Below are 70,886 nucleotides of genomic sequence, written 5' to 3'. Positions count from 1 at the left end.
AATCAATCTTTTCATTTGCAAGATCCAGAAGAGAAGGACTAGGCAGTTAAACCCCAGACCAGGAGTATCTTGTACCTTGGCACCAGGAGCCCGGGAGGAATTGGGTACTTGAGGCCATGAGAGTGTTGATGTTGACCACTCAGGTCAGGGCTCTGGGTTCCATGAGACTTTGGCCTCCTTGCTTTCCTGCCGAAGTGACATAGAGCTGACTGGACTCTAGGGGAAGCCCAGGACTGGGGATTCAGGACTCAGGAAGGCCAGCTGTGCCACCCTGGGTGGGAAGGGGGCCCTTCCTGGACTTCTTGTTCTTGCGTTGAGAAACCGTATCACCACCAATTCACGTTATTGCTGACCAGGCCCACATTCATTTCCTTTTGCTGCGGCAACGAATTGCCACAAACTTCGTGGCTTCGAAGAACACAAGTTCATCACCTCACAGCCCTGGAGGTCAGAGGTCTCAAAGGAGTCTTACAGGGGCTAGACGATCCTCCTGGAGACTCTAGGGGAGAATCCGTTCCTTGGCTTTCCCAAGGCTGCCCATGTTCATCAGCTCGTCGTGACCACATCACTCCAACTTCTGCCTCCATTTTCATGTCTCCTCTGACTCTGAGGCTCCTGCCTCCCTCTCATAATGAATGACCTTGTGATGCCAGCAGGCCCACTCGGATATCCCTCCATCCCCAAATCTTTAACTCAATCATATCTGCAAGGCCCCTTTTGCCATGTAAGGTCACATATTCACAGGTCCTGGGATAAGGCCTGGAACATCTTTGGGGGAACATTATTCACCCCTCCACAATGCCCACAGAAGGACAGTTTTAATTATAAAATATTTCAAGCTTACAGGAAAGCACAGACCATGTTGAAGAGACCCATGTACCCACCACCCAGCTTTGTCCAATCTTGACATTGTATCGTATTTGCTTCTTATGTTTTTAAGTAATAAAATGGTAAAACATTGCAGATTCAGTTGAAGCCCCTTGGGTGGCTCTCCCCGACATCTTCCTTGCTTCAAGAGATGACAGCCTGTGGGGATCACCCCCCACAGGGCCCTGTGTGCCCAGTCGCATGAGTTTTACTCTCCAGGTGATGGACGGTCAGCCTGAAGTGGGGGTTAAGGTCAACAAGCCCGAGTGGGAATTGTGACCCTGTCGTTGCTTGGCTGGTGTGACCCCTTGGAGGTCACTCAGCCTCTTTGCTCCTGTTTCCTCATCTATAATACCAACAGAGCATTTCCTAGACTTGTTGAGAGAACTCAACGCGATAAGCTTTGGAAAGATTTCCTGGAACCCTAAGAGCGTCCACTGAGCCACAATAACCCTCCTATCTGCTGTATCGTAATTGAAGGCATTCACCCAGGTGGGAGGGTCTCCCCGGGTGCAGGGAGGAGAGAGGATTTGCAGCTCCAGGGGCGCACGGGCAGATCCTTTCCTAGCTGACTCTACAGAAGGTTCCAGGAAAGCCGGGAAGCATGGTGGGTGGTCGCAGATCCTTTCCTAGCTGACTCTACAGAAGGTTCCAGGAAAGCCGGGAAGCATGGTGGGTGGTCGGGAACTCCCCGGCAGCTCAGCCTCCCAGGGAGCCAGAGGGAAACCCTGAACCACCACGCCTTTCCAGAGGCCAGGACTCCAACTTTCCAGCTCACCATCGGCGTTCCCCGCGGTGTAGCCTGGCCCCCGCCGCCCCGGCTCAGCAGCAGGAAGCAAGCCGGAGAGAGCCGGCAGCGGATCAGGGAGCTTAGGAATGTGGATCCTTCCCTCACTCTGCGTGGCTCAAGGCAGGCTCTTCCTCTGATTCATCTTTGCCTCCTGCCCTGCCCCCTCCCCACACTGCACCTGGCTCTCAGGAAGCCACGTGGCTTTGAGCAGCTCTCAGCCCAACAGGGGCTCGGGTTTCCCTTCCCAAAGACCAGGGACCTGGGGACAGCGGGTTCCCTATGAACACAGTGTCCTATTCACGGATGAGGGCTCCGAGCACTCGCCCTCAGGGAGTTGGTTGAGATACAGGGACACAAAGGCAGTCAGTGGCAGAGCTGGGACCAGAGCCCCATCTGGAGGGCTAGGGCCGTTAAGCTCTGCAGTGGGGAGAGCACACATCAGCCGTACCCCAAGTCTTCAGCTCCGGGAGACAAAAAACTCAACATGGAGGACTCCAAAGGGAGAGCCCCTTTATAGGGAAAAATGAGATCTCTTGGTCTCTAAAGTGGACATGACTGATGTCACAGTTAGGAATGCATCCAGCTGCAGAAAAATAAAAAACCTGACCAACAATGTTTTAAAGAAAGAGTTGTTTATTTTTCTCATAAAGAAGGTGACAGGGCTCTGGGTTCTTAGCTTTCCCCTCATGGTTTCAAGATGTTTGCAGGAGCCCCACACATCACATCACATCCTCACACCATGTTCAGAAGCAGGAAGCAGGTGGTGATATCAGGCAGCTTCTTCCCCCAGCTTCCCCCTTATCAGCAAGCAAAGACTGTTTTCAAGAACCCAACAGCTGACCTCACGTTATTGGCCAAAGAGGGGTTATAAAGTGCTCCCCAGAAAACCCAGACTGTGTATCTGGCTGTCCCAGGCTTTACAGTGAGAGGAGGACAGGAAGAAAGGTTTGGGCAATGACTCTGGGTTAGGCAGCAAAAAGTACCTGCCACAGCTGACTAGCTCGAGGACTCCTGGTTTTGAGTAACTAGACTTAGGTGAAAAATTCTTACGGTTTTCTGGTGGGAGGACCAGAGATTGACCTGCAAAACTAAGGAAAAATCTTCCAGTTTGGACTAGAGAAGAGAGAATTTAAACCCTGTCCCTGAGTGAGACAGAAAACTTCCTGATGAGACATCACTTTCAGGTGGTGTTTCAGTTGCCAATTTCTGTGTAACAAACCACCCCAAAATTTAGAGGTTTAAAAGGATAACTTTTTATTATCTCTCATGATCTGGGAGTTGACTGGGCTCAGCAGGGCAGTTCTTACTCAGCGTCTCTTGACATCACAGTGTGGGCTGGAGCCATCCGAAGTTGTCTTTACTTAAATGTCTGATTCCTGGGCTGGGATAGCTAAAAGAGCTAGAAGAATCATCTATATCCACAATAAGTAGTTAAGGGATACACAAAACAAAAAGGTGTAAAATATGATATCAAAAACATTAGGGACTTCGCTGGTGGCGCAGTGGTTAAGAATCCGCCTGCCAATGCAGGGGACATGGGTTCGATCCCTGGTCCGGGAAGATCCCACATGCTGCGGAGCAACTAAGCCCGTGCGCCACAACTGCTGAGCCTGTGCTCTAGAGCCCGTGAGCCACAGCTACTGACCCTGCGTGCCACAAGTACTGAAGCCCACGTGCCTAGAGCCCATGCTTCGCGACAAGAGAAGCCACCACAGTGAGAAGGCTGCTCACCGCAATGAGTAGCCCCCACTCACTGCAGCTAAAGAAAGCCCGCGTGCAGCAACAAAGACCCAATGCAGCCAAATATAAATACATTAGTTAATTAATTAATTTAAAAACAACAATAACAACCAAAAAAACCCATTAAGGGGTTTTAATGGGTTTAATGGGAAGTAGTGATAATGCAGGGTTGTTACAACGTGTTCAAACTTAAGAAACTATCAACTTAAAATAATCATGTACATATAGGTTTTTATATATAAACCTCATGGTAACCACAAACCAAAAAAATCTATAATTATAATAGATATACAAAAAAGAGAAAGGAATCCAAACATAACACTAAAGATAGTTATCAAATCACAAGGGAAGAGAGCAAAAGAAGAAGGGAACAAAAAAGAACTTCAAAAACAACCAGAAGACAATTACCAAAATGGCCATAAGGACACACCAATCAATAATTACTGAAAGTGTAAATGGACTAAATCCTCCAATCAGAAGACACAGAGTGGCTGAAGCAACTGAAGTGCCCATCAATAGATGAATGGATAAAGAAGGTATACAATGGAATATTACTCATCCATAAAAATTAATGAAGTCTTGGGGGAATTCCCTGGCGGTCCAGTGGTTAGGACTCTGTGCTCTCACTGCCAAGGGCCCAGGTTCCATCCCTGGTTGGGGAACAAAGATCCCACAAGCAGCGTGGCGCGGTGGGAAAAAAAAACAAAACAATGAAATCTTGCCATTCGTGACAACATGGATGGACCTAGAGGGTGTTATGCTAAGGAAATAAGTCAGACAGAGAAAAACAAAATACCATATGATTTCACTTATGTGTGGAATCCAAAAAAAACCAAATGAACAAACATAACAAAACAGAAAGAGTCATAGATACAGAGGACTAACAGGTGGTTGCCAGAAGGGAGGGAGGTGAGGAAAGGTAAGAAATAGGTGAGGGAGAATAGAGATGTAAACTTCCAGGTGCAAAATAAATGAGTCACAGGTATGAAATGTACGGTGTGGGGAATAAAGTCAATAATTATGTAATATCTTTGTATGGTGACAGATGCTAACTAGACTTATCGTGGTGATCATTTTGAAATGTATAGAAACAGCAAATCACTATGTTGTGCTCCTGGAACTAACATAGTGTTGTAGGTCAATTATACTTCAGTAAAAAAAAAAAAAAACTAACTAAAACAACGACATTAAAAAAGATTTGCAGCAACATGGGTGGACCTAGAGATTGTCATACTGAGTGAAGTAAGTTAGACAGAGAAAGACAAATGTCATATGATATCACTTATATGTGGAATCTAAAAAAAAAGGCTACAAATGAACTTATCTACAAAACAGAAATAGAGTTACAGATGTAGACAATAAACTCATGGTTACCAGGGGGTAAGGAGGGGAGGGATAAATTGGGAGATTGGGATTGACATATACACACTACTTTATATAAAATAGGTAACCAATAAGGACCTACTGTATAGCAGAGGGAACTCTACTCAATACTCTGTAATGGCCTACATGGGAAAAGAATCTAAAAAAGAGTGGATACATGTCTATGTATAACAGATTCACTTTGCTGTACACCTGAAACTAACACAACATTGTAAATCAACTATAATAAAAATTTTTAAAAAATAAAAAAGCTAATACATCAGTATTTTTAAAATGTTGTTTCCACAAATACTATGAGTTATGTATGATTACCAAGGGGAAAAAACAATAGCAACTACCTGGTAATCATTTGTGCTTTTATGAAGTTAAATACCATCTGTGCACATTCTTAATATTTTCTCCTCAAACACCTTAATAAGCTGTACCATTGGCATACCATATGCCTCTCCTAGATGGTAATAACCGGATGAAAAGGAAAAACCCAAACAGAGCTGACACGTATGCTAACAAGGCATACTGAAATTGCATTTGCGCCACTGCGTGTACGATTCACCTTGACTCGGCAGCGTTCCAGTTTGTGACGTTAAAACTCCATTGTAGGGCTTCCCTGGTGGCGCAGTGATTGAGAGCCCGCCTGCCGATGCAAGGATCAGTGTGTGCAGGATCTAGTTCCTCGACCAGGTATTGAACCCGTGCCCCCTGCATTGGGACTGTGGAGTCTTACCCGCTGGACCACCAGGGAAGTCCCGAAACCTGTCTTTGGACACTTGTTTAGAGTGGAGTTTAAATTTATGGTTTGAGGGAAAGAGAAATCTTTGGTCCCCTGGATGGTAGCAAATGGAAGACCCCAAAGGGTCTGGGGAATAGCACTCTGAGCCTGGAGCCCCTTGTGCTCTGTGACCTACGATTTGCAGCCAACTGGCCAGACACAGTCAGGCGGCCAGTTATCCTATTCCCCTCATACAAAATTGCAGGGCAGAATGGCTGGTGCCTGAGGGTGGGAAGAAGAATTCCAGAGACCAACGGGGAGACCGAGCAGAAGAGGCCATTTGTGGCTCTGAATAACATCCTTCTTTGCACTGTTCTGTTTCTCCAGATTGGCTTAGAGGGACACCCCAACTGCTGCCTTCTCTGCTGTTCAAAATTATTATTGAGGGACTTCCCTGGTGGTCCAGTGGTTAAGAATCAGCCTTCCAATACAGGGGACGCAGGTTCCATCCCCGGTCAGGGAACTAATATCCCACATGCCGTGGGCAACTAAGTCCGTGTGCCTCAACTACTGAGCCCACGCACTCTAGAACCCACGCACCACAACTAGACAGAAGCCTGTGCACCGCAATGAAAGATCCCACATGCCGCAATGAAGCTAATGCGTGCCCCAACTAAGACCCGACGCAGCCAAATAATAAATATTCTTAAAAATTATTATTAAAGGGGGCTTCCCTGGTGGCGCAGTGGTTGAGAGTCCGCCTGCCGATGCAGGGGACACGGGTTCGTGCCCCGGTCTGGGAAGATCCCACATGCCGCGGAGCGGCTGGGCCTGTGAGCCATGGCCGCTGAGCCTGCATGTCCGGAGCCTGTGCTCTGCAACAGGAGAGGCCACAGCAGCGAGAGGCCCGTGTACCACAAAAAAAAAAAAAAAAAAAAAGAAAATTATTATTAAAGGGCACATCCTTTCTTAGAACCATTAGGGAACAGATACAACACTGGCCTCTGAGTTGTCCTAGGAATGTCTTTTTTGTCTTTTGTCTATCCTTCTGTCCATTCCTGGGTGGCCTAGGGCAGGGTCCTAGGGCAACTGCTCATTAGAGGAGGGGGTGAGAGAGAGAGAGTCTTTGATTTCAAAGTGCAAAGTCCATGGCCAGAGTCTTTCCAACGCCTCCCAGATCCTTAGGGGACACACCATGGCAGTGCCACTGACAAGTGACCCAGTTCCATCATCTTCGGGAGCTCGTGAGCTTTGGCTCAGGGAAAATGAGCTTGTTCTGGGTTCCAGGGCAAGAAGTTAGCTTTGGGGTTGGGCTGTGGCCAGCTGGTCTGCATGTCCCAACTGGTGCTGGAGGCCAGCTTTCACTTCCTTTGGAAATCCCATGCACTTGGCCTCTGAGGTTTTCGCAATATGCATAGACCCTAAATTCCCCTGGGAGTTTTGGTTGACGGGTTTTCTGAGCAATGGATCAACTTCAGTAAGATGACACACAACGTTAGAGCTTTCTGACCCAGGAGAGCAAAGGTTACAATCCCGAGAAGCCTAGCACCGAGAAACACAAAACACTGAGAACAGGTGTGTGAGTTAGAAACTATGTCCTCTCACCTGGACTTGGCATCAGAGGAGATTTGAGTGGTGTCATAGGCTCGAATCCCAGCTCTGCAGACAGCCCGGAGACCTTGGACAGGCCCTGGACTGTGGCCTCTTGAGCTTAGGGTCCTCTGAGTCCTGTTGTCCATTCTGAGTCACTTCATAGATGCCCAGGTCTGTGTGAGGCCCCGTTAGAGACACGGGAAGATGGGGGCGGTCCTTGCTTCCAAGGGCATGTGGAGATGTGACCCACACACCAGATAAGACGGGAGCGTAGGAGATGAGGATGTGATTCAGGTGAATAAGCGCTGTAAGAGTCAAAGGGTGAGATGTTGGTGCTTGAGGAGGACTTTCAGAGGAGCAGGAAGGGGACCTCGGAGGCGGGGGAGGTGGCAGAGGCCAAGGCACCTGGGGGGAGGGGTGTGGTTCATCCAGGGCAGCAGGAGGCACGGTTGGGGGCCGTAGGAGACGCTACAGATGCCCCACCCAGGTCCCCATCACCCACTCCCCTGAGCTGTGACTGTCGGGCTGCTGCAGCCCCATAGCTACACCCTTCCCCAGACCAGGAGCCACCTGGTCATTACACCCCCAAGGCGTGGCCGGCAGCCAATGACGGGACAGTTACGAAGGCCCGCCCCCTTGCGTCCGGGTGGAACGGCTCTGTGGGGCCATTCACACTCCAGAGCCCCCATGGGGTCAGGCTGAAGTCAGACTTGAGCCACAAACAACTCTGCTTGGCTTCTTCACCCGCCCTATCCTGCTTCCCCCGCTCCCTCACCAGTTTCCATCCTCTGGGTTCTCCCACAACACATCATCTGCACAAAAGCCCCAACCTCAGATGCTGCCTCTAAGGGACCCGCCAACTAGGATCAGCACAGGCAGGGTTAAGGGGTCCTCGGACGCTGGAAGGTCTGGTATGTGGGCAGAGACCAAACAGAAGGAGACCTGGCTCCTTCAAGCTGTTCGCACCTGTGCCACTTACTTTTTTTTTTTTTTTTTTTTTTTTTTGCGGTACGCGGGCCTCTCACTGCTGTGGCCTCTCCCGTTGCGGAGCACAGGCTCCGGACGCGCAGGCTCAGCGGCCATGGCTCATGGGCCCAGCCGCTCCGCGGCATGTGGGATCCTCCCGGACCGGGGCACGAACCCGTGTCCCCTGCATCGGCAGGCGGACTCCCAACCACTGCGCCACCAGGGAAGCCCGCCGCTTACTTTGAAAGTTCAGCAAGTCAAAGTGGCCCACCCCACTTTATCCTGGGTGCCTGCCCCACACAGAGAAGAATTTCTAATGGATTTGCTAATGGTACTGGAAGTTCTTCGGTTTAGCTAAAGAACAGGGACAGGTGTGATTCTGCTGCCCCGGAAACACCTCTGTGGGGGGTGGTCCATCTGCCGACCCCAGCCCAAGGGGGAGTGTCAGCTTCCTTGTCGGTGAAGGCGCTTAAAGGGAGAGAGACTGGTGAGGGGTTTCTTTCTTCACGTGATCAGCCCCTCAGGAGGCATATGAAGAAGAAAGCCAAGAGAAAGGAAAGGCCATCTCCCCCCGACATGCCCCCTTCTGTCTCCAAGCCACCTCCTTCCTTTCCCCATCTATTCCAAGTACCACCCACCAATTCAACTGAACATCCACCAGGTGCCGGGCACAGTTCTCGGCACTGGGATACGGCAGTGATCGCCACAGTGAGGGCCTGCTCTCAGACACTTCACATTCTAGTCAGTGGAGGCTGGAAAGGGGAAGAATATTAAACAGAAATAGTGTTCACGACTATCAGGAATATACAGTAATGGCTTAGAGACAGGCTGGCTCCTAGGGGGATGGGCCACCTTGGGTAGGGGTCAGGGCGGGCCTCTAGGAGCTAAGCCATCAGTGCTGAGAAGGTGTTGGTCCAGCAAAGATCTGGAGGAAGAGCATCCAGGCAGGGGCAACAGCAAATAAGGAAGTCCTGGTGTGCATTGAATACGGCGAACCTGGGAGATCCAGGGGGATCTCTGCGGAATCTCAGGTTGTTCTCCCTTTCGTCTGGTCCTTGCAAGGATGATCGTGGAGGGAGGAAATCGAATGTGTCTTCCTGAAGTTTCTACACCTTTACGCTGATGGCATTCTGACCAAGCAGAGCTCTCTGCTGGGGTATCTTCTCCTCTTCCAGACAGTGAGCTGGGTCTTCAATAGTAACCCAAGGCTTTCAGGTTGGAGCCCAGCCTTGCGTTCTCTTTTTAGTGCCTCGTGGCTTGGGACATCCTGGTCACTCCCTGTACTGGACCGCTGACTCCCACGTGCCAGGGATGATGAAACTTCCTGTCTGGATGCAAAGGCCTCAACTGCCTTCTCTTCGGACACACAAACACATTGCAAACTTACAGACCGAAACTGTCCTATCGGCAAGGTAGGTCCAAAACACCTCTTAGAGCCGAGGGAACAGGGGCCTCCACCTCTTCTCCCAGGAGATGTGGAGCCAGACAACGTACTGATTAACCTTCCACCAGACTCCGGCCAAGTCTTCCCCCCAAGGCATGCTTCCCTAATGAGTCAGCTGGGCCCCAAAGCTGGCTTCCTTCCTCCACTGGCCTCTGGGCTGCCTGGTCACTGGCTTGGCTCATGACAATTTATTTTATTATATGGTCAGGAAGATGCTCAGCGGTCTCAGCAGGTCAGATGATGGGCTTAGGAACTTCGAGACACTTAGGAACTTCCCCAGACCCCACGTCAGGGAGACACCTGTCCCTCTGTTCTCTGCACCTGGCACCCCTCTGGCAGGCAGGGGAGGGGGCTGGTGAGGGGCCAGGACACAGAGGAGGCTGGAAAGCGTGGCATGTGGGACACAGGGAGCAGTGTTCAGGGGAAGGAGATGGAGAGAGTGCGAGTGGCCGGGCGTCAGAGCGGGGCACTCAGATGACGTGGGCGCAACTTCCTGGGGCTCAAGGAGTGGGCAGAAGTCACTTTATTGTAATAAGGAACAGCCTGATTCTGCTGCAACCCAGCAGAGGAAGGGGCTACCCCAGGTGGCCAGCCCCGCCCCTCAACCACGCTGAGCCTCAGGTTCTCAGGCCCGACAGGGCCATCCAGGAGAGCCAGTGGTCCTGGATCTGGACGAGGCCCATACTCGGGGCAGGCTGGGCTAGAACCACACAACCTGGGCAGCTCCGCCCTCCACACACACATCTGAGGGCGGGACATGCTTCCGTAGCATTCCCCGCTTCCCATGAAAGTAAATCTCAACAACAGCTGTGGGGCTGGCAAACAGGACCCACAGCCGCCATTGTTCTTTACTAAACCAAAGTGCTACCAACACTGAGAATCACTGCATACCAGGATTTCTAGGGTCACTTTAACTCTTAAACAATGTCTGATTCTATGAACCTGGGACTTCAAGGTCAACTTGGAGGGCTAAGGGAAGCACAGGAGTCAGAGCTACTAAGCCAGGAATGGCTGTCTGATGGTGGGGAGAGAGGTCGCAAAATCTAGGGCATATGAACAATAATAATATTGTGGGGTACTTGCCTATAAGTCACTTTATACGGTGTCAACACACACATCAACCCTCCCAGAGACCCTGTGCAGTGAGTGGAGCAGGTATGACATCATGCAGGTGTCCGGGTGTGGGAGGAAGCGTACCATGGCTCCCACTTCCTGTGGCCCTACCCTGTGCTCTAGAGCCCGTGAGCCACAACTACTGAGCCCACGTGCCGCAACTGCTGAAGCCCACGCGCCTAGAGCCCGTGCTCTGCAACAAGAGAAGCCACCGCAATGAGAAGCCCTCACACCGCAACGAAGAGTAGCCCCCGCTCGCCGCAACTAGAGAAAGCCCGCACGCAGCAACAAAGACCCAACGCAGCCAAAATAAATAAATAACAAATATTTTTTTTAAAAGAAAGGTGAGAGCTTAACTTATCATTAAAGGCTTGTCCCCTGGTCCTCTCCTCCTCCTAGAACTTGTATTTCTGGCCAGCAGAGTTTTGACAACAGACACTGATTTACTGAAGCAGATGTGTTGACCACTGCTCAGAAAACAAGACCCACTCTTCTTTTCGTGATGTTTTTAGCTCTCAGAACATCTGTTCTTATCTCCCCAAAGAAACAAGAACAGTGTATTGATTCTCTTCCCCCCCAGCACAGAGCATGGTATTTGCTACAAAGTAGAAGTTAAGTAAATATTGATAAGATGAGTGGGTGGATAGGTGATAAATGGTCGTTCTGTCTTTTGTTTAAAGAAATGATCCTTTAAGGGCCACCATTAGCCAAGCACTAGATTCTCTCCGGGGCCCCAGTTCTGTAGTAAGGATAGAATATTTGGTCCCACCCATACCTTCCCCAGGGGCAGAATAGGGACCATCTACTTCCAGAGAGCTCTCCTCTCTGAATGTCATTCTCCAGAAACAGCTCTTTATCTGCAGAGTCTGGGTTAGTGTGAATTTGGCCCCCATAGACTCCCTCTCAGAGCATTTGCCTCCAAAGCTTGACCTCTGAGCCTGGAGGAAAGGGCTTTGTTGTCAGGTGGGAGCCTTCCCCAAGGATGATCTTGGCAAGGAGGGTCATAAGCAGTGGTGAATGAGATAAAGTGATTCCCCTTGACAACAAAGTCCAAAATCCAGAAATAGCCCCCGTTGCCTATGGAAAGCTTGTATATGATAAAGGCAGCATCACAAATTGTGGGGAAAGCATGGGTGACTTAACAGTTAGTGTTAGGAGGGACTTCCCTGGCGGTCCAGTGGTTAAGACTCCACGTTCCCAATGCAGGGGGCATGGGTTCCATCCCTGGTCAGGGAACTAAGATCCCGTATTCTGCACTGCGCGGCCTAAAAAACAAACAAACAAACACACACACACACACACACACACACACACACACACACACACACACAAACAGTTAGTGTTAGGATAACTGGAGAGCCTTGTGGAATCAGAAACAGTTGGTGGCATTCCTCTTGTATTACCAGGACACATTCCAAAAAAACTGGAGATTTCAGTATAAAAATGAAACCATCCAAGCACTAAAGGGAAACATGGGTAAATCCTTCTGTAATTTGGGACCAGAGAAATCTTTCCTGATTCTGACTCAACATCCAGAAGCAATAGGGGGAAGATTAGTAAGTTTCATGGAATTGACGTTTTTCTACGCGGCCAAAAAAAAATTTTTTTAATTTAAATAAGTAAATAAAAATTTAAAAGAAATGACAGACTGGTAAAAAAAAAAAAGATTCACAACTACAACACAAAAGAGTTAACATTCTTAGAATAAATATAAAGTGCTTCTAATACAAATTAAAAGGCCAACTATCTGTGAGAAAGATGCACTAGAAATATAAACAGTTTACAGAAAAAGAAAAGCAAATAAATATTTCAAAACTATACGAAAAGATGTTCAACCACACTTGTAGTTAAAGAAATGCAAATTGCTCCAAGGAACTAATTCTTGCTGGTCAGATTGGCAAAAATCCAAAAGTTTAACAAATACTCTCTTCTCTAGGCTGTGAGAAAACAGACATTCTCACACTTTGCTGGTGGGAATGTAACCGTCCTGATGGAAGGGGATTCGGCAATACCTACATGTGTATTTGCCCTTTGATCCTGCAATCCCACTTCTAGGAATCTGTCTTAAAGATTCACTGCAAACAGTACAAAAAGACACAGGGACAAGGCTATTAATTGCAGCTCTATTTGTAATAGCTTAAGCCTGGAAAAAAAGCCAAATGCCCATCAATAAGTCCCAGCAGAATAAACAATAGTATATCCACACAATGGAATACTTTGGAGCTATAAAACGAAAGAGGAATGTTCCTCAAAAAATTAAAAATAGAATGGCCATATGACCCAGTAATTTCACTTCCGGGTATATACTAAAAAGAATTGAAAGCAGGGTCTCGAAGGGACCCTGTGTTCACAGCAGCATTATTCACAATAGCTAAAACACGGAAGCAACCCAAGTGTCCACTGATGGATGAAGGGATAAGCAAAATGTGGTCTATACATACAGTGGAATATTATTCAACCTTAAAAGCAAAGGAAAATCTGCTACATGGATGAACCTTGAGGACATTATGCTACATGAAATACAGGATCTCAAAGAGATATCTGCGGGATTTCCCTGGTAGTCCAGTGGTTAAGACTCCACGCTCCCAATGCAGGGGGCCCGGGTTCAATCCCTGGTCGAGGAACTAAGATCCCACCTACCGCAACTAAGCCCACGCACCGTAACTAGAGAAGCCCACACGCCACAAGGAAGACCCAGCTCAGTCTAAATAAATAAATACAATTAAGAATATTAAAAAAAGAGAGAGAGATATCTGCACTCCCATGTTCAGTGCAGCATTATTCACAATAGCCCTGAAATAGAAGCACCCTAAATGCCTATGAATAGATGAATGGATAAAGAAAATGTGGCATAGACACACAATAGGATATTATTCAGCTTTAAAAAAAAGCAGAAAACTCTCTCATCTGCACAATGCGGATGAACCTGGAGGAAGCTGTACTAAGTGAAATAAGCCAGTCACAAAAAGACAATTTCTGCATGTTTCCACTTATGTGGGGCACCTAGAGTCATCAAACTCATAGAAACAGGAAGTAGAACGGTGGGTGCCAGGGTCTGGGGGGAAGGGGAAGCAGGGAGCTCTTCAATGTGTGTCAAGTTTCAGTCATCTAAGATGAAAAGTTCATGAGATCTGTTATACAACCATGTGCATTTAGGTAACAGTATTTTCACGTATACTTTAAACAACGATAAATTCATGTCATGTTTTTTTTAATTTTTTTATCTTAATAGATCTTTATTGGAGTATAATTGCTTCACAATAACATGTCAGTTTCTGTTGCACACAAAGTGCGTCAGCCATATGCACACACATGTCCCCATGTCCCCTCCCTCTTGAGCCTCCCTCCCACCCTCCCTATCCCACCCCTCTAGGTCATCACAAAGCACCAAGCCCATCTCCCTGTGCCCTGCTGCTGCTTCCCAGCACCCAACTATTTTACATTTGGTCGTGTAGGTATGTTGATGCTACTCTCACTTCGCCCCAGCTTTCCCCTCCCACCCCATGTCCTCAAGTCCATTCTCTATGTCTACCTCTTTATTCCTGCCCTGCAACTGGGTTCATCAGGACCAATTTTTCTTTTTTAGATTCCATATATATGTGTTAACATATGGTATTTGTTTTTCTTTTTCTGAATTACTTCACTCTGTATGACAGACTCTAGGTCCATCCACCTCAGTACAAATAATTCAATTACGTTTATTTTTATGGCTGAGTAATATTCCATTGTATATATGTGCCACATCTTCTTTATCCATTCATCTGTCGATGGACACTTAGGTTGCTTCCATGTCCTGGCTATTGTAAATAGTGCTGCAATGAACATTGTGGTACATGTCTCTTTTTGAATTATGGTTTTCTCAGGGTATATGCTCAGTAGTGGGATTGCTGGGTCATATGGTAGTGCTATTTTTAGTTTTTTAAGGAACCTCCATACTGTTTTCCACAGAGATTGTATCAATTTACATTCCCACCAACAGTGCAGGAAGGTTCCCTTTTCACCACACCTTTTCCAGCATTTACTGTTTCTAGATTTTTTGATAATGGCCATTCTAACCAGTGTGAGGTGATACCTCACTGTAGTTTTTTGTTGTTGTTGTTGTTGTAGTTTGCGGTACGCGGGCCTCTCACTGCTGTGGCCTCTCCCGTTGTGGAGCACAGGCTCCGGACGTGCAGGCTCAGCGGCCATGGCTCATGGGCCCAGCCGCTCCGCAGCATGTGGGATCTTCCCGGACCGGGGCACGAACCCGTGTCCCCTGCATCGGCAGGCGGACTCTCAACCACTGCGCCACCAGGGAAGCCCGGATTGTTTGTTTTTTTGATATTGAGCTGCATGAGCTGTTTGTATATTTTGGAGATTAATCCTTTGCTGCATTTGCAAATATTTTCTCCCACTCTGAGGGTTGTCTTTTTGTCTTGTTTATGGTTTCCTTTGCTGTGCAAAAGCTTTAAAGTTTAATTAAGTCCCATTTATTTATTTTTGTTTTTATTTCCATTACTCTAGGAGGTGGGTCAAAAATATCTTCCTGTGGTTTATATAAAAGAGTGTTTTCCTACGTTTTCCTCTCAGAGTTTTATAGTGTCTGGTCTTACATTTAAGTCTAATCCATTTGGAGTTTATTTTTGTTTATGGTGTTAGGTAGCACTCTAATTTTATTCTTTTGCATGTGGCTGTCCAGTTTTCCCAGCACCACTTATTGAAGAGGCTGTCTTTTCTCCATTTTATGTTCTTGCCTCCTTTGTCGTAAATTAGGTGTCCATATATGCATAGGTTTATCTCTGGGCATTCTATCCTGTACCATTAATCTATATTTCTGTTTTTGTGCCAGTACCATATGGTCTTGATTACTGTAGCTTTGTGGTATAGTTTGAAGTCGGGGAGCCTGATTGCTCCAACTCCATTTTTCTTTCTCAAGATTGCTTTGGCTATTCGGGGTCTTTTGTGTTTCCATACAAATTGTAAAATTTTTTGTTCTAATTCTGTGAAGAATGCCATTGGTAGTTTGACAGGGATTGCACTGAATCTGTAGATTGCTTTGGGTAGTATAGTCATTTTCACAATATTGATTCTTCCAATCCAAGAACATGGTATATTTCTCCATCTGTTTATGTCACCTTTGATTTCTCTCATCAGTGTTTCATAGTTTTCTGAGTACAAGTCTTTTGCCTCCTTAGGCAGGTTTATTCCTAGGTATTTTATTCTTTTTGTTGCAGTGGTAGATGAGAGTGTTTCCTTAATTTCTCTTTCTGATTTTTCGTTGTTGGTGTATGGGAATGCCAGACATTTATGTGCATTAATTTTGTATCCTGAAACCTTACAAAATTCATTGATTAGTTCTAGTAGTTTTCTTTTTTTTTAATTAATTTATATTTGGCTGCATTGGGTCTTCATTGCTGCATGCGGGCTTTCTCTAGTTGCGGTGAGCGGGGGCTATTCTTCATTGCAGAGTGTGGGCTGCTTATTGCAGTGGCTTCTCTTGTTGCTAGAGCACAGGCTCTAGGTGTGTGGGCTTCAGTAGTTGTGCCACACGGGCTCAGTAGTTGTGGCTCACAGGCTCTAGAGCACAGGCTCAGTAGTTGTGGCACCCAATGAAGCACGGGCTTCATTGTTCCACAGCATGTAGGATCTTCCCAGACCAGGGCTTGAACCCGTGTCCCCTGCACTGGCAGGCAGATTCTTAACCACTGCACCACCAGGGAAGCCCAGTTCTAGTAGTTTTCTGGTGGCATCTTTAGGATTTTCTATGTATAGCATCCTGTCATTGTCAAACAGTGACAGTTTTACTTCTTTTCCAATCTGTATTCCTTTTATTTCTTTTTCTTCTCTGATTGCTGTGGCTAGGACTTCCAAAACTATGTTGAATAAGAGTGGCTAGAGTGGACATCCTTGTCTTGTTCCTGATCTAGTGGAGATGCTTTAAGTTTTTCACCATTGAGTATCATGCTTGCTGTGGGTTTGCCATATATGGCCTTTATTATGTTGAGGTAGGTTCCCTCTATACCTATTTTCTGGAGAGTTTTTGTCATAAATCAGTGTTGAATTTTGTCAAAATCTTTTACTGCATCTATTGAGATGATCATATGGTTTTCCTTAATTTGTTAATGTGGTGTGTTACATTGATTGATTTGCATATATTGAAGAATCCTTGCATCCCTGGGATAAATCCCACTTGATCATGGTGTTTGATCCTTTTAATGTGCTGCTGGATTCTGTTTGCTAGTATTTTGTTCAGGATTTTTGCATCTACGTTCATCAGTGATACTGGTCTATAATTTTCTTTTTTTGTGATATCTTTTTCTGGTTTGGGTATCAGGGTGATGGTGGCTTTGTAGAATGAATTCGGGAGTGTTTCTCCCTCTGCAATTTTTTGGAAGAATTTGAGAAGGATTGGCGTTAGCTCTTCTCTAAATGTTTGACAGGGCTCCCCTGGTGGTGCAGTGTTTGAGAGTCCACCTGCCGATGCAGAGGACACGGGTTCGTGCCCTGGTCTGGGAAGATCCCACATGCCGTGGAGCAGCTGGGCCCGTGAGCCATGGTTGCTAAGCCTGTGCATCTGGAGCCCATGCTCCGCAACGGGAGAGGCCACAACAGTGAGAGGCCCACGTACCGCAAAAAAAAAAAAAAAGTTTGATAGAATTCGTCTGTGAAGCCATCTGGTCCTGGGCTTTTGTTTGTTGGAAGAGGTTTAATTCCAGTTTCAATTTCATTACTTGTGATAGGTTTGTTTATATTTTCTAATTCTTCCTGGTTCAGTCTTGGAAAATTGTACCTTTCCAAGAATCTTTTCATCTCTTTGCGGTTGTTCATTTTATTGGCATATAGTTGTTTGTAGTAGTCTCTTATAATCCTTTGTATTTCTGCAGTGTCGGTTGTGATTTCTCCTTTTTCATTTCTAATTTTATTGATTTGCATCCTCTCCCTTCTTTTCTTGATGAGTCTGGCTAAGGGTTTATCAATTTTGTTTATCTTCTCAAAGAACCAGCCTTTAGTTTTACTGATCTTTGCGATTGTTTTCTTCATTTCTAGTTCATTTATTTCTGCTCTGATCTTTATGATTTCTTTCCTTCTACTGACTTTGGGTTTTCCTTGTTTTTCTCTCTCTAGTTGCTTTACGTGTAGGGTTAGATTGTTTATTTGAGATTTTTCTTTTTCTTGAGGTGAGGTTGAATTGCTATAAACTTCCCTCTTAGAACTGCTTTTGCTGTGACCCATAGGTTTTGGGTCGTCGTGTTTATGTTGTCATTTGTTTCTATGTATTTTTTAATTTCTTCTTTGATTTCTTCAGTGATCTCTTGGTTATTAGTAGCACACTGTTTAGCCTCCATGTATTTGTACTTTTTACAGTTTTTTTCCTGTAATTGATCTCCAATCTCATAGCGTTGTGGTCGGAAAAGATGCTTGATATGATTTCAATTTTCTTAAATTTTCTGAGGCTTGATTTGTGACCAAGATGTGATCTATAGAATGTTCTGTGTGCACTTGAGAGGAAAGTATATTCTGCCACTTTTGGGTGGAATGTTCTATAAATACCAATTAAATCTATCTGGTCTATTGTGTCATTTAAAGCTTGTGTTTCCTTGTTTATTTTCTGTTTGGATGATCTGTCCATTGGTGTAAGTGGGGTGTTCAAGTCCCCTACTCTTATTGTGTTAGTCGATTTCCCCTTTCATGGTTGTTAGCATTTGCCTTATGTATTGATGTGCTCCTATGTTGGGTGCATAAACATTTATAATTGTTATATCTTCTTGGATTGATTCTTTGATCATTATGTACTGTCCCTCCTTATCTCTCGTAACAGTCTTTATTTTAAAGTCTATTTTATTTGATACGAGTATTGCTACTCCAGCTTTCTTTTGATTTCCATTTGCATGGAATATCTTTTTCCCACTTCAGACCTAGGGGCGCATACAGACTGAAAGTGAAGGGATGGAAAAAGATATTCTATGTCATGTGTTTTTTACCACAATTTTTTTAAAGTGATTCCTATGGTGAAGAGGCTGACCCTTAGCCTTGGTTAACCCAACCTTCCCCACACCTGAACTCCGGAGGGGATCCCACCCTGTTCTGCCCCAGGCTACGTATGGTACCCTTGGCAGCAGCTGGGTGCCCAGTGAAAGCAGCCAGGGACAAACCCAAGAAAAAAGGGAGTGACTGCCCTGGGGTTAAGATGCTGGTGCAGCCCTGCCCTTTCACCTCTGCAGCCCCAGGCCTTCCCCAGTCACTGCAGAATTAAGTCGGTGTGGATCTAGTATCTTCCTCCACAAGCAAAGGGCACTTCCATTCTTGGGCTCTTACAGGGCTCTCAGCCCGCTCTCCTGAATCCCACCATCCTCTTATTTCATGTCCCTGCTGATGCCAAGTCATGTGCCCGGACCACTGTGAACACAGCGGTGCTGCTCAGTGAGCTCACCCCTTCAGAACCTGTTGGGAGCTTGGCTTAGAGAAGGCAGTGAACTTGTGTCTGTTAATCGGATCTCAAAGGAAATGGGTTTACATGGCTCTAAAGTAACTCTCAGTTCATCCCCTCTGCTCTTGCAGCTGGAAGGAATGCTCCTCCAGGAAGTACACAGTGAAGAAATGCAAGCATCCTTATCTCCAATGGACAATTGACCACACAGAGGCCCAGAGAGGTTGGCAACTTGCCCAAGGTCACGTAGCTAGTTAGCCGCAGAGCTGGGACCAACTTCAGCAGGTCTGGCTCCAGGCCTGGTGTCCTTTCCGGCGCATGCACACAAGTCACCATCACTAGACTCCACCCAGCTTGTTCTCCATAATAAGCACCACAGGCCCTGGGCCTCGTGCTCCTGAGCTTTGCAAAGGCCCAAGACAATGTGTTGGTTCCTAAATTCAAAAAGAAAATAGCAAAATCAGTAAAAGTAAATGTTGGAAATCCCCTGGTGGTCCAGTGGTTAGGACTCCGTGCTTTCACTGCCGAGGGCCCAGGTTCAATCCCTAGTGGGGGAACGAAGATCCCGCAAGCCACATGGCACGGCCAAAAAACTAAAAAATAAAAAAATTAAAGTAAACGTTTACAAACTGTGACACGGTCACCTACTCAACTGCAACTGAGCTCAGCTATTTTTTAAGTTACTTTTCCATTAAGTTGAATGAGGCATGTAGGGACGTTTTAATGTATTTGCTGTGGTACGCAGTGGAGCTTCCAAAATCAGAGTGCTGGGCCCCCATAGGTCTTCAAACAGACACATGGTGGTAGAACTCTGTAGGGCACAGGCCTGGGTGCGCCAGCTCCAATGTCCTGCCTCTAAGATAACTGTATTATTTGGTAAAATGACACCAGCAAGCCAGACAAGAGAGCACTTGGCAGAAACTCCTCCTGTCTCCAGTGAGCCCTGGGGCCAAAATCCCACTTAGAAACACTCATCAACTCCATCTTCTAGGTTTACATAAGCAGCTATTTAGAATCAGACACTCCAACTGACTCAGGTGAGACAGGATCAGACAATGCTTGTGAAATGGAAGGGCTGGGGGGTGGGGGCAGTGTGTGTGTGGCATGTCTAACATTACCTCTGGAAGAAGAAGATCTGCAACACTGGATGCTTTTGGAAGATAGCCTGAGGATGAAGCTCCACAGATGGGAGCAGATCCCAGAGAGAATCACAGAGAAAGAGGGGCAGAGGCCTGATGGAACCATGCCTGAAACCCATCTTCTCTTGATCTCTCAGCTACAAGAGCCAACAAATCCCTTTTGTTGCTAAGCTGGTGTGGCTTGGATTTTATTGCCTGAAATCAAAATCATCCTGACTGATATAGACCTCCCAGCTTTTTCATCCATCTGATCTTGGAGAGACAGCAGTGAGCAGTCCGGAAGAGACATCTCAATTCGCTGCCCAGGAATTGAACCTGGCTAGCCTGGATGAAAACCAGGACTCCTAGCCACTAGACCACCAGGGGCTAGAGGCTAGAAGCAAAGTAGCTCTGGCTCTTTCCTTGGTCTGAAAGAATGTTGCAAGGAGGCAAAAAAATGTAAAACTACAGGTACAGAGTTTGTTAGTAGACACAGCACAACGTACGGGAGAGCACACAGAGAAGCAGTTTATTTATTTAAGTCAGAAGCTAGGCAGAAATACACACCCAGAGAGGAGTGCAGGAGTCCTGAATGAGGAGGGCAGCAAAGGGGTGATTTATATCACTTGTATAGGACACTCCTTCTGGTGTTTGTTTACCTTTGGCCAATTATCTTGTTTCTTTTTTCACACCTGACCTGTCCTAGGAGTCTCCCCAACATGCATGTGCAACTTTTCGCTAAGATGGATCCCACAGCAGAGGCCTATGGGCGCATGTCCACACTTACTATGGGGTGGTGCCCCACCCCTTTTTGGCCCCCAAGGAGCCTTCCTGTGCATGCGCAGACAGGGAAGTTTTCCTTGACCTCAAGAGTGGCCACTGTATCTCTTTATTAGCACAGCTCAGCTTCTGCCACTAGCTTTGTCCTTAGAGTGTCTGGGTGAGAATAAACTTAAGTTTTGCTGCACTTGACAAACACCAGCTGTCCAGCCCAGGGACCCATCTGTCTCCTACCTCACGTATAACTTCAGAAGCCTCCAGAGTGTTTTTCCCTGGAGTACTTTCATAGGGGCTGGCCAAGAGGCAACTGTACTCAAGCCCTCTGATCTTACACTAACAGTGACGAGAGCCTATCTGAAATCTGGGAACTTTTCAGAAACATCCCTTTCCCTAGATGTGGCAGAGAGTATCAGGGTGTCCAGGAGGCTGGGCTTGGGGTGGGAGTGTCCATGCTGCTGGACCCAACACTTTTGTTCTTCCCTCTCATGCCCTCCATACCCTCCTAGGGATAACCTGGATAAGCAGACAGAATTCCCAAACTCCATTCACCTGTTCCATAAGCACTTACTAAACCCCCAGGTGAGACACCCCGTGATGGACCCTGGACATGCAGAGTGGAGTGACGAGCAGAGAGAGGGATGAGTGATCTGGGCAGTGGAAGGGGGATGAAGAGCAGTTAAGAGTGTGGGCTCTGGGAGTTCCCTGGCGGTCCCGTGGTTAAGACTCGGTGCTTTCACTGCTGGGGCCTGAGTTCAATCCCTGGTCGGGGAACTAAGATCCTACAAGTTGTGTGGCCAAAAAAAGTTTTTAAAAAGAGTGTGGGCTCTGGATCCGAACTGCAGGTGTCCTTGGGCAAGTTACTATGTAGTTCGGTGCCTCAGTTTTCTCATCTGGCAAATGGCATGCCTGGAATATCTAGTAAGGGCTCAAAAGTATTAGCTTTTATTATTAAGTATTTGTTTTTATTATTGAGCATTATTTTTTATTATTATTGGATTCATTTTAAGAAAGGGAATTGACTTTAACCCACCTGGCTGGGTGGAGCTTGGGCCTGAGGACCCCTTACCTTGGAACACAGGAGTTTTCAGCTAAAGAGCTTCAGAAAGGGACGTCCCTGGTGGTCCAGTGGTTAGGACTCCGCACTTACACTGCAGGGGGGCACGGGTTTGATCCCTGGGGAACTAAGATCTTGCATGCCTCTCGGAGCGGCCAAAATGAAAAGAGGGAGGGTGGGTTCAGGCAAATTCCAGAGACCAGTTCCAGTTCCACCTCTGAGGCTCCCATTGTGGGCTCCTAAGGAGAAAATGCAGGAGGGGTCCTCCCTAACCCTTAGTTAAGTGCAAAGAACCATGTCTGAGGGAATGAAGGATGCTCCTGGGGCAAGGATTCCTCCTTTTCACAACGGTTCAACTACATCCAACCAGAATTTGCACTGAGCATCTGCAATGTGCCAGAGCACGGGCCTGCGTACCAGGAGCACAGAAGAAACAAAGTTCCTGTGTCCACTGAGCCCTCGGTCTCCCAGTGGCCATGGAGGGATGGTGATGCAATGGCACAAGTGCCTACTGTCACTCAGTAAAAGCTGAAGGGACCAATGTCAGAGGAAGAAAGAGATTAGCTCCGAATCCTGGAAGACTCCTCGGCAGAAGCAGGGTTTGGACCGGTGTTTGGAGGAAGGGCAGGTCTTTCATAACTCGAAGGGCACAGCTTTGGGAGGAAAGACGTAAGCAAAGGGACAGAGGTGGGGCCCATATAGGACCTGTGGGGCACCGCAGGGACGGGGGTGGATGAGGCAGAGAGCTGATGGGACCAGCAGGAGGGACGCCAGCAGGGACTGAGACCTCTCACAGCCTCAGCCTGCTCTGCCACCTGTCAGGCAACTGTGTCTGGCACGCAGGGCAGCTGCTGGTAGCAAATGCTATGAAAGGTTAGTAAAGCTCAGAAAGACAAGAGTGAGGGACTTCCCTGGCGGTCCAGTGGTTAAGACTCTACGCTTCCCCTGCAGGGGACACTGGTTCCATCCCTGGTCGGGGAACTAGGATCCCGCATGCCACGAGGCGTGGCCAAAAAAAAAAAGAAGAAACACAAGGGTGAACCAGATTGGGGGGTCGGGGGCAAGGATCCTTGACGGCCCCTCCACAGGTGCCTAATTGGTTTGATAACAGCTCCCCTTTCCCTCTGACTCCTGGATAGAAACACAGGGCATCTGGAATCTGCTCTGATCAGTTCTGGGCAATGTTTCAACAGGCCCCATTCCACAGCTGCTAATTGCTGCTTGCTTGCCCCGGGGCCCCACAGGGAGGTGACATCTGGGCTCAGTGCAGCCCTTGCAGCCAGCAGGTATGGCAGGCAAGGTGGTCATCCCAGACATTCACAGGGAACGTTGTCAGACACGGCTGGAGCTCCTGAGGGCAGACACGGAGTCCCACTTTCACTGTATGGCCACGGCTCAGCCCAGTACTGAAAGCACAAGCGAATTGTTCAGTTGTTTCCTTTAGTCATTCTCTACCAGGCAAGCGGTGTGTGTGTGTGTGTGTATGTGATTTTCGTGTGTGTGTGTAATTTTCATGTACATATGTGTGCTGAATTTTTCATAGATGTAGTTTTGATCATGGACAGCTCTTTATTTTCCTTTCTCCTCCTTCTCTGTCCCTTTCTCTGCAGTCTTTACCACCTCTGCTTTGCCCAGAAAGCAGTGACCACTGCTTAGCATAGAGTCCTCCATCCTTTTCACACTCACATATCCATGTGCAAACACTGCCACTGGGATTTAATCTCGGGAAGCCGAGGAGCATGATTAGAGAATGCTGGCTTGGGGGTCAGAAGGCCTAGGTTCTGGTCCTTGACTCAGCCGCAAACTTTCTGTGAAACCCTGAGCCAGGCCCCTCCTCCCTCGAGGACTCAGTCTCCTCATCTAGGGCCTGGCCCAAAGCCGGCATTTTAAAATGTTGCTTGAGTGGCTGAATGAAAGTATTCGATAGTCTCAAAATCAACTTCCTGGCTTGAAAATTCTGTGATCCATGAAGGAATTAGTTGCCCTTTAGGCGATTTAAAAGGTAAATTGACTGGAAAATGTGTTGCAAGTGACAGGATATGTGTCTTCCTCTGAATGTGGGGGGCAGAGGCCGTTCTAACCATAGTACGGGGCAGGGGCTGGAGGGGAGGAGATGTCTCCCCAGAGGAAAATCGGGGTGGGGGTGGGGGGGGAGTGGATGTGAGGAAGTAGGTGTGACTCTTCGAGGAATCACCAATTCCAGGAAAGGTAACACTTCTGGATTCCTGTCGCTACCACCACATACACACCCACAGTACTGAAAGGACTGGACAGTACTGAAAGCTGGACAGATGAGCAAGTTGGGAAGAAATCAGAGCTGCTGAACTCCAGCTAGTGATTCCAAAGTATTACAAAAGGCGGGGATGTTTGAAAGGGGGACACCTCACTGTGGTTTTGATTTGCATTTCTCTAATGATTAGTGATGTTGAGCATCCTTTCATGTGTCTGTTGGCAATCTGTATGTCTTCTTTGGAGAAATGTCTATTTAAGTCTTCTGCCCATTTTTGGATTGAGTTGTTTGTTTTTTTGATATGGAGCTGCATGAGCTGCTTGTATATTTTGGAGATCAATCCCTTGTCAGTTGCTTCATTTGCAAATATTTTCTCCCATTTTGAGGGTTGTCTTTGCATCCCGTTTATGGTTTCCTTTGCTGTGCAAAAGCTTTTAAGTTTCATTAGGTCCCATTTGTTTATTTTTGTTTTTATTTCCATTTCTCTAGGAGGTGGGTCACAAAGGATCTTGCTGTGATTTATGTCATAGAGTGTTCTGCCTATGTTTTCCTCTAAGAGTTTTATAGTGTCTGGCCTTACATTTAGGTCTTTGATCCATTTTGAGTTTATTTTTGTGTATGGTGTTAGGAAGTGTTCTAGTTTCATCCTTTTATTTATTTTTTATAAATTTATTTTGTTTATCTATTTTTGTCTGCATTGGGCCTTTGTTGCTGTGTGCGGGCTTTCTCTAGTTGTGGCGAGCAAGGGCTACTCTTCATGGCGATGCATAGGCTTCTCGTTGCAGTGGCTTCTCTTGTTGCAGAGCATGGGCTCTAGGTGTGCAGGCTTCAGTAGTTGTGGCACACAGGCTTAGTAGTTGAGGCTCACAGGCTTAGTTGCGCCACGGCATGTGGGATCTTCCTGGAGCAGGGCTCGAACCTGTGTCCCCTGCATTGGCAGGCGGATTCTTAACCACTGTGCCGCCAGGGAAGCCCCTAATTTCATCCTTTTACATGTAGCTGTCCAGTTTTCCCAGCACCACTTATTGAAGAGGCTGTCTTTTCTCCATTGTATACTCTTGCCTCCTTTATCAAAGATAAGGTAACCATATGTGCGTGGGTTTATCCCTGGGCTTTCTATCCTGTTCCATTGATCTATGTTTCTGTTTTTGTGCCAGTACCATACTGTCTTGATTACTGTAGCTTTGTAGTATAGTCTGAAGCCCAGGAACCTGATTCCTCCAGCTCCGTTTTTCTTTCTCAAGATTGCTTTGGCTTTTCCGGGTCTTCCATACAAAATTGCGTGGCACATTTTTTAGTAGAGAGAATCCATCCTTCTATTCTTCCTCCCTGGCCCCTTGTGACCTCCCACAAGTTCCTCCAGTCAAGGAAACTCTCTGTGGCCACCGACACAGGCAAAGGGAACCGGTCAGCAGAGCAGGGAGCCTGTGACCATGGCGTCACTATTTCCATGGCCCAGCTGGTCACAGACTGCTCTGCCTTGTAGTGTTCTCAGACCCCAGAGAAGCTCAAGTATTCTCTGTGTCTTCCTTGTGGGGAGTAGGAAGAGCTAGTGATGTAAAGATGGAAAAAGCAAACCTATGAGGCAAGGGGTGGGGAGGCCTATCCATCAGTAACAGGAAAGGTGAGTAAGAGTTGGGCTCTTAAATTAATCCAACACATAGTTCTCGGTAGTCTGGGAGCCTGGCGCTTTGTGGGTACCGAGGTGGGGAAGGGGAGGCACTGCCAAAGTGAATAGGGCAGGAGCTCCCCTTCCGGTGTGGGAGGTGGGTACAAAACAAGTCACTGCCGTACTTGTGGCCACAGAGAAATGTTCAGAGCACTGGAGGCCACAAAGAATGGAAATTCTCACCTCTGCAGGGGGAGGTGAGGGAAGCCTCACAGAGGATATGTGAGCTGGGTGTCGAAGGCTGGGTTGTTTTCAGGCAGCAAAGTCAGGGCAGGGCAGTCCATGCAGAGGGACCAGATATACCAAGTCCAAGGGGACCACCACTGGGCTGAGGGGAATAGCTGAAGAGGAGGCCCAGGAGGAGAGTGGCTGGCGGATGAGCAGGGCCTCTCACTGCACGGTAGACTGGACTTTTATCCCAAGGGCAGAGGAGAGCCTGGGAGGAGTTTTAAGCAGAGGAGTGAAGTGCTTACCTTTGCATTTCATAAAGCTGGGACAGGCAGAAAAGAGACTACAATCTTCCCTCCATATCTGTGGGTTCCATGTCCACAGATTCAACCAACTGGATTGAAAATACTAAAAAAAAAAAAAAAAATCTAGAAAGTTCTGAAAAGCAAAATGAATTTGTCGTGTGCCTGGCATGTTTACATAGCATTTACATTGTATTAGGTATTATAAGTAAGCTAGAGACAATTTAAAGAATACGGGAGGATGTGCATAGGTTATATGCAAATACTACACTGTTTTATACAAGGGACTGGAGCATCCTCGGATTTTGGTACCCACAGGGGTCCTGGAACGATGGTAGTTAGAGAAGGGCCAGGCTGCAACTGGTAGTGCAGGCAGGAAATACAGGGCCAGGGACACTGGTAACAGCCAAAGGCTGACTAGGGGCCTCTTCCACGATAACGGTGAGGTCTTTTGGGTCCTGACCCTCTCCTGGAACACTCAGGACTCCCCTCTGCTGGCCACTGGGCCCCATCTGCTTGCTTAGCCAGAAAAACTAGCTTGCCTGGAGCACACGCACCTACGGACCTTCCTGGGAAAGTCAGAGAGTCACTCACTCCCGCTACATTCTACTGCCTCCCAGCTTGGTTAGCCCCCAGCTGCCCTTCACTTCGGCCTTCCCTCTACCCCGGGCCGCTGGCCTCTCAGATTCCTAACAAGTTTCTGTGCCCTGCCCTCCACCCCCCAACCCCGGCTCAGTGCAGCCTGAAGCTCAGGGTTCTGCCTCAATCCTCAACTTCTCCCAGCAGACGTGGGACTGTGCTCGTGCAGCCTCCCCTGGGTGTGGGTGAAATGCACATCCGCGTGGTGAGAGCAGAGGCAGACATCAGTCTCTACTTCCTGGCTGCCCACCTCGGCCAAAGCGAGCACGCCACTCTACTCATTCCCTTCTCCGAGGCTGCCCTTTGCTGAGCCAGGCCTCTCCTGATTTGGCCACGGTGGGCATGGCTGAGACTGGACTGGGTGACGTGGGCATGCCATGCGGCTGGGTACCAGCTCATGGGGTGAAACATGAATCGTGGTGACAAGGGCACCCAAAGTGTGTGTGTGGGGGGGGGGGGACACCCAGGGTAGCACGGGGGAGAACTAGCTCCAGAGACCGTAAATAAATATAAGAATCAAAGTTTGGAAAGGCCAGGTGACCTCATTGAAGCTTCCAGAATGTGGGCACATACCCAGGGGCTCCTTCGGAAGTTTATAGCAAGAGACCATCAAAGGCCAGATGCTTACTTCCAGAGGCCTACAGTCTGAAGGCAGAGACTAGGTATTATTCCACTGGGCCTGATGATTCCAGAGGAGGGCCCTAGGGCTGCAAACTGCTAGAACCGGAAGGGCCCCGGATTGTGCTAGGGTCTGGTGACACAGGTTAAAATGGAGCTCAAAGTCCAGTGGGAAGGCAGACAAGCAAACAACAGCCAGGGTCCATGGGATAAAGTCTCTGGCAGAGGTGAGGTGTGCTGGGCTCTCCCAGAGGGAGCTCCCAGGGATGCGGTAAGGCCTGAGTTGCCTTAAAAAGTGGGCCTTCCGGGCTTCCCTGGTGGCACGGTGGTCAGGAGTCCGCCTGCCAGTGCAGGGGACACGGGTTCAAGCCCTGGTCCGGGAAGATCCCACATGCCACGGAGCAACTAAGCCCGTGCGCCACAACTACTGAGCCTGCGTGCCACAACTACTGAAGCCTGTGTGCCTAGAGCCCGTGCTCCGCAACAAGAGAAGCCACCGCAATGAGAAGCCCGCGTGCTGCAATGAAGAGTAGCCCCTGCTCACCGCAACTAGAGAAAGCCTGAGCGCAGCAACGAAGACCCAATGCAGCCAAAAGATAAATAAATAAATAAGTAAATAGATTTAAAAAGTGGGCGTTCCTTTCTCAGTTATCCCCAAACATCCCAGGTCATGGCTCTTGACCTTAACCTCCTGGAAAAGGGGAAAGCTGAGTACCTAGACTGCTGGGTTTTCAAGAAATGCCTTAAGGACAAGCTCTCTGAATCACAGCTGCATCGTCCAGAAACGCACCCAAATCTGATTCAGTATTATTTTTTCCAATTTCTGAACTCTGATTTCCTGCACACTTCACTTTACTTAACTTCAGGGAAAATCCCAGACACTGAAAACACCAGCTCTTCAGTGAAAACATCACTGAACCCGTTCTCTCCCAGTCCTCCTCTGTGCTTCCAGCCCGGGGATTCTTCTTCACTGTCATCAGCCTTGAAGGAACTATTCTGGGTTCTGCTTTTTCATATAACATCATTTCATATACACTTTCCAGCAACAAATGTATCCATTTTAACGACCCCACACCGTATGCCCTCATACGTCTTGTCCTTCATTTTCAGCTTGTGTTTCTGCCAGTGATGATGGCCTTAGGCAAGCCCTGGCCTTCTATGGGCCTCTCACCTCTGTATCTGTAAAATACAGTGATTTGGAAACTCTAAAGTTCTTTCTGAGCCTTAACATTCCAAGGCCTATGATTTTCCAGCTGTGGAATCATAACCCCATAGCAACAATCCCTAGAAAGGGAAAACAGACCCAGCATCTGTTGAGAACTCACTGTGAGGCAGGAAAGCACTGAGGAAGAAACAGGCACAGAAAAAAAGAAAAGAGAATTCCCTGGTGGTCCAGTGGTTAGCACCCTGCGCTTTCACTGCCGACAGCATGGGTTCAGTCCCTGGGCGGGCAACTAAGATCCTGCAAGCCGAGCAGCGAGGCCAAGAAAAGAAAAGAAAAGAAAAAAAAATATTTAAAAAAAGAAAAACAAATAAACAAAAAAGAAATGGGTGTGAAAAGTGACACCTTCCCTTTCCTGCAAAAACACTATCTGAGGCCTGGGTGGGTGAACTAGATCCCTTTGTTCCAGGTCCAGCCTGGACAACCAGACACACTACCAAATGTGGCATACCCTATAGTAAAGCCCTCCAACGTTCCCCTCCCCCGGATGACAGAGCACTTTTGGAGCCCAAGCCCAACGCCTCCAGCCCAGCAGAGTGCTGAGTCACGGTGGGGCAGCAGTTCTCCATCCCATCCCCCACCTCTTCCTCCTCCCGGGTGAGCTGGAGTCCTCCAGAAACCACAGGCCTGGCTCTTCCCTAGCCTGAGGCTCCTCCCGCAGAGGCCCTAGGGAGGCCAGCCAAACTCCCCACCTTCTCAGAGGAGCCGGGGCTGGAGGGGAGGGAGGCAGAATCCTGGTCAACAAAGGTCCAAAGACCAGGCCAGGGCTTCGAAAGGATCTAGAGGCTTGGAGATGGCAGTTCGGACACCCCAGGGTTCCCAGAAGGTGTGGAACAGGCCCAAGCAAACACCCCCCCACCCCCAGCACAACATTACCCTTTCATTTTTCCCAGCCGGCCTCCCCCAGTGACCTTCTACATCCCAAGCTGACCCTCAGTTTTGCCGTGATGGTCACTGCAGCTGCATGTGTTTTAACCAAGCACGGAGCCAAGAAACCTCCTTTCTGCACCAGAACAACTTCCTTCCGGTGGATCCAACTTCATGTTGGCTCTGTCCACCTGGATGTCCTGGAGGCCCTGAAACTCAGCAAATCCTGTGCAAAACCAAGCTGGCCTCCTTCAACAACCCTCCCCCCAAACTGCATTTCCTTCTGTGTCCCCATCCTCAGTGAATGGCAGCAGCAACTCAGCTGCCCAGGCCAGAAGGCTGGGGGCTCTCTTGCCCACCGGCCCCCCCCTTACCACCCCCCTCCACAGCTATCCAATCAGCTACCTCATCCTGTCTGTTCCGTCTTCTCCGTATCTCTCAAATCTGCTTTCTGTCTCTTCTATTCACTGAGAACTAGGGCTGTTACCTCCCAACAGGTACCCAGCCCTCTTGTCTGACTTTAAACTATCCTCCACATTCAATCATGCATGCATCCATTCATTCAACAAATACTGAGGACCAAGTTACAAGCATCTTGCAAAATGCTTGAAATGCAGGATGGAGAAGACAGAACTAATGCCTGCCCACCAGGAGCTTACAGTATACAGCAGCAGGGAAGACGATCCAAAAGTGATCTATATGTCTACAATATACGGTTATACATACGAATATATATTGTATAGTATGGTTATTAATCTTCACTACTTAGCAAGCTACAAATACTAACTTAATTGTCATTTGTATTTTAACTTTGTTTACGGCATCTTTTGTCTTACAGCTTTTCATTTTTGTTGTATGATTCCATCCATATGAAATTCTAGAACATGCAAAGTTAGTTAATCAATATCAGAAGAGAGCTCTTCTTGAGGGGTATGGGGGAAATCTACTGGAAAGGGGTACAGAGAAACTTTCTGGGATAATGGAAATGTTCTGCATCTTGTTTCAGCTGTATTCAAGTGTCGAAACACATTTAATAAAACACCTAAGATTCTGCATTTTATTTAGTTAATTATAGCTTTATTTTAAAAACTTAAATCACTCATTTTTGCAAAGAAAAGAACAATTTTGTTGGCTTTTTACCTACTTGATACCAGTTAGCTTCATATTCCAATAACTATTCACAGTATGTTTCTAGATATGCCTCTCAAAGATTTAACTCCATGTATTTTGAATTCATCAAGATTTGGTGGGACCACACCCTTTGCTCTCCCCGCCGCCCCCCCCCCCGGCCCCCCAGGCGCTTGGTCCAACGGAAAGGACTTCCTAGAAACTACCTTAATCCATTCAAAAATTTTAACAAACTGTGTGACGGCCATGCCTTTGGTCATTACCCTGAGGATTCATCTTCATCAGCCTGTGTTACTCAAAGTATTTCTTGGTTTTATTTTTTACTGGTTGAAAAAGACAGAGTTCTAACTTCAATACTACACGTCCCAGAAATTCTGGATTCCCTATTTTCCTCTTCCCTCCCACTGCCAAAGGGGCCAGTTCTGTTCTAAATTTATCTCTTTCCTGTAAGCAAATGCACCTGATAACCAAGGCACTCTAGTAACATTCTGTTTTGCAATCTTGCTTCATTTTGGAGCTCTTTCAGGAATTGTAGTGTCATCGATTTTCTCTGCTTTGGCATATTCTTTGTTTTCTGAAGACTTGGACTTTACCTTTTCTTCGGTGTAGTTCAATAGTTGGTCCTTCTTGCTCTGCCATCGTCCAGATTTTCAAGTAGCCATATCTGCCAACTGGCTTCTTTTTTTAAGGCAGCCTCAGAAGAACACTCCCTACCCCCTAATTCTAAAAGATAATTTTCTATATATTCTTCTAATGACTTTATAGGGTTTTTTTGGTTTTGTTTTTTGTTTTTTAAGGCTTGGATCTTTAATCCATCTGGAAGGTATTTTTGAAATGCTGAGTCATTTTTCACCACATGACTATCTATTGTTTCAACATCATTTGTTGAACCCATTCTCTCTCTCTCCTAATTGAAATGCCACTTTAGCATGTACCAAGTTCCCATTCATATGGGGGTAGGACTGTTTAGTTGCATTGATCTACTCACCTTTTCCTGTGCCAGTACCAACTGCTTTATAATATTATATTTATACTACTGTTTTTTTTTTTATATCAGGGAGGACAAATCTAACCTCATAACATTTTTTCCCCCCAAATGCTTATCAGCTTTTCTACACACTCTTCCAAATGAACTTTAGAATCATTTTGTCAAGGTTCCAAAAGACCACTGAGTTTTACAGAAATTGCACTGAATTTATAAGTTAATTTGGGGAGAATTGACATCTTTGCAAAACTGAGGTTGGCTATGTAGAAACATGGTGTTTCTTCATTTATGCAAGTTCTTTTCTGTCCAGCAGTAAACATTTATAGTTTTCTTCACACATTTGGTAACTTTATTCCTAGGTACTTTAAGCTTTTGTTGCCATTGTAAATGAAGAAAATTTTTCTCTCATTTCATTGTCTAACTGGTTACTGACACATAGGAAAACTTTGCATCTGGTAACTTTGTCATACTCTTACCCTAATAGTTTTTCTGTTGATTCGGTGTAAGATTTCTAGAAACAAAACTAACGTGGTTATTTCTCTGGCTAGAAATCCTTTAGGGTCTCCATGTCCTCCAGGATAAGATTTAACCCCTTTTTACGACACACAACCCTTCCTGACCTTGCCCCTATACTACCCTCCCAGGCTTCACCAACATGGACTCTACTTTCAGGCCAACACATTTTCTTAAGGTGCCTTGGATAGGCCATGCATTTCCACACCTTATACCTTTACATATGCTGCTCTCTCTGCTTGGAATTCCCTCCTCATCTCCCTCCTCCCTTTCACCTTTCTTTTACTTTTCCTTCTTTTACTTTTCCTTGAACTAAGTGACACTTAGTTCAAGTGTCACTTTCTTTTCTTTTTCAACATTTATTTTCCTTTTTTGTGTGTGTGGCTGCATCGTGTCTTAGTTGTGGCACACGGGATCTTTGTTGAGGCATACGGAATCTTTTCATTATGGCCCTCAGTCTGCTAGGGTTTCTCTCTAGTTGCGGCTGTCGGGCTTCTCTCTAGTTTTGGCAAGCGGGTTTTCTCTTCTCTAGTTGTGCTGTGCAGGCTCCAAAGAGAGTGTGCTCTGTAGTTTGTGCCATGCGAGCTCAACAGTTGTGGCACGTGGGCTTAGTTGCCCTGCAGCATGTGGGATCTTAGTTCTCTGAACAGGGATGGAACCTACATCCCCCGCATTGGAAGGTGGATTCCTTACCACTGGACCACCAGGGAAGTCCCCCTCAAGTGTCACTTTGTTAGGGAAGCTTTCCCTGACCTCCTATCCCAGACTGGGTAAGGCACTCCTTGTCTGTATTCTCCCACCACCCTTCTGCTTACTTTATCATATGTAGCTCTAGCCCCACTAAAAATTTTTTTCCTTAAACGAACACGTTCGTTTTGAAACGAGTAACAGATGCAAGAGAGAAAGTGCCATAATTCCATCAGCAACTTAATATTTTAGTAAAGTTCCTTTTTTAAAGTTTTTAAAATTGAAATATAGTTGATTTACAATGTTGTGTTAATTTCTGCTGTACAGCAAAGTGATTCAGTTATAGAGACATACATTCTTTTTTTTTCATTCTTTCTTTTAATTGAAATTTTTAAAAAAATGTTTTTTAAAGGTTTGTAAGTCCAGCTTCCAGTTGCATGTTTGTGAACATCCTGAAAAGGTTCTTGGGTAGGTCTCCCACCCATGCATTGAAGAACCTGGCTAAGAATGGTGACCCTGAGGAGAGCAGACTGGGGCGCAGGCGCTCGGCCTAGCTCCGTCCAGTTCTGCCATCCATGAATTCACACCCATTCAGTGCTGGGGACACTGCTGCAAGCCACACGCAGTGCCCCTGTGTCCCCCCCCCCCCAGGGTCCCTGGCATCTGTCGCGCACATTCGTTCAGTGCCATTAGCTTCTCTCCAAGGACAACCTGGGGGTGGCTCCCTGTAGGGCCTGCTCAGCCCGAGGCTCCTGGGACTGGGGCCAATAAAAGAGGCCTTTTCAAAATGGCCTCGCAGCATCCTTTCCAGACCCAAGCGGCGGCTTCTCTATTTTCTAATCCCTGGTCTCTGAGCTTTAAGCTACCGGCGATTTCCTCAGAATTCAACGGCTCATCCCCACGTTTCCCTCGGGAAGGCGATCTCCGCAGTCTCTCGGGAAACACGACCCGCCCAGCCTTTGTTGTATCAAATGCACGAGGAGCCATATTTGCTTTCAGCAAACGGCGGACCAGGTCGCCGGAGCCGGAAGAGGGGCCGACCCGCGACGGGCCGTGGGCCCCACCCGGCCTGCATTCGGTCTCTTTCTAAGCTTTGAGGAAGAGAAATTGAGCCCTTTTCCAGCCCGACCTCTGACTCACTCGGCCTCCTCGGGCCCACGTTCACCCTGCAGGTTCCCTATTTGCATCACGAAGTAATCACCTCGGGGTGTGGCAACTGCGGCTCTACCGCTCTGATTTTTAACATGCCCTTGGCCAAGAGTCTCAGGGTGCCTTCTGGGACCTCGCAATCGCCCTGACGCCCCCGGCGCCAGGGGCAGTTTCCTGTCGGTTTCAAGACCCAGGACGCCACCGGGGTCAGGGCTCCGAACTGGGCTTCCTGCGCCCGCTCAGGTTTTCTCTCCAACCCCACGAAACGAGCCCCACGTTCCACGGAACAAACTGCAGCCTCCAGGCCACCCAGACCCCGCACCGCCACCCCCACCCCTCCTTCCCCACCCACCCCCAGCGGGGCGGAGCCGCGCGTCCACAGGAAGGGGCGGGGCTCAGCTAGGCGGGCGGGCGGCGTGATTGGCCGCGGCGGGCCTGACGCCCATTCCCGCTATAAGAGCCAGGCAAGAGTCACCTGCGCCACAGTCCTCGCGGAGAGTCGCCGCGGTTTCTTGCTTCAACAGTGCTTGGACGGAACCCGGCGCTCGTCCCCCGCTCCGGCCGGCCGCTCAGAGCCAGCCCTCGCCACCACCTCACGGCGCCCTCCGATCGCCCCAAGGTCCCCGCCGCCGTTACAGCGCCGCGCAGCCACCGCCGCCGTTTCACCTCAGCCGCCCGCCATGACGACCGCGTCCCCCTCGCAGGTGCGCCAGAACTACCACCAGGACTCGGAGGCCGCCATCAACCGCCAGATCAACCTGGAGCTCTACGCCTCCTACGTCTACCTGTCCATGGTGAGCGCGGGCGGGCCCACGGGGCACGGGCGCGGCCTCCCTGGCTGCAGGGCGGGGGTGTGGCTACCGGGAGGGCCCTCCCGCCTCCCGCCTCCCGCCTCCCGCCTCCGGCCTCCCGCCTCCCGCCTCCCGCCTCCGTGCGCCCTTCTGCAAAATGAAGGGTGCTCGGGGTCCTCTAGGACTCCTGCGCAGAAATTCTGAGCAGTTGTCCCCTGGGAGTGTTCCCTCGCGGGCCAGGGCCGCCTCTGCGCACCCCAGTTTATTTAAAGAGAGCTGAGTTTCCTCCCGGGGTTGCCACACTTGCCACCAGTACGACCCTGCAGTTAGGAAGGTGGATTTTCGCATTTCCATCCCTTCTGCATTCGATCACGTGATGGGGGCGGTGCTGAGGAGGTCCGGCTCCCATCCCCCTGAGTCCGGCGGAGCCTGCTGGGTAATGGTGTCCAAGTGTGGGGGCTGGTGCGAAGTGGTTTATCTCTCGGGGGCCGAACAGCCGCCTCCACCTCTCCGCTCTGTTTATCTCGAAGTCCCGCTTGAATTGAAGCATATCTCTAGAAATCTCCCTTTCAGTCTCACCGAGTTGTCTGCCACCCGTATTCTTTATCTTTTTTGTGTCTGAGGGTTGTGGCGTAATTGAATCTTTAGTTCTTGGATATAGTCCACCAGCAGTTACGGGGCCTGAAAATTTTCCATGCAGTAACCGGTGGAATCAGTTTTCCAAAATCCTGGTTTTAATCGGTGTGGTAGGAGTTTTAGTTATAATTGTCTTATTACGTTTTGCAAATCATCCAAGAATAAACGTGTTCCGGATGGGTTTGGAATACGCCTGGATTTCTATGACTGTCACTCCATTTCAGGAACAACTGAATACAGCAGGGGTGTAAAAGGGACTAAAATTTTTGCTTTCTACTGATAACTTGTTTACATGGTAAACAAGGTAACAACTGTTACCTTGCCTAGTGGGTTAATTTTACACATCCATCAGCCTGCTGCAAGCTGGCAGCTCATGTTTTTTGTTTTTGTTTTGTTTTTTTTGCGGTACGCGGGCCTCACTGTTGTGGCCTCTCCCACTGCGGAGCACAGGCTCCGGACGCGCAGGCTCAGCGGCCATGGCTCACGGGCCCAGCCGCTCCGCGGCATGTGGGATCTTCCCGGACCGGGGCACGAACCCGCGTCCCCTGCATCGGCAGGCGGACTCTCAACCACTGTGCCACCAGGGAAGCCCGCAGCTCATGTTTTAACGTGGATTACCCAGGGAGGAGGGGGCGAAGGCACTACTAACAGTGCAGGGTAAATACTCCAACATCTCTTCAACCAGATTTCACAGGGGCTGTAAGAACTTTACTCTGCACTTAAACAGATGCATAAGATGTTCCATGGTGGAGGCAATTCCCATGATATTCTAACGGTTCCTTGTAGCAAACTTTCAGTTTCAAGGACCAAGTTTCATTTTTGTGTTTCAGAGTAAAAACTAATTACTGTCGTGTTCAATCCGGGAACACACCTTGCTCTAGTCTTCCTGTGCTCAGACCCTTTCTTGCTGGGCTTTGAGAAGGAAGCCTAGACTAGCCGACTGCCTTTCTTTGGGAATCCCTAACATGTTCATGTACTGTTTTCAGTCGTACTATTTTGACCGCGATGATGTGGCTTTGAAGAACTTTGCCAAATACTTTCTTCACCAATCTTCTGAGGAGAGGGAACATGCTGAGAAACTGATGAAGCTGCAGAACCAACGGGGTGGCCGAATCTTCCTTCAGGATATCAAGGTGAACTGAAGATCCTAGGGTCGGCATGCCTCATCTGTCTAGCAGTCCTCTGACGTCAGAAATCACTGAGCTCAGCAGTTGCCCTTATCAGATGAGGATACTTTGGGTTTTTGTCTTTTGCGCTTTTTCGGGCCTACCGTCTAAGCTAAAGTTGGCAGACGGTAATGGGCAAGGATATTAAATGGGAAGCGGTTGTCAGGGGGAACTTGGCTGTTCCTTTTGCCAAGCGCGGTTGTTACACATTAGATGCTTGCTGATTTGTGGTTTAAGTGGTAGAGGTTGCAGATGCACTGACTTAACCTCCTCTCATTCAGAAACCAGACCGTGATGACTGGGAGAATGGGCTGAATGCAATGGAATGTGCGCTACACTTGGAAAAAAGTGTGAATCAGTCACTACTGGAACTGCACAAACTGGCCACTGAGAAAAATGACCCCCATGTGAGTATTGGCAACCTGGGAGTAAATGGAGGAAATCATTTGTCTTAGGGGTTGGGGAAGCTTCCCAATAACTTTTTTCCTTGTTCTCTTTTCTAGTTGTGTGACTTCCTTGAGACGCATTATCTGAATGAGCAGGTGAAATCCATTAAAGAATTGGGTGACCACGTGACCAACTTGCGCACAATGGGGGCCCCCGAATCTGGCATGGCGCAGTATCTCTTTGACAAGCACACCCTTGGAAACAGTGATAATGAGAGCTAAGCCTTAGGCTGGCTTCCCGTAGCCACAGGGGTGACCTCCCTGGTCACCAAGGCAGTGCATGCATGTTTGATGTTACCTTACCTTTTCTGTAAGTTGTACCAAAATATCTACAAGTCCTTTCCTTAGTACTATTCCTTCAAATAAAGTAATTTGGTACCCAGCTGTTGTCTTTGAATTCTCGGGGTGGGCTAGGAGTGTATCCAGGCCATCTTTATTAAACTTGTAAGTGCCACCATGGCTCAGTCACACTCACCAAAGTGAACCGCTTAGGAGGATCTGTATTTACGTATGAAATTCCTTAGTTTGCGAAAGATACCAAGGCTTGGGTGTTTTGAATTCAGACAGGACTTAAGGATTCCTGATTTTGAATTAGGTGTTTTATACGTTTCCAGCAGTTCTGGCTCTCACAATTTATATGTACGGAAAGCATTTTGAGGCTTAAAGTAGACTTGAAGCTACTGATTCTTGTTCTTCATTAAGGTAACCATTTAATTCAGGCTGTCGTAGGGACATGTTCTTCAGTGTGGACAGCTATATGGCTATGACTGGATCAGTGTCCTGCTGGTGTACACGCAGGTAGGACCAGGCCGGTGAAGCATCCCCCTTGGGAAGCAGGCTAGGAACGTGCTTCATCCCTAGTGAGAATTTGAGGAAAGTTTACATGAGTATGGAAAGAGACCTTCATTTCAATAGGAAAATAGCTGCAGTAGGAGGGAAGAGGTTGAGACATCTTGAATATTAACCAGTGAGTAGTGTTAGAAGACTGGGGAGCCGTCTGGGTCCTTGCTAACCAACTACATTAACATTGTTTCCTAAACCAGCCACAGTGATTTGTAAGTTTCCAGCTAGCCCTGAGAAGTATGACAGGTGGAAGGCCTTTTCAGCCTTTTCAGTTTTCAATACAAAGCTAGGTATTCTGACCTCAGAATAACTGCTTGAGAATAATAAGAAATGAGAAGTTACACTTCCCTTTCACATCATGGTGGGGGCCTGGGTCTAATTGGGTGAGTGAACATCTGGGGAATCTGGAATAAAGGCAAACATCTGGTGGTACCGTGACAACTTTAGGTTGACCTCAAAAATGCATGAAGAGCTCTTAAGTTCAGAAGTTTTGGTGAGGTCCCCAAAGCAGTAAGATGCCCCAAGGGACCTGGATTGTCCCCACCTTATCATCTGCCAGTTGCCAGGAGTGTGGCACCCTTCCCAGGAGGGCTTCAGAGCCACCACTGGTTATGGGGGAGGGCTCATGCGACCTCCCAGCTAAACCTGGCCAGTAAGTCGAGTTCTTGGGCTACAGTCTAGAGCCCCGAGTTCTGCCTGTGTTTCTGTGTCTGCCACCCCTGCTTAAGGTGAGCTGGGCCCACTGGTATCGTCAGCCCATGTAAGCCTGGCCTAGTGGCCCTTCGGCGTTACTCTTGTCGGTGCAAACCTCGTCTTCCTATCCCTGGGCCCCAGAGAAGTCTTGGTGAGTCAGGCTCTCGGGTGAAATAAGCAAAAGTCGCCAACACTTCCCTAGAGCCTCTGCTGTGGCGGCCAGGTGTGTGCCCCAAGCCAGTGCTGGGCATGCCCTGGCAGCCATAGAACCATAGGAAAACTGGGAGTAGGGTGGGCTTCAGAGCAGGGGAAGCTGGTGGGGACCACCCCTGGTGGGCTGGGGGGTTCAGTGACCCTGGTGTGGGTAGAAGACAGACCTGTTGTTTTCCAAGGCCCAATAGGGATCGCCACGATCTTTGAGTATAGTGTGTATGTTGCTTGTCGACTGTCCCAAATGCGGTTCTCTGAGATGTTCAGGGGCCTCTGACATGTCTGTTAGGTTAAACTCAACAGTTTTCCTCCTCATGTGACTCACTTCCGGGTGCTCCGTTGAGGCCCCAGCACTCTCTGGGAGCAATTCAAAGCTCTTCTTGGACCTGGGAGTTGGAGGCTGAAGGCTTTGGTCTTTGACGGTGTCATCCATGCCTGAGACTTTGCGAAGACTTGAGGGTGCTGACTGTCCAGGTGGGAAGACCATAGGGGTGTGGCTGAGGGGTGTCTGGGGGGCACTGTGGTAGCCTGACCTCCCATATAGCACGGCGGACTTGAAGGCATCTTCCCCTTTCCAGGCCTTGACGTCTTCCTGATCACTGGTGTCCTGGCCGTCTCCCCCGAGGTTCTTGGGCTGGCCCTCATGGGAAAGGACTTCTGTCTTCGGCCACAGTAGTTTGGTCTTTGAGTTTGTCCTGGGGGGCTGGCGGTCGTGGGATTGCAGCCCTCGGAAGCGGCCAGCGATGCCAGTGTGAGCACTTTCCTCCTCCTCCGGATCTGGCTGGAACTCCAAATCCTCCTTATCCAGACTGGAAAGAAACAGGAGACTCGGGGGTCAGTGGGCAGACAACGGCCTGAAGCCTGACTTGACTTCTCCCTTACCCTCTCTTCTCCCTCTGGCCCAAGGCCCAGGACACAGTCTTCCTCACCTCAGCTTTGACTCGCCTCTCTGCTGATCCATCTTGTACCTCTCAGTTAATCCCTCCTGGCCGAGCTCGCCTCACTGTTCTGTGGCTCCCTCTTGCCCATGTTAACATCCAAACTCCCTAGCATGGTATTTAAGGGCTTCCTCTTCAGCACCCACATTTTCCCTTTGAAACCCCTCACTCCAGGCTGTCTGAACGGCTCTTCCCCAGGTATGGACGGTCACGTGAGGCCCAGGAGTGACTGAGTAAGCCAGGGGTTTGTGGTTCCCGCTGGGGAGCAGTATCCCCCCAGAGAGAAGTCTGGCTTCCTGGGAGCCTAAAGCCTTTACTCTGCAGGAGAAAGCCTACCCGCCTGTGAATGTGGCCACCTTTGCCCATGTCCAAATTCTCCCCATGCTTCAAGGCCCAGCTCCAGGTCCAGCTGGAGGCCAGCTCTCAGGCAGCCAAAGGTGATCTCTGTTCTATACTCTGTCCCTTGCCCAGGCATCCAGTACTTTGTACCTTGTATCCAGAGTCTGGGCCCTGGGTTTGAGCTCCCTCACTAAATCGTGTGTTTCTTGGAGGCAAGGTCTATGTGTTATTATTCTCTGTTATCCTCCTTCCCCAGCAGCTGGGCTACCAACCATGGAAAACTCAGAGGCGACCTCCAGCAATGTTTCTGACCTAAGCAAGCCTCCATCCTTGATCATTTGATCTCTTATCCAAACCTTCCTCACACCAACTAGAGACTCTAGCTAATTCTAATTACAGCTTAATAGGATATTCGGTTCTTAAAAAGAGAACAGCGCTTTTAATACTGTGGAAGAACACCTTGATGGGATAGACCCCGAGATGCAGCAAACAGTCTCCAAAGTCCTCTCCACTCTGTCATCCTAGGGGGAGAGAGCTGTCCGGGGCGCCTCTTCAGCCGGCCATGGCCCAGCTACAGCTCAAAAGGGATTCTAACCAAATCAGGGAAAGAGGACCCATGTGGGGGAAAATGTGGCTGCTGTGGGCTGACCTGAGGCCCGCACTCTGTAGCGAGAAGTCTGCTCCGAAGGTCCCTGTGGTGACCCAGCCTCTTGCTTGCTCCCTTGCCCAGGGAGCCCCACTCCCACTCCCCATGCCAACACCCTGGCTTATCAGGACACGTAGCTCTGAACCAGAGTCAGGAACCAGGCCCTGACATCCCAGCTGCATCACTAATCACTGACTGCGCTTGAGTAAGTCCCTTCTCTCTCTAAGCCTCAGTTTTCAACTCTGGATAAGGGGTGGGGCTTAGATTGGAGACTACCTAAGAGCCCTTATAGCTTTAAGAGTCCTTACACAGCACAAGGTAAGGGTTAAGGGTGTGGAGTTGGACCCAGACATACCTGGCCCACCTGTGCTGCTTGCTAGCTATGTGACCTTGGGTTGGGCAACTGACTTAACCTCTCTGAACCTGGACTTAATCATCTGAAAACTGGAGAAAACAAACCAAGTTTATTGGAGGGGGGGGGGGGGAAATAGCTAATATATGTAAAGAGCTTAGTACAACGCCCAGCACTCAACAGGAACCCAATATGCATTAACTAATATATTCTAAGCTCTCAGGCCCTTGCACTTGGGGTTTTCTACCCACCGAAGTGGTTCCCTGGCACTTCCCACCTGATGTTGAAGGTGGAGCCGAAAAAGGAGGGCCGACGAGACTGGGCAGAAGCGGCTGTGTAGGGGGGATGTGGTTCTGGCTCATTCCAGTACATATCTCGCTCCATCGGTGGCAGGTCCTGGTGCATCTCATCTACAGCCAACAGGGACACCTGGTCGTCGGGGACAGAAGGAGAAGTCCAACAGGTCAGCCCAAGCAGGACCATGAATTTGCCAGGTGACTTGGAGAGGTCACTGCTCGCTCTCTGGGCCTCAAGTTTCCCTTCCTGTGAAATGGAGAGACTGATGCAGCCTGTAGCCTCAAAAGTTAGGCTGAGAATCCTGTGAGTAAATGGTTGGGCAATTCACTGTGAGGCCTCCCTACAGGACTGTGGGGCCCCCTCCCTGGGTCCAGTTTGGGGAGGGGCCATGGGGCAGGCTCTCTTCCTCCCGTCATACCTGCAAACTCCTGTCGACAATCCAGTTGGTCTCAAAGTCATCATCATCCTCTCCGAACGGGTTGATGAGCTGCTCTGCCACCTTGAGGGTAGGTGAGGCTCTGGAAATCCTCAGGTGGAACCCCTTGCAGCCTTGCTCCCACCCTTAAACCTTGGCTCCTGCCATGTCCACCTCTCCACCCCCCTCAGTGATGCCCTTCTCGCCTGACCACTGTCTCCAAAGCCACTATGTAGGGCCCCTCCTCTCCTAACTGGCCATGACTCCCTGGGCCACAGCTGGCCTTGTCCCGGGGAGGCGCACCTTCAGCCAGCCAGCATAGAAGAAGAACTGCAGGAATGTGAAGAGGGGTACAACGAGGTCCATCTCGTGGCCGGGGTAGGCCTTGGCTGGGTTCAGAAACTGCCGTCCCACCAGGCAAGCCAGGAAGAAGCTGTACACCGCCACGGTCACCACCTGGGAGGCAGAGGCGGCGTCGGCAGAGATGGGCTGCGTGGGGACCGCGCGATCAGGAAGCTCCCCAGGCTCTGTGGTCTCCCCTTTAGAATGGGGATGATCACACTGCCTCCACCACCTGGACCAGGCAGGGACCTGGACTCTTTGAACTTGGTACTAGAGACAACCTGCAAAGTCCAGACCTGACTCCCCAGGGTGAGCCTCTTCTTCAGCCTCTGAGTGAGCCCTTCCCATCATAGGCTGCTTCCCGGGTCCTCCTCAGTTTCCCAAAGGGGCAGCTTCACCAGCCTAGTCCTCACCTGAGTGTACACCAGTGGGATACTGATCCAGTCGTAGGCATACAGCTGTCCACACTGAGTACGCAAGGTGTTCATTTCCTAGGGGGGCAGGAGGGAAGGTTGGGCCTTTGACCATCACCTGCTCTCCCAGGCTCACCCCCCAGCTCTTCCGCAGATACCAGGGTCTCGTGCTCATGGTCCAGCCCTGGCTGTGTGGTCATGGACAGTTCACTTAACCTCTCTGTGCCTCAGCCTCCTCAATATCAAAAAGGAACCAGGATCTCAGAGGTTCACTTTAGAGAGGGGAGGGGAGGGGAAATTGGAAAGGGCCCACCTTGGGCTATGGAATCCTGTTGGAAAAGATCCTACAATCCCAAGGTAGGCTCTGGGAAGACCCTCAGAGGCTCAAACTTCCTCTTTGCAGAAAACCTGTTCCACGTGGGGCGTGACCCTCCCCGCGCTGCAGCAGCCCCATGTGTGTAGCGGGCTCACGTTGAGCAGACTCTGGAGCAGGACAGGGTCCCGGATTCGACCTCCAATCCAGGCCTTCGTTGACAGGTTGGCAAACCACACCCAGGGCATCCAGAATGGGTTGTGTGGCAAGCTCAGTTTTTGTAAGTGCTTGTGTTCCGAGGGGGTCATAAAGCCTGCGGGGTAGAGTGGAGAAGACAGTGGGTAGGGGAACCTGCAGAAGGGGTGGCTGGCCAGGCCCTGCTGGGTGGGACCCAGAGTTCAAACCAAGTCCCTGCTGAGCCCATAGGGACCTCAGAGCTCCTTTGCGATCCTCTTTCTTTCAACAAATTATCACTGCGTCGTATCTACTATGTGCCGCTCTGGGCTGAGTACGTGAGAGGAATCTGTCTTATTAACCAGGATCAGGTCAGGCAAGGCCAGAGAGTGAAACTGCTGACGTACAGACTGGAAACCGGAAAACAGGAAGGGGAAGGGCAGTTCCTAGTTCCCAAAGCCCCACTCTGGCCCTCAACCCTCACTCTTCCCTCATCCCTCAAGAGGCCTTAGCCCTATCTCAAAGCCCTATCCTCCTAGAGTCTGTTCCTGGCCTCTCCCCACCTTTAGACCCCTGACTTCGCCCCGCCCAATTCAGGTCCCCGCCCCCCACCCCCACCCCGCCATCCCAGGTCTCGACCCCACTCCGCTCCTGGTCCCACCCAATCCTCAGCCCTGGGGCCTCTGACTCCACCCATCTGCAGCTCCGGCCCCGCCCTTGTCAGCCTCTGGCTCCGCCCACTGCTTCGCCAGGCCCCGCCCACCTGCTTTCACCAGGTGTTGGGGACTGGGAAAGCGTTTGTAGACCGCAGCACTGACGCTACGCAGGATGAGCACGTTGCCCAGGTTGGCGTAGCGCATGAGCGTGCGCCGCAGCAGCCGGCCCTGCTCGTCCTTGCCCTCGACGAAGCACGACACCAGGTTCATGAGGCGGTCGGGCCATGGCAGGTTCTCATATTGGTTCCACCAGCGGGTCACGACCAGTGTCACGTAGAAGCCTGGGCGGGAGGGGGGCGGGGGCGCGAGGGGCGAAGACCCATGCTGCGGCCAGAGCCCAGCGAGGGCGACGCCTCGGTTTCTCCATCTTTCTAATGGGGCTGGGCCCAGCACCAACCCTCCTGGAGGGCTCTCGGGAAGGGGAGACCATCAGAGCTTCGCGTGAAGGCAAGAGAGACTTGAGTTCTCTCTCTGGCCCCGCTTGCTTTCCCAGAAATCCGCCAGATACCTCCCCTCCTGCGCAAGGCTCCAGAGACTACTGTAATGTCGGCGCTGCCCTCAGAAACTGGGGTCTTAGCAGAAACTAACACAGCAATGTAAAGCAATTATACTCCAATAAAGATGTTTAAAATAATAATAATAATAAAATTAAAAAAAAGAAAGTGGGGTCTTGAGTGCTAACAGCAGGACAGCCTTCCTAATGTCTAACTTCAGTCCCTCTGGCTGCAGGCTCCCCGTTTCCCTGAACCATCGAGAGGCGCTGACATGCCACTGGCCTTCCCCAGCTAGCTCTTCATGATCTGCCTGTCTGGAGCCTGGAGCAGCCACTGGGACCCCAACACGCGGAAGGGAGAGCTCACCCAGCACGAAGGAAATGGGGATGAGCTGGATGTAGCTGTCGCAATATAGAGTCAGCTTCTCAAAAATCACCTGCTGATCGTCCGTGAGGGCCATCCTGGGGGAGGCGGGGGGTGGGGGGGAAGATGTGTAGATACTGGGAGGGGATGGCTGAGACCGGTCCCAGGTCCAGCCAGGCCCGGGGTAGGAGAGTGGCAGCCTCACCTCCCTATCCCTTTCCTTGGCCTGCCTGGGGCCCCTCCTCTGGCCTGAGCCAGGTCCCCCTCTTTCTCCCACCGCCCTGAAACCCCACTGGGGCCCTCTGCTCCATGCCTGGAGGAGAAACCCTCAGGAGGTTTTCTATAAGGTGGAGGAAGGAAGGTCCTGCTGAAGGGGTCAGCTTTAGGCACCACTGACCCTTTTAAAGGATCCAAAAGACAGTTGTTTGAAAGCAGGTTGAAATGAGTGTTTGGTCTTTAAAAAAATATATCTGGTAGGGAGGGATGAATCGGCAGAGCACAGAGCAATGAAATTGTTCTGTACGACGCTGTAATGGTGGATACAAGTCATTATGCATTTGTCCAACCACATAGAATGTACAACACCAAGGGTGAACCCTAAGGTAACTATGGACTTTGGGTGACAATGATGTGTCCGTGTGTGTGGGTTCATCTGTCATCACAAATGTCCCACACTGGGGTGGGATGTTGATAATGGGGGAGGGCTGAGTGGGTGGGGCAGGAGGGGTGGGGTATATGGGAACTCTCTGTACCTTCTGCCCAGTTAAGCTACGAACCTAAAACTGCTCTAAAAAATAAAGTCTTAATTTTTTTTAAGTATATTGACACCCTAGTAACAACCAAAGAAAATGAACATGTTTTGTTATTAGTATTATCATTATGAACTCAAGAGGTTTATGTGTTTGATATTTGTCAATGCATTGCCATCATTAATGCTTTTTCCATTAAAAATGCTATCATATATTCTGTGGTTTTAGCTGTCTTTTATTGTTTAAATACACATTTTTATTGGGAAAAAAAAAGTATGATATGGGCCTGTGAGACTATGTGGGATTCAGGGAAACAGGCTGACTGAGTGGGACTAGGTAAGGCCTGGGTTCCAATGCCCCTCCCTCGATTTGAGGAAAGGGTGTTTGAGATGCTCCGACCTACACTGAGCTGCCCCCCAAGGCTGCCTCCTTTTCTCTCCTCCCCAGCCCCCAGGCCTCAGGCCCCACGGTTTGACCACAAGCCCAGCTCAGCCTTATCTGTCTCTGTGCATTGGCCGCCTAGATGGCTGGGAGGCACCCAGGAGCTCCAAGCCCTGGCTTGTCCCCCCGTACCTGTAAATGAAGCGGATGATGTAGTAGCAGATGAGGAAAATGAGGAACTCGCCATAGAGCAGCTTGTAGATGCTGCCTCGCCAGCACAGAAGCAGGCGGGAGAAGGAACCTAGACGGGCATTAGCCACTTGGCTCGAGTAGGTGACGGTCATGGCCAGGCACTGAGCTGCAGCAGGTGGGCTTGGGTGCTGGTGAACAGACAGAGAGGGATACTGATGGGGGGGCCAGGAAGGAGTAGGGACCTCTTCAGAATCTGTCCAGGACACATGAGTGACCTTATCCAGGACCCTTCCCTTCTCTGGGCCTCAGCTCTCCCATCTGGACACTGGGAGGGGGGCGGTGAGGTGACCTCCAAGAATCCAGGAAAGTGAGCTCAGGGACCGTCCATAGCCTTGGCACAGAAGACACAGAGAGGTCTGTGCCCTTAAATTGTACCACAAAGGCAACAACAGAAATGTCCACATGCTGGGCTCCTTCCTGAGTTATGAGCCCATCATGTTCAGTAGCTCCCCCAGCTCCATCAACCACCCTGGAGTGAGAACTGGTAAGGGGCGTGGTCAGCCTTGGCCACCACCCTGTTCCCCGTGCCCAGAACAGAGCCTGGCTGGTGGAGATGTTTACTGAATGGTGGCCCCAGGGCCTTTTCACATGCTGATCCTCCTTCCTGGGGGATGCTCGTCCTAATCTAACTGCATGGCTCACTCCCACTTCAGATCACCTCCTCAGAAAGGATACCCCCAGCCACCCTACCTGGAAATAACATCCTAGTACCGCTGGCCCTCTCTTCCCCTCGCCTTGCTGCATTTTTCTACACAGCACTTATCATGTTATAACTGCCATTATATTTTGCATGCTACCTGCATGCTTACTGCCTATTCCCTCCTGGGAATGGAGCTCCTATTGTGTACTCATAGGTGGTGCTCAATAAAAATTTACTGAGGCAATGTTTGGCACCCCATCCTCCCCCTACCTGCTCTGATGCAGCCGCACTGGCTGTCTCTGTGCCTGGTGTTCCCTAAGTTCATTTCTACCTCAGGGCCTTTGCACAGACACACAGGTGCCCGCACACCTGCACGTGTGCTGCCTGTGTGTATCCATCATGTGCACATGTACAGGTTATCTACCCCAAAGGCTCTCAATGTCCCAGCCCAGCCTTCTGGGGTAACCCTTACTCACAGTTGGGGCTCCAGGCTGGTCAGGCGATCCCACAAAAGGTCTGGCCACAGGACTGGTGGGACTCTCTGGGGTCCTCTGGCCAGTGCCCCTGCCCACTTAGGGGTTGGCACTGCCCACGTGTGTGCTAAGTGGTCACTTGACTCCCTAAGCCAGGGCCTCCACAAAGGAACCCTTGTCTTGGCCCCCTTCTCGTAATCTGCCCATTAAGCAGCAGGCAGCACAGTCTGGCCTCTAATTCCTTCCGGGGGTGAGGGGCATTGAGCTGAGACCAGGGCTGAGATGGGGGGCAACCCCCCTCCACCGTGGGCCCCGACTACCCTGCCATTTCCTCTGGGCCCTAGACTCCGGAGATTGAGGGATCTGTTTCTGACCCCTGAGGTCTTGCAGGGAGAGCTGTGGGGAGGAGGGGCCAGGGCCTTGGACCTCACCTCCTGTGCCAGGAGCCATCCAGAGAGGGGAGCCTCCGCCCAGGCCCTGTGGGCTTTGGCAGCACTTTGGGCACCCAAAAGAACATTGGACCACAGGCAGAAGTCCTGGCTTCTAGTCCTGGCTCTGCCACCTGGTGAAGTGACCCTGCGTGGGCCTCTTCTCCTCTCTGTGCCTCAGTGTCCCTCTGTGAAAAGCATGGCGTTGCTTTAGAATTCCATCACCTCATTAAGATGACAGAATTCAGCATATACTCGTGAGGAGCTCTGATTGGCTGCTGGTGACATCATAGGTTATTCGGGCTGTGATTGGCTGGCAGGATCCAGTGAGGTTGGTTTATAGTTATGGAAGGAGAAGGGGGGCAAGGGGGCTGCTGCGTGGGGGCCGGGCCTGGTGTGGGATGACACAGCAGTGTTTCTGCACTTCCCAGCTAGCCTGTGCAATAGGGAAGTATGTGCCCAGGTCCCCAAGGACAGCTGGTTGATATCTCAACAGTGGGTTTCATACATTTTAATACATCGGTCCATATGCGAGAACCCTCCCCTAAGTCGCTAGAAGTGGTGGGGGTCTAGGATGTATCTCCTCTTGTATTAGGTGAAAGCTTGAAGCAGCAGCGGCTCTTGGTCTTCAGTGGCTGTAAGAAGAGCCTGGAATATTTGTTAAACATGCAGCTTCTCAGGATCTTTCTCCAGACTCTGATTCTGAGACCTGAGGGATGCTGCATTTCTCACAAGCACTGTGGAGATTATAATGCCAGTGGTCTCTGAGCCACACTTCCGAAGCCCTGATTTGCAATGTGACCTTGAGCCTTACCATAAATCCGCTCCTTCCCTCCTCCCTCCCTCTCTCCTTCCCTCTCTCCTTTCCTACCTGTCCCCACACCCCCCACCCCATACTCCTCGTGGTTAACAGTGCTGAGATTGCAGGCGAGTTTTGTGCACAGTATTTTGCCTTTATAATTCTCTGTCTGGAAAAAAAATTATTTGACAACAACCTTGGGTACTTTTCTTATCACAGCAAACAATCACATCACTATTGTTATGAGGGAGTCTCTTCAGAGATCAGGGACCATCTTTTAGGAGTATTTGCTGCATCCCTGCTGCCTGTGCTGTGGGAGACATATTTCCCACAACTGTCCTTAACTGAACTGGGGAAAGGGACAGGTTCACTTGAGCCTCAGTCTCCTAATCTGTGAAATGGGAGAATAACACCTACCTCAGCAGCTGGGTGAGAATGAAGGACGGGAAACGTTTCAGTCAACTCTCCAAACCAGAGAGTTCTCGTGCCTGTTCACTCTTCCTGGGGAACATCTACAAACCCCTGGTGCCTCTGCCCCACCCTCCAGAGTCAATTGGTCTGGGTGGGGCCCAGTGGTTGGTGTTTTTTCAAGTTCCCCAGGTGAGTCTAGTTGATGGTGTAGGTTGAGGATCGCTGCTGTGAGGGAATTTCTCCCTTCCTTGTATTCCCTCTTCCCCTACCCCACCCCAGCACATATCAACGCTCAAGAGAGAGCTTTCCATTTACCAGATGATTAATAAGTATATTTTATTTTATTGTATTTTTTAAAAATTTATTTTATTTATTTTTACTTTTTTGGTTGCACTGGGTCTTCGTTGCAGTGCACGGGCTTTCTCTAGTTGCAGCAAGCGGGGTCTACTCTTTGTTGCAGTGCGCAGGCTTCTCATTGCGGTGGCTTCTCCTGTTGCAGAGCACGGGCTCTAGGCGCGCGGGCTCAGTAGTTGTGGCTCACGGGCTTAATTGCTCTGCGGCATGTGGGATCTTCCCAGACCAGGGCTCGAACCCGTGTCCCCTGCATTGGCAGGCGGATTCTTAACCACTGCGCCACCAGGGAAGCCCAATAAGTATACTTTAAAATTAAAATTGAAACATGTGCCCAGCACCAAACCTGGCATGAAGATGTTCAATTAGGTGCAATAAATGAGCCACCTGCCTTTGTGGAGTCAGGTTCCTGCCTCCCCTGTGGTGGCCACTGGAGGGCGCCCTTGGCCAGCTTGCTTTGTCCTGGAAAGCCTGGTCCACTGGTCAGGGCCTGGGTGGACGGTGGAACTGGCACTGGATGGCACCTTCATCTCCTTGAGCCTGACAAGCAGCTATAGAGAGGGAGTTGGGAGACACTGGAGTCCTCCCTCCCTTTTCCTGAACCACAGGTTCCTTGGCAATTCCCCCAAATCCCAGCAGGACCAGCTGACTGTGCTACCCCAGCCCCCTTCCCTCCCAGATGCCCCAGGATATCCCCAGAGACACCCCATGAGCAGCTGCTCCTGGCCACACCCCACTGCTAAGACAGGCACACCCCAGGCATGTCACTGTCTTTCCCACTGGGTCTTGGCCGTGAAAATGTCCCCAGCCAGTCAGGCATGGCTCAGGCACACAGAAAGGCCACAGCAAGCACTGATTGACTCAAGCCATCTCGGACAAAGGCCCTAGGATTGACCCCTGCAAGGATGGGGCCCAACCCCATCAGTGTTGGTCTCTTCTGCTTTCCATTCCGCAAAGTAGTCAGCCGACAAACTATTCCCAGCGCCAGAACTGAGCCTAATCTGATTCCTGCCTCCAAGAATTCACGGTTAATGAAGGAAGTCAGACAGAGAAAGACAAATACCATATGATATCACTTATATGTGGAATCTAAAAAAAAGGCTACAAATGAACTTATTTACAAAACAGAAATAGTGACAGGTGTACAAAACAAACTTATGGCTACCAAGGGGGAAAGGGTGGGGAGGGATAAACTGGGAGATTAGGATTGACATATATATATATATAACTAGATATAAAATAGATCACTAATAAGAACCTACTGTATAGCACAGGGAACTCTACTCAGTACTCTGTAATGACCTATATGGGAAAAGAATCTAAAAAAGAGTGGATATATGTATATATATATAACTGATTCACTTTGCTGTACAGCAGAAACTAACACAACATTGTAAATCAACTATACTCCAACAAAAATTAATTAAAAATTAAAAAATAGGGCTTCGCTGGTGGCGCAGTGGTTGGGAGTCCGCCTGCCGATGCAGGGGACGCGGGTTCATGCCCGGTCTGGGAAGATCCCACATGCCGCGGAGCGGCTGGGCCCGTGAGCCATGGCCGCTGAGCCTGCGCGTCCGGAGCCTGTGCTCCGCAACGGGAGAGGCCGCAACAGTGAGAGGCCCGTGTACCGCAAAAAAAAAAAATTAAAAAATAAAAGAACTCATGGTTAAGTAAAAACCAGGAAAACACTTAAATAACTAACACAGAGAGGCAAGGCCTAATATCTGTGCCAAGTACACAGAGGTCAGGGAAAGTTTTTCAGAGATGGGAGCATTTAAGTTGGGTCATGAAGCATGAGTAGGAGTTTGAGTTGAGAAGGATGGAAGAGCACTACACATCAGGGGTACAGCCCATGAAAAGTCACAGAGGCATTACTGAGGGACAGTTAAGTATGGCATTATTATCCACATTTTATAGAGGAGGACACTGAAGTTCAAAGCCCACTTTTTTTTTTTTTTTTTGACCTTGGCCGTACGGCTTGTGGGATCTTAGTTCCTGGACAAGAGATCGAACCCCGGGTTTTTGGCAGTAAAAGTGCAGAGTCCCAGCCACTGGACCGCCAGGGAATTCCCAAAGCCCGCCTTGTCCAAGGTAACGCGGTTATAAAGGGCCAGGTTGGAATTGGAATCTGTGTCTTCTGATTTTGAATCTGTGCCTTTTCCACCACCCATCATCGCCTCTCCAGTGGAGGTCAGTTTCTGAGGGGGAGAGTCTTACCAGTTAGGGTAGTGGTCTCTGTTGGGGTTGAAGGGAGGTCCAAGGGATGGGGGATGCCTGGAAGAGACTTTGACTGCAGTAGAGCCCGTGCTCTCAAGCCCCCCAACAGAGAGCCATCTCCGGCGGCAGGCAGAGCAGAGCTGGTCAGATGGGTGGAGGTTCCAGAAGCAGAATGCTATGGCCTTCTTATCTAGGATAACCATGGCAACAGGAGCATCACAGACGGCCTGCCACTGTGCCCTTCCAGGCCCTGTCTCAGCCGGGCAGGAAGGAGGGGACCCAGCTTGGCTGGGGGCAGTGACAGGGGGCCCTGGGGTGGGCCAGCCAGGCCTGGATGCTGCCCAGGCTCTGTGTAGGGCACCTACCAGCCCACAACCCTCTCTTGGGCCAATCACAGTACAAACAGGACAGAAGCCAAGAAAGAAAAGAAGAGGTCTTGGCACAGCTGGACAGGGGTGGTGAGGGAAACTGCCAGCCTGGGGCCTGGAATCAAGACAGACAACACCTCTACCCTGGGGCCAGGCAGCCCTGATCCCTGAAGGGCCACATAGACTCAACATACAAAGATATGAACACGTGAGCTCTGATTCCTGCAGGAAGACGACAGAGACCAGGAGAGGCAGAGAGAGGCTGGGACACGCCCAGGTCCAGCTCCACCAAGCCCAGTCCTGCCAAAGACAACAGAATAGCCCGAATAGGAATTCTGGAATAGGCCAGAGCTGGCCCAGCTACAGACACAAGGCGAGAGCATTCACCACAGGCTTCGGGAGAACACTGGGATCTCCAAGCTACCCCGTCCCCATGGACTCTACCCCCCTGAGGCCAGCCAGGTGAGGCACAGACGCCAACCACACCCCCAGCCCACCAGCTCAGGACCGGGGCTAATGGGCAGGGGAGGAAGAAGAGGAGCGTCCCAGGGCAGGGCTCCCCGAGGGTACTGCACTGGGTGTGAGAGCACAGGATGCTGTCATGCATTCACCACAAGTCAGGAGCCTCAGCTTTCCTCATCTGTCCAATGGGCATGTTAGCAGTTTCACATGCTGTAGACAAAGAAAGCAAGGCGTAGAGGCAGAAGTCGACTTGCCTCGAGTCACAGAAATTAGAGTTGGAGCTGGGAGGTATAACACATCATGGTCTAGGTCAGAGCAGTGTGTCTTTTCACTGTTCCAGCAGGTTCCTGAGTTTCAGTTCCACAAGCAAGCACTAAATACCAGCTGAGCTGAGTGCTGTGCTGGGTATCGTGGGAGGAAAAGGGAACAAGAAACAATGGCTTCTCCGGTGACTCAAGCACTTACTGGGTGCCAGGCAGTGCACTAAGTGCTTTTTAGAAATGATCTCAGCTCGGGACTTCCCTGGTGGTCCAGTGGCTAAGGCTCCCAATGCAGGGGGCCTGGGTTTGATCACTGGTCAGAGAACTAGATTCCCCAAGGCCACAACTAAGAGTTCACATGTCCCAGCACCCTCAGCTAGGACCCAGTGCAGCCAAATAAATAAATATTTAAAAAGAAAAGAAAAAAAAAAAGAAATGATATCGGCTCATCATCAGAACTGGGGAATAGGAAGTGTTATCTACCTGTGACAGGTGGTTGTCGAGCCCAGAAAGAAAGTAAGTAACGTGCCTAAGTCTCCACTCAAACCCAAGTCTGTGTGGTCCCCAGCCCTAGAGGTAATGACTGTGAAAGCTGTCTCCTGGCCCGAGGTTGCTGACCACCTGGGGTAAGGCCGCCTGTCAGGGTTGCCCTGGAGGGGGATTCCTGTACCAGGTGGGCGACTGGACCAGGCAGCCTGCTCTGCGTCTGCGTCTTCCAGGGGAGCCTTCCTCAGGAGACGGCCAGACCCAAGGGCAGCGGGGGAGGACAGCACAAGGGCAAGCCGTCGAGGAGTGAACCACGGGGGTGACTGTCTGCTGGGCCAACAGGACGGCCAAGCAAGCGGCCTTGAGTTGTCTTGATGGGCCTCAGACACAGGTTGCCTGGCATCCCCAGCTCCAACCTCTCTCTACCCCAGGCCAGGGCTCCAGAGTTAGCAAGTAAAGCTACAGGACAGTCAGTGACATATGAATTCCAGATAAATAATGAATAACTTTTTAGTGTAAATATGTCCTGCACGACATAAGCTCCCTGGGGAGGCGTCCAGAAGCAATGGTCCTTTCTGTGCTAGCCCTCCTGCAGCTGACTTTTAGAGCCTGGCTGCCTGGGCCGTGGGAGTGGAGGGTTGGGAGGTGTCTGTGGCCCAGTTGCAAAAACATCATTTGGAAGCTTTTTTTTTTTTTAAACAAACTTGTTTATTTATTTTTGGTTGCGCTGGGTCTTCGTTGCTGCATGAGGGCTTTCTCTAGTTGCGGCGAGCGGGGGCTGCTCTTCGTTGTGGTGCGCGGGCTTCCCACTGCAGTGGCTTCTCTTGTTGCGGAGCATGGGCTCTAGGCGTGCGGGCTTCAGTAGTTGTGGCTTGCAGGCTCTAGAGCGCAGGCTCAGTAACTGTGGTGCACGGGCTTAGCTGTTCCGCGGCACGTGGGATCTTCCCGGACCGGGGCTCGAACCTGTGTCCCTGCATTGGCAGGTGGATTCTTAACCACTGCGTCACCAGGGAAGCCCAGAAGCATTTTTAGAAATGAAATAAACTAGACTCCCAGAACCCCAGCCCCACCCTGGACCTACTCAATTAGAATCTGTATTTTAACAAGGTCCCCAGGAGATTTGCGTGGACATGAGAGTTTGAGAGGCTAGCTTCGGACGATGACAACAGAGATAAGAGAGATTTATTATTGTACTAAGTGTTTATTGTAAACACTTAGGAAAATATAGAGCAGCAAAAAAACTCCGCAAATCACCAAAGGTATCATTTTGATGTATTTCGTTCCAGTCTTTTTTTTTTAATATTGAGGTAAAATTCACATCCTATAAAATTCACTATTTTAATCATTTTAAGTGAACAATTCAGCGGGTTTCAGTTTATTCAACCATCACCACTATCTAATTCCAGGACATTTCTGTCATCCTGAATGGAAATTCAGTACCCATTACTCAGTCACTTATTCATCCTTCTCTCCAATCCCTAGCAACCATTAATCTGCTTTCTATCTCTATAGATTTGCCTATTCTTGACCTTTTATATAAATGGAATCACACATATTTGCCCTTTTGTGTCCGGTTTCTTTCACTTAGAGTAATGTTTTCAAGATTCATTCATTTCCTAGCATGGATCAGTGCTTCATCCTTTTTGGGTTGAATAACATTCAGTTGTATGGATGTATCACAATGTATTTATTCATCAGTTGCTGGACATTTGGATTGTTTTCATTCTTTGTCTATTATGTATATTCATGTACAAGTTTTTTTTTTTTTAAACTTCCGTCTTCAATTCTTTTGGGTATGTACCTAGGAGTGAAATTGTTGGGTCATATGGTAATTCCATGGTTAACTTTTCAAAGAACTACCAAACTGTTTTCCACAGTGACTGTATCATTTTACACTCCTACCAACACTCTATGAGGGTTCCAATTTCTCCACATCCTCTCCAACTCTTGTTATTTCCCCTTTTTTTAAAAAAAATAAAGCCATCCTAGTGGGTGTGCAGTGGTATCTCATTGTGGTTTTGATTTGCGCTTCCTTAATGACAAATGATGTTGAGCATCTCATGTGCCTGTCATTTGTATATTTTCATTGGAGAAATGTCTATCCAAGTCCTTTGCCCATTTTTCAATTGGATGATGTTCTCATTGTTGAGCGGTAAGAGTTCTTTGTATATTCTGATTACTAAACCCTTAAAGGATGTATAGGTATCTCATAAGATTTACAAATATTTTCTCTCATTCCGGGTTGTCTTTTCATCTTCTTGAGAATGTCCTTTGATGCACAAAGATTTTAACATTTTGATGAAGTCTAGTTTATTTTTTCTTTTGTTGCTTGTGCTTTTGGTGTTGTATCTAAGAAACCATTGCCAAATCCAAGGTTCTAAAACTTTACCTATAATAAGCATAAAATATTTATTAAAAAAAACAAAAAATTATCCTTAAGTTCTTTTTGAAAAGTTTCAAAGCGTTAGTGCTTACATTTAGGTCTTTGACCTATTTTGAGTTAATTTTTGTATATGGTGTGAGGTAAAGGTCCAACTTCACTCTTTTGCATGCAGATATCCAGTTATTCAAGCACCATAATTTGAAAAGATTATTCTTGCCCCATTGAATGGTCTTGAAACTCTTGTTGAAAATCAATTGACAGTAGTTGTATAGGCTTATTTCTGGACTCTCAATTCTATTCCTTTAATCTAAAAATCTATCCTTATGTCAGTACCACACTGTTTTTATTGTGTAGCTTTGTAGAAGTTTTAAAATCGGAAAGCATGAGTCTCCAACTTTGTTCTACCTTTTCAAGAATGTTTTGACTATTCAGGGTCCCTTGAAATTCCGTATAAATTTTCAGATCAACTTGCCTATTTTTGTAAAAAAGGCAGTTGGCATTTTGATAGAGATTGCATTGAATCTGTAGATCACACTGCTTTCTTTTCAATATTGTCTTCCACTCCATGAGCATGGATATCTGTTATTAAGATCTTCTTTAATTTCTTTCAACACTGTTTTCAGTGTATTTGTTAAATTTATTTCTAAGTATTGTATTATTTTGATACTATTTTAAATGGAATTGTCAATTTTAAATGGGATTATTGTCTTAATTTTAAGATTTTTTTTTGCTAGTATAGAAATATAACTGATTTTTGTATGTTGATCTTATAGTGTACAACTTTGCTGAATTCACTTACTAGGTGTAATAGTTTCTGCGTTAGGATTTTTTAAAATAAATTTATTTATTTAATTTATTTACTTTTGGCTGCGTTGGGTCTTGTTGCTGTGCACTGACTCTCTCTAGTTGTGGCGAGCGGGGGCTACCCTTTGTTGCAGTGCCCGAGCTTCTCATTGCAGTGTCTTCTCTTGTTGCGGAGCACAGGCTGTAGGCACACGGGCTTCAGTAGTTGTGGCACGTGGGCTCAGTAGTTGTGGCTCACGGGCTCTAGAGCACAGGCTCTGTAGTTGTGGTGCATGGACTTAGTTACTCCACAGCACTTGGGATCTTCCCAGACTAGGGCTCGAACCTGTGTCCCCTGCATTGGCAGGTGGATTCTTAACCACTGTGCCACCAGGGAAGCCCTGAGTTAGGATTTTTTTTTAAATATTTACTTATTTATTTTGGTTGCTTTGGGTCTTAGCTGCGACAGGAGGGCTCCTTAGTTGTGGCATGTGAACTCTTAGTTCTGGCATGCATGTGAGATCTAGTTTCCCGCCAGGGATCGAACCTGGGCCCCCTGCATTGGAGTCTTAATCACTGTGCCAACAGGGAAGTCCCAAGGATTTTTTATCTATAAGATCATGCCATCTGTGAATAGAGATAGTTTTACTACTTCCTTTCCAATCTGGATGTCTTTTAATTCTTTTTCTTGCCCTAGTTAAAACTTCCAGTAAAATGTTGAATAGAAGTGGCAAAACCAGACATCCTTATATTGTTTCTGATCTTAGGAGGAAAGCTCTCAGTCTTTCACCATTAAGTATGATATTAACTGTGGGTTTTCAAAGATGTCCTTTATCAAGCTGAGGAAGTTCCCTTCTAGTCCTAGTTTTATGAGTGTTTCTATCATGAAAGAGTGTTAGGTGTTTTTTTCCCCACCTTTTTTTATTGTGGTAAAGTATCTTTACCATAAAATATACCATCTTAACCATTTCTAAGTGTACAGTTCAGTGGTATTAAATATATTTATAACGTACAACCATCATCACTCTCTATCTCTGAAACACTTTTCTTCTTGTGAAATGGAAACTCTAAACCCATTAAACAATAACTCCCCACTCCCCCAGTCACTGGCAAACACCATTCTACTTTGTCTCTATGATTTTGGCTACACTGAGTATTTCATATAAGTGGAATCATACAGTGTTAGTCTTTTTGTCACTGGCTTATTTCACTCAGCATAATATCCTCCAGGTTCATTCATAAGGGTGTTGGGTTTTATCAAATTATTTTTCTGTATCCGTTGAGATGATCATGTGGTTGTTTTTCTTCATTCCGTTAACACAGTACATTACATTGATTAATTTTTATATGTTGATCCATCCTTGTAATTCCTGGGATAAATCTCACTTGGCCGTGAAGTATGATTCTTTTAATATGTTGCTGGATTCAATTTTCTAGTATGTTGGGGCATTATAGTGGTGGTGGGGGGGAAAAGGTTATTATGGGATTATATGAAACCATATGTGTGAAACTTTTGAAAATTGTAAAGCACTATAGAATTTAAAGAATCTTTTATTCAATTAAAAAAAGAGGGGCATCCCTGGTGGCGCAGTGGTTGAGAGTACGCCTGCCGATGCAGGGGACGCCGGTTCGTGCCCTGGTCCGGGAGGATCCCACACGCCGCGGAGCGGCTGGGCCCGTGAGCCATGGCCGCTGAGCCTGCGCGTCTGGAGCCTGTGCTCCACAACGGGAGGGACCACAACAGTGAGAGGCCTGCGTACCGCAAAAAAAAAAAAAATTAGAAGTTTTCAGCTATTATTTCTTCAAATATTCTTTCCCCCCATTTCTCTTCCTCCTCTCTTTCTGAGACTTCCATTATGCATATGTTAATAACTTATGCTTGGTGGTGTCTCACAGATTAGGCTCTATTCATTTTTTTCATTCTTCTTTTTCTTTTTTCTGCTTCTCAGACTGGGTAATCTCAATTGACTTATCTTCAAGTATGCTGACTCTTTCTCCTACCTGCTCAAATCTGCTGTTGAACTTCACTAGTGAATCTTTCATTTCAATTAGAATTCTTCAACCCTAGAACTTCTATTTGTTTCCTTTTTGTAACTTCCGTCTCTTTATTGATATTCTCTATTTAGTGTGATGTTCTCATGGTTTCCTTTAGTTCTTTGCACATGGTTTCCTTTAGGTCTTTGAAAATATTTTAAATAGTTGATTTAAAGTCTTTGTTTACTAAATCCAATATCTGTGTTTCCTCAAGGACAGTTTTTTTTCCCCATGTATAGGTCATGCTTTCTTATTTCTTTGCATGCATCATAACTTTGGTTCTAAACTGGACATTTTTAGTATTATAATGTAGCAACTCTGGAAATCAGATTCTTTACCATGCGAGGCCTTGTTCTTGCTGCTTGTAGTAGAAACTGTTTGTTAGTTGATTAACTTTTCTGAACTAATTTTGTAAAGTTTATTTTTTGTTGTCTGTGGCCACCGAAGTCTTTTCCATTAGCTTAGTGGTCAGCTAGTGATCTGACAGAGATTTCCTTAAATGCCTGAAACAACAGCCATGAGAGTCTTTGCAGATGAGCCTGTACGTATGTTGGGACGTACCTTTAAATACTCAGCCAGGCAGTTTACAACTGCTTCAGCCTTCATTTCCTGCTTGCTCAGAGCCTGAAGATCAGCTAGACATGAGATCTTAGAGCCTTCTCGTGTCTTTTCTGAGCATGCTTCCAGCCCTGGGCAGGCACGTGGACTTCTAGTCCCATGAATAGGTAGGTGCTTTTCAAAGCCCTTATCCCTAGAGCATCTCATTCTCCAGCCTTTCTTCCTAAGCTTTTTGGTTTGTTTGTTGTTTTCTCCAAATGTTACCCAGAGGACAGCATCTAATACAGTAGACTTTGTATACGTTCAATAAATGCTCCCAAGGTAACAGAGAGTTCTGAATTGGGAAAAATAAGGTTAGCCCTTTGAGCCAGACGTCCAGGGAACCACCAGAGAGGTCAAAACAAACAACCACAGTTCTTTCAGTAGAAGGTCCATTCCACTCCCTCTAATGCTAAGAACAGGAATGCAGGCTGTTGTCTTCAAGGCTACCACAGAGCTGGGCAGTGGGGGATGGGCCAGGGTAAGTTAAAATATCGTAAAGTTCTCTTACTGAAATTCAGCCACTTATTTCTTGATTAAGTGTTCACCTGGTTGCTGTAAACTTTATTTTGTTTCCAGAGTTCTGATAAAGTTGCTTCTGACAGTTTTGCAGTTTATTAGCTGCTTCTGTGAAGAGATGAACTCTTGGAGTTCCCTACTCCATTTTCACTGACCTCCTCAGTCTTTTTTTTTAAACACAGAATAGTTTTACATAAAAATGATTATTTGGTATTTCAATTTTTTGCATCTTTTTCACTTAATGTTATACCATAAATATTTCTGTTTACCTGTATTATTCTTCATTATTATCCATTTTAGTAGATCATTTAGCAAATAGTTCTTGGGTACCACTTACCTGGTGGTCACTCTGTGGAGACTGAGTATACAAACATGAGTAAAACAAGGCCCTGCTCAGATGGAGCTTATATTCTAGAAGGGAAAGAAATAAGAGTCATATAAATATTCATTCTTTTGAATGCTGTATAATATTCCACCATAAGAATATAACTCTGATAGGATGAAAAATGTCCCCCACCCCCGTAATATCAGGTCCTAATCCCAGAAACTTGTAAATGTTACCTTATATGGAAATGGGGTATTTGCAGATATGATTAAGTTCAGGGTCTTGGGATGTGGAGATGGTCAGGATTATCGGAGTGGGCCCTAAATGCAACCACATGTGTCCTTTTAAGAGGGAAGAAGAGGGAAATTTGACACGTACAGAAGGGGAAAAGGCAATGTGACAATAGAAGCAGAGACTGGAGCGAAGCCAACAGATGTCTGCAGCCACCAAAAGTTGGAAGGAGCAAGGAACGTATTCTCCCCTGGACCCTCCAGAGGAGCACAGACCTAGCAACATCTTGATTTTGGCCTACTCACACTAATTTTGGCCTCCAAAATGGTGAAAAATCAATTTCTGTTGCTTGAAGCCACCTAGTTTGTTACAGTTACCATAGAAACTAATACAGATGTTTGGAACTGAGAGTGGGCTGCTGCTGTAACAGATAGCTAAAACCTGGAGATGGCTTCACAACTGGGTAATGGGTAGAGGCTGGAAGAATTTTGAGAAGCATGATAGAAAAAGCCTAGATTGCCTCGAACAAACTATTGGTAGAAATATGGATGTTTAAGGCTCTGCCAGTGAGGGCTCAGACCAGAATGAGGAAAATGTTACTGGAAACCGAAGGAGAGGTGATCTCTGTTATACAGTAGAAAAAGTCTAGCTGAATTGTGTCCTCCAGTGGTGAAGAGCAGCATTTTAAGTGATGAACTTGGATTTTAGCTGAGGCAATTTTGAAGAAAAATTTTAAAGATGTGACCTGGTTTCTTTTCGCTGATTATACTAACCTGCAGAAAAAAATATATTGAGAAAAGAACTGTTATGCAAAAAGGAACCAGTACTTGATTTTGGAAATTTGCAGCCTATCCAGGTTGCAAAAGATGTTAAATCAGGTGATTTACTGTTAGAAAACTGTGCTCTAGAGAGAAGGCCATGGGTGTGGTTGGACAGCCTTCTGCCAGTGCTGAGGATATTAGGTGTATGACCCGTGGATCCACTCAACCATCTCAGCAGAAGCCAGGGATAAAAGATGATACTTTCCAGGAAAGATCTGTGGGAGACTCTAATGATGTGAGTCTCTGTGACATACAAAGGAGACCCATAAGGCCTTGGAGAATGTTATACCGGCAGAAATGCTGCCAGCTTGAACTGAAAAGAACAGAGGCAATGAAATGAGGGAAGGCTGTTGGACTCCCAAAATTCTACAGGCAGGAGATGGGTTTATAAAACTACTCCGCTTCAACCATTTGCTTGCCTTTAAGAAAAAGGAAAAATGACTCAAAGGGCAGAGCCTCAGGCCTAGAAATCAGAGTCAAGGATGCAGAGGCTGGAACTGTGAATGAAAGATTCACCTAGGCCTTGAAAAAACTAATGAAATTTGCCCTTTATCTCTTCCATTTTCTTTCTTTTGGAATAGGAATGTCTATAACTGTTTTACTGTGCCTGTCCCACCATTGTATTTTGGGAACAGACAACTTATTTCTAGTGTCACGGTTCCAGAGATGGAGAGGAATTTTTTCCCCAGAATAAATCATACCCAGAGTCTCACTTATTCTCGGTTTAGATAATGAGATTAGGGATTCTGAGCTGATTATAGTTAGATGAGATTTTGGATTTGAGTTGATATTCTGATGGATTAAGACTTTCGAAGATGTTGGGATGGGTTAAATGTATTTTGATTGTGTAAAAGGAGAACGTTTTGGGGCCGGGGGCAGGCTCCAAATGCAATCATGTGTGTAATAAGAGGGAGGCAGAAGACAGGCAAAAGAGAAGGCAGTGTGAAGATGATGGAGAAATTGTGAGGCTGTGAGACAAGGAATGCCAGCCACCACCATAAGCCAGAAGAAACAAAGAACAGGTTCTCCCCTACAGCCTCCAGAGGAAGCATGGACCTACTGACATCTTGATTTTCGTCCAGTGATACTAATTTTGGACTTCTTGCATCCAGAATGGTGGAGGACGAAATTTCTGTTTTAAGCCTCTGTAACTTTTTAGAGTTGCTATAGGAAGCTAATATGATACCACAATGCATTTATCCAGTCTCTGTTCATTGGACATTTGGATTGCTATTATGAATAGCCTTGTACATGTCTCCTGGTGCAAATGTGCTTGAGTTTTACCAGTTTACACTCCTACCAACGCTATAGTTCCTGTTGATCCACATTTTGTGTATCATGTGGTATAATCAGATTTCTTAATTGTTGCCAATCCTAGTGAGTATGAGATAGTGTCTCACTGTGGTTTTATTTGAATTTCCCTGATTACCAACGTGATTAGGCTTGAGTATCTCTTCAAATTCTTATTGGCCATTTGTAATGACTCTTCTATGAAATGCATGTTCATGTCTTTGCCTATTTTTCTAATGAATTATTTTATGTATTTTTATTGACTTATAGGAGTTCCTTTTATAGTCTAGATACTAAAATTTTGTTGGTTATGGCTTGTCTTTTTACTAGCTGTTCCTTCTGGGCTTTACGCATTTTTATATTGCTAAATAACATGTGTATACTGACAACTTTTTTAAAAATTTATTTATTTAATTTATTTATTATTTTTGGCTGCATTGGGTCTTCATTGCTGCACGCGGGCTTTCTCTAGTTGCGGCGAGCAGGGCTACTACTGTTTGTTGCAGTGCGTGGGCTTCTCATTGTGGTGGCTTCTCTTGTTGCAGAGCACGGGCTCTAGGCACGCGGGCTTCAGTAGTTGTGGCTGGCGGGCTCTAGAGCGCAGGCTCAGTAGTTGTGGCGCACAGGCTTATTTGCTCCGCAGCTCGCGGGATCTTCCCAGACCAGGGCTTGAACCCGTGTCCCCTGCATGGGCAGGTGGATTATTAACAACTGCGCCACCAGGGAAGCCTGACAACTTGTTATTAATTGTTTAACCTTTTGACTTATTTAGTAGATGAGGATTTAGTTATCTGATACCACTGCGGGTTAAAAATTAGTGTTTAAGTGAACATTTGGCGTTTATATATTTATGCCTACTCAAATATTATTCATAGCTGAGCACTAATATGACTATATTTTGTACTTTTAGTTTTCTCTAAAGTTAGTAACTGTCATTTTTTAAAATTGTTCAGGTTTCTTTGTACCTAGTGCTCATTCTTCCCACACCTTCCAGTATTTTCAATCACATCAGTTAATCTATCCATTCCAATGATTTTTCCTTGGAGACATTATTCCTAGTGACCATGGTTCTCCTCTGTCTAGGCGGGTTACTCTCCATACTGCTACACAGCCATTGTCCTGGGGCTTTGCCGTCGTCCTTGGAATAATCTTCCCCATTCACCTTGGTTGGAGTCCTTGTTTTCCTGTATCCTCTTTCTTTCTCATGGTTTTACTCTTCTGTTTTGGTGGAACACACCCTGTAAGAGTTCATGAGTTCAAAGTAGTAGTACAGTGGCAGAAGGCATGGTGACGATTGCTCTTAACATACCGACTTCTTGATCTTCTCTCTTCCAGTTTGGTCTGATTGCCGTCGTTGCCTACACAGAATCCCAGCATCTGCTCTCACAATCATCCTGAAGATTCCCTTCCCTTTAGTCCTTTGTTGGCTTTCCAGTCTCCTGACCTATAGGGTTTTTTCCTCAGTTCCCCCCTCATTTTGCTGAAGTGCATCCTTCAGTGGTTCTTGAGAAAGAGTACGTGAAAGTTAAAATTTTCAAGACCTTGCACGTGAACTTGAATGATAGTTTAGTTGGCATAGAGTTCTAGGTTGGAAATAGTTTTCCTTCAGAATCTTGAAGGCATTTTTCTCCATTGTTTTCTTGCTTCTGGTGTTGCTATTGAGAAGCCAAAGTCCATTCTGATTCTAGGTCCTTTGCTGTGGTTATTATTGTGTTTCTGGAAGCTTGTAAAATCTTCTTTTTGCCCCCAGTTTCCTGAAAATGTACAATGATGTATCTTAGTGTTTTCATTGACTCTACTAGGCACAGTGTGGGCCTTTTCAGTTTGAAAAATCCTATCCTTCAGTTTGGGGAAGTGATCTCAAATTATTTATTTGATGTTTTTATCTCCATTTTCTTCTGTTCTCTCTTTCCACAATCCTTGTAATGCAGATAGTGAGTTTCCTAAATTTCGCCTTGAATTTTCTAATCCTTTTTCTATTTCTTTATTTTTATTTTATTTCTTTATTTTGGGGGGATATTCCCTTAGCCCCTCTTCAGAGTTTTTCTTTTCAGCTGTCATATTTTTTTTAAAAAGGTTATTTTTTTTTTTTTTTTTTTTTTTTGCGGTACACGGGTCTCTCACTGTTGTGGCCTCTCCCATCGCGGAGCACAGGCTCTGGACGCGCAGGCTCAGCGGCCATGGCTCCACGGCACGGGGGATCTTCCCGGACCGGGGCACGAACCCGCGTCCCCTGCATCAGCAGGTGGACTCTCAACCACTGCGTCACCAGGGAAGCCCACCAAGAGTTCTTTTTGTTCTCTCAGCTTTCACTTGTATAAAATCATGTTCTTATTTCATGAATGCAATACCTCCTTTTGCTCTCTCTGAGGGATATTAATGATAGGGGGGACTTTTTGTTTGTTTTTTGAGGGTTTTTTTCCTTCTCAGAGTCTCTGTTTCCTGCAAGTTGCTTTTTTTCTGCTTACTAGGTTTGACTTCCTTCATGTTAGAGGTTCTCCTTCGTTGTCTTATAGTCTTTGGTTGTCTGCTCATTATTATATTTTTTTTAATACTTTCTTTCTTTCTTTCTTTAGGGCTGCGTCAGGTCTTACTTAGTTGCAGCAAGTGGGCTTCTCTCTAGTTGTGGCGTGCGGGGTTTTCTCTTCTCTAGCTGTGGTGCGCAAGCTCCAGAGTGCACGGGCTCTGTAGTTTGCAGCACGTGGGCTCTCTAGTTGAGGCGTGTGAGCTCAGTAGTTGTGGCGCGCTGGCTTAACTGCCCCGCAGCATGTGGGATCTTATTTCCCTGACCAGGGATCGAACCCATTTCCCCTGCATTGGAAGGCAGATTCTTTACCACTGGACCACCAGGGAAGTCCCTGTCTGTTCATTATTAAGAATGGGAGCTTAAAAATTGATGGGAAGCTCTAAGCATGTTGACTTTGACCTTCACAGTATGGTGTTCCGATGGGGCATTTCATGGGTAACACTAATCTTAGGGTCTTTAGTCCTCTCTTCTTGGGCTGGCCTGAGTCCCCAGGGAAGGTTCATCCAACCTGCTGCCTGGAGGGTAAAAATCTGGCTGCCACTATTCTGACTGCTTGGTAAGGGAAGAGGGTTTAGGGCCAGGGAAGGGGGTGGTGTCTCAGTTTTCAACTTGTATGCAATCACTTAATCCCCTTAGTCAGCTATTGTCCCAAAGACTCTGTTGTACCGTCTCCAGAGAACAAATTTCCAGTCTTCTGTTAGACTCAGAAAGGGGAAGTTGCTTAGTGGCATGAAGTAGGGGAGAGGATACAGGGATCTAATTTCTTCTCAATCAGCTTTGATCTAGAGCTTCACGTTTTAGCCTTTACTACCAATGCTAGAGGTCTCTGTTGCTGCCAGTTTCTGATACTTTGCTTCCTTAAATCTACTCATAATTGAGAGAGATTTGTTGATACCTCACACTGTCATGACAGATTTGTCTAATTTGCCCCTGTAGCTTTAAGGATTTTTGCTTTAAATATTTTTAGACTTTTTTATTAGGTGTATACTAATATAGAATTGTTATATCTTTCCTGGTGAATTTAACTTTTATTTTACTTAACATTGTCATCACTTCATCATTACTGCATAGTGACTACCTTTAATAATACTTTTTGTCTTAAAGTTCAGTTATTAATATAGATATACCACCTTTCTTTTGCTCTGTATTTTCTTCATATAACTTTTTTCTTTTTAATAACATGTTTCATTAAAGTATAGTTGATTTACAATGTTGTGTTAATTTCTACTGTACAGAAAAGTGATTCAGTTATACATATGTATACATATGTACATATATACATATATATACATTCTTTTTCATATTCTTTTCAAGTGTTGTTTATCAGAGGCTATTGCATATAGTTCCTTGTGCTATACAGTAGAACCTTGTTGTTTATTCATATAACTTTTTTCAGTCTCAACCTTTTCATATTCTTATGCTTAAGTGGGTCAGGTGTGTGGGTTTTTTAAACTGCTTTAAGCATTTAAGTGTACAGTTTAGTGACAATAAGTACATTCATATTGTTATGCAACCATCACCCATCTCCAGAATATTTTCCTCTTCCCAAACTGAAACTCTGAATCCATTAGACAAATGTTGATGTCTATCTGCGCTTTACTTTCTTTTTTTTTTTTTTTTAAAGAATCAATTTTATTTATTTTTGGTTGTGTTGGGTCTTTGTTGCTGTGCTCGGTCTTTCTCTAGTTGCGGCGAGCAGGGGCTACTCTTCGTTGCAGTGCGTAGGCTTCTCATGCGGTGGCTTCTCTTGTTGTGGAGCACGGGCTCTAGGCGCGCGGGCTTCAGTAGTTGTGGCACACGGGCTTAGTTGCTCCGCAGCATGTGGGATCTTCCCGGACCAGGGCTCGAACCTGTGTTCCCTGCATTGGCAGGCAGATTCTTAACCACTGCACCACCAGGAAAGTCCCTGTGCTTTACTTTCTATTCTTGGATTTTATAGACCTCATAAGTCTATGCTCTATATCTCTTTTCAACTTCTTTTTCAAATTTTCCATACCTGTGTGTACTTTTCTGTTACTTTTTGATTATTTATATATATTTTCCAGGACTCTAATTCTCTCTTTGGCTCTGTCTAATCTATTTAACCCATTCTTTTGGAGATATACATCTATATGTATACTTCATTTGGTCATTCAAAAATCTGTTTGGTTCTCTTTAATAATCACTTGTTTATTTATCTTAAGTTCATACATAACCTTTCTATAATGTACATAGGACCTGAGTATCTGGGGCTCTATAGCATCTAAATCTGTTCTATGTTGTTTCTTCTGATTCTCACTCATAGTGGCTAGCCTCCTTCTGTGCTGGCGATCTCTGATTGGGAGCTCATTACTTGGTATTAACCAATGGGAATCTTCTTACCTGTATTTGGACACTTCCCTCCAAAGGGGATTTGCCTCTGCTTCTGCCAGGAGCCAGAGGGTGCCACCAGCATGGGACACTTCAGTCCTCCTTGAGGGCCCTGGCTTCATATAGTTGCCCAAGATCCAGCTCCCCCACCCCCTCCTGGCCAAGCTCCCAGCTTCATTCTAACTTTTCTTTTGGAGGCAGGAAGTGGGTTTTGGAGATCTTGGAAGACAACAGGGCCTCAAGGAATCATGGCCTCTCTTTGCAGGATATTCTTTTTCTGTAGCAAGAAGGTTCCTCACTGCTCTAAGTCCACCAAATGAGAAAAAGCAGAAATTTTCCAATCCAGGGACTTCCCTGGCAGTACAGTGGTTAAGCCTTCGTGCTTCCACTGCAAGGACGCAGGTTCGATCCCTGGTTGGGGAGTTAAGATCCTATGTGCCGCAAGGCCAAAAAAAAAAAAAAAATTCTCCAATCCATTCCACACACGTCTATAGTAGCCACCTTTTGGACATGCAGATCTGATCACATCACACCCCTGCTTAAACCCTTCAATGACTCCCTTTTGTCCTTAAGTATAAAGTTTGAACTCCTTGGGAATTCCCTGGCGGTCCAGTGCTTAGGACTCGGTGCTTTCATTGCCGGGGCCGGGTTCAATCCTTGGTCGGGGAATTAAGATCCCACGAGCAAAAAAGATAAAGTTTGGGGCTTCCCTGGTGGCACAGTTGTTAAGAATCTGCCTGTCAATGCAAGGGACACAGGTTCGAGCCCTGGTTCGGGAAGATCCCACATGCCACGGAGCAGCTAAGCCCATGCGCCACAACTACTGAGTCTGCACTCTAGAGCCCGCGAGCCACAACTACTGAGCCCTCGTGCCATAACTACTGAAGGCTGCGCGCCTAGAGCCCATGCTCGGCAACAAGAGAAGCCACGACAATGAGAAGCCCGCGCACCACAATGAAGAGTAACCCCCGCTCACTGCAACTAGAGGAAGCCCGCGCACAGCAACGAAGACCCAACACAGCCAAAAAATAAATACGTAAGTTTATTTAAAAAAAAAAAAAAGATAAAGTTTGAACTCCTTGCCCAGCTTACAAGGCCCCACCTGATCTGGCCTAGTTGCTCAATGTACTTCCCATCCTTGTACCTGTCACATTGTTACAATTAGATGTCTGAATCCCCCAACACACTCCTCCCCTGAACTGTATACTTCATGAGTGTAGAAACTTTGTCTTGTCCACTAATATCTCCTTGGCACCTGGCACAGGTGCCTATTAAATATTTGTCGAATGAATGAATGAATGAACACATTTACTGGGTGCCCAGTATTTTTCTTACTGGTTTCTGTGAATTCTTTATCTTAAAGATGTTAACATTTTGCCATTCGTTGGGAATATTTTCCCCAGGCTATCTGGCTTTTAATTTTGGTGACTTTTTGGTGGAGGGAGGAACACAGAACATAGATAAGTTTTATATTGTCATGCAAACAGATTTTCTTCTTTTGAGGGTTCTTCAAACGCTTCTAAGTTCAGAAAGTCTTGCCCTCCCTGGATGTTTGATGTGTCCCTTCTATTTTCTATGCACGCTGCTGTCGATTTCTTCTTCCCAAAGCAGGGCTCCAATCATGCCACTCTCCTGCTTAAAAATGTTTAACTGTCTCCTTGGAGCCTTTAGTATAAACTTCAAACTCTTTAACTTGGCCTCCAAGGCTTTTCATGATTCATCCCAAGGCGGTCCATCTGATCTTTTGTTTACTGTCCCCCAACTTAGGCTGAGCAGAATGAAGGGATCCCTCCCTCTGTACCCTGCTCTCTCCCACCTCCCAGCCTTCGTTCGTGATGCTCCCTCTGCCTAGAATCCCCGTCTATCTATTTAATAATTATTTATTCTATATATTCATAATTATTACATATTAAACTCCTGCTTATTCTTCAAGCCCTATTTTCTCTAAAAAGCCCCCCCTTACCCCTCCTCCTGAGAGGATGAATGATGGAGGGATAAGAACATGAGCTTCTGGAATCAGATAAATCTGGATGAAAATCCTAGCTCCTTCCCTTGTTCACTGCGACCAAACCCTTTAAACTTTCCACATCTCAGTTCCTTCATCTTCGTTTTGTTTGTTTTCTCGTTTTTGGCTGTGCTGCATGGCTTGCAGGATCTTAGTTCCCTGACCAGGGATTGAACCCTGGCTCCCTGCAGCAGAAGCCTGGAGCCATAACCACTGGACCACCAGGGCATTCCCCCCTCCTTCATCTTTAAAATGGAAACAGAAAGCAATGAGAGGACCGATGGGTGATTGCCAGGGTGAACGAAGTCCGATATCATGAATGCAAAGATCCTAGCATGGTCCCTACCCCACATTTTGGAAGGGAGTCGCCTGCTGCCCTAGGGTCATACTCTCCCCCTCTAATCGTATTTGTCCCTCAAGGTTTGGCTGGTTCTAATCCCATTAGGTGGCTGAGCTTTCCTGCTCTGGACCAGGGAGTGGGCAAACAGGTTCCACCTCAAAGAATCCAGCCCAGGCCCCCAGGCACCTTTGTGGGACACCCAAACCCCTCGGGGGCAAAAGGAATCCCCTCCTTCCTTTCTTGTGAGCTCCAGTGGTTTTGTCCCTGGGAGATATTAAAGTCTCCAAAGAGGCCCACCAGCCAGCGCTCTCTGCCCCTTGCCATCAGCACCCAGGATGGTGATGAGTCAAGTAGAGCAAGAGTAATCCTCCCAGTTTAAAGGTGGGTAAACTGAGGCTCAGGCTATCTTCCAAATAGCTGGGTCTAGAACTTGTGTGGCTTCTCGAGGGGCTCTGGGAGGCCTGGACGGCTGTGGTGGGGAACCTGGGGAGAGCTCTGACCCCAGAGTAGGAGATGGTACAGGAACCCTGGCTCTCATGGCCTCCACCCCTTGTGCTAGATGGGTTAGTGCCACTCCCGGAGACTGGTGGGGAGCTCAGTGTCTGTGTAAGCTTCGTGAACCTAGAGTACTACGCTGGAGTAGGTTGTTTTGTCTGTGTTGTCTGGGGAGAGCAAGGATGACAATTCGTTGGCTGGAGCGTGTGTGTGTCTTGGGGGCTGGGGGTGAGGGTGGGGACAACCTGGACAGAGAGGAGAGTGAGCTTAGGGTCAGGACCCCTGGGTTGCAGCTCTACACCCAGCATGCTGTCACCTGGGATGAGCGCCTGCCCCCTCTGGACACCAACTGCCTTATCTGTAAAATGGGCGTGGTGGTAGATGGGCCGATCGCTGCCAGGGGATCAGACGGCTGCCCTGGGCCCGGCTCCTCCCTGAGCCCAGACTGTCTTCTGGGCCTGACTTCACCCGATTGGCCCCCGCAAATCTCTGACACCATTCTGCTGCCTCTTCCCTCGGTCCTGTCCTTCCCCCAGTGGCCTGGGCCCGGCTCTGGCTCCCCACCATGGCGGGGGCGGGGGGAGCTGGGCAGGCAGTGGTGCTGGTCAGGCCTGGGCGGGGGGCCTCCAAGCCCACAGCTGGCCTCTCGAGCCTCTTCCTGGAGCCAGCATCCTCTCCTCCCTCCCTCTTGACATCTGAGCCCGGGGATCCAGGGAGCTCTCGCCCTGCAAAACATTCCATCCAGTTGTCCAAACACTCTGCACAGCTGGCGGAGGGAGGGGCCCGAGCCTGGCTTTCAGGGAAGCCTTGGGCTGTTGTTTTCATGGAAATGGCTGAGTCCTTACTCAGAGGGCCAGTCTGGGATGCTGGAAGTGGGTTCGCAGGGCTGAGAGGATAAAGAGCCCCCAACACGCCCTCCTGGGCTTGCCCAAGGCCTCCCTCACCAGGGCCCGGCCCCTGGTGGGAAGGATCCAGGCTGCCTCAGGCCGCTGCGAGGTGGCAGCCGGGCGCTGGCGGCCTTGTGACTGTCCCCTCGGAACTGGGCTTGGTGCGGTTGGGGGGAAGGGCAGGCAGGAATGGCTGAGAGGGCAGCCTGAGAGGTGACTTAGGGCAGCAGCTTTTCCGGGCAAGCAGTCCCAGACCTGGCTGCCTCTTGGTTCTGACCCACCAGTGACCCGGGAT

General features: G+C 47.8%; 2 protein-coding genes across 2 annotated transcripts; one reads left to right on the top strand and one right to left on the bottom strand.

Annotated features, from left to right (window-relative positions):
- Positions 1–34,604: 34,604 nt before the first annotated feature.
- FTH1 (ferritin heavy chain 1) lies at positions 34,605–37,562 on the top strand. The gene is made up of 4 exons (XM_082843793.1): positions 34,605–34,935; positions 36,555–36,701; positions 37,016–37,141; positions 37,238–37,562. Exons 1-4 carry the CDS (start codon positions 34,822–34,824, stop codon positions 37,400–37,402), a joined length of 552 nt encoding a protein of 183 aa, XP_082699919.1. The 5' UTR covers positions 34,605–34,821; the 3' UTR covers positions 37,403–37,562.
- Positions 37,563–39,062: 1,500 nt separating this feature from the next.
- On the bottom strand, positions 39,063–46,229 carry BEST1 (bestrophin 1; the record flags this gene model as incomplete). Its single annotated transcript, XM_082845026.1, has 9 exons — positions 46,051–46,229; positions 44,732–44,826; positions 43,919–44,152; positions 43,140–43,294; positions 42,669–42,746; positions 42,217–42,369; positions 41,917–41,997; positions 41,479–41,630; positions 39,063–39,735 (listed from the first exon to the last, which is right to left on the bottom strand). Exons 1-9 carry the CDS (start codon positions 46,200–46,202, stop codon positions 39,063–39,065), a joined length of 1,773 nt encoding a protein of 590 aa, XP_082701152.1. The 5' UTR covers positions 46,203–46,229.
- Positions 46,230–70,886: the final 24,657 nt, after the last annotated feature.

Source organism: Leucopleurus acutus, assembly GCF_964270905.1.
Source record: "Leucopleurus acutus genome assembly, chromosome: 8".
NCBI classification, from domain to species: domain Eukaryota; kingdom Metazoa; phylum Chordata; class Mammalia; order Artiodactyla; family Delphinidae; genus Leucopleurus; species Leucopleurus acutus.
This window is presented reverse-complemented; position numbering and strand designations above follow the sequence as displayed.

What these genes read in the sequence shown, in the direction of transcription:
- FTH1 (XM_082843793.1), top strand. Translation starts at nt 34,822, where the DNA reads ATGACGACCGCGTCCCCCTCGCAGGTGCGCCAGAACTACCACCAGGAC. An exon ending in CCTACGTCTACCTGTCCATG is followed by an intron (nt 34,936 to 36,554) that starts GTGAGCGCGGGC and finishes TACTGTTTTCAG; the next exon opens with TCGTACTATTTTGACCGCGA. An exon ending in CTGAGAAAAATGACCCCCAT is followed by an intron (nt 37,142 to 37,237) that starts GTGAGTATTGGC and finishes TCTCTTTTCTAG; the next exon opens with TTGTGTGACTTCCTTGAGAC.